This window comes from Lytechinus variegatus, chromosome 3 (genome assembly GCF_018143015.1).
Source record: "Lytechinus variegatus isolate NC3 chromosome 3, Lvar_3.0, whole genome shotgun sequence".
Taxonomy (NCBI): Eukaryota; Metazoa; Echinodermata; class Echinoidea; order Temnopleuroida; family Toxopneustidae; genus Lytechinus; species Lytechinus variegatus.
In genome coordinates this window covers 38,046,084-38,109,707 of record NC_054742.1, presented here as the reverse complement: position 1 = coordinate 38,109,707, position 63,624 = coordinate 38,046,084, and the positions used below count along the sequence as shown (strand labels likewise).

Sequence of the window (63,624 nt, the reverse complement as noted above, 5' to 3'; positions counted from 1 at the left end):
ATAATGATTCCGAAAGGAGGTGCAGCACCCCCCACCCACATGGGCGCAAATCCCAGGGGGACACTTCCCCCTAACCCAAAATAGTAGGGGCACATTATCAAATGTCCCCTACTATTTTTGTTCTTTTATATATGATGGAAAGAAATAGGCCTACATCATTTAAATCGAAGTAAAACATGTATTTTGGACGAGACGACCTTCTTTTGGGGGTGATAAACCTTCCTTTTTGTTTTTTTTTTGTTAGTTTGTTTTTGTTTTTTTTTGCCTGTTTTCCAGCCCCTGGTCCCCTACCTTAGATTTCCACCCTTGCCTCCCACTACTCTTGATATTGTTTGCGAATCTGTTTTGTAAATTAAAGGGGAATTTCACCCTGATAAAAAGATGATGAAAATATGAGAAAAATCATTTCAAAATATCGATGAAGGTGTTATTTGACAAAAAATGGAGTTGATAGAATTTAGAATGCTTGATTTATTGTGACGTCTATAACGAGCAGTTGCTCTATCCTAAATATAAAATGCCCAAATTTCCCATTTTTAATGGTCCGTAACGACCCACTTTTCTTTTTGATAACAAGTATGAATTGATATAGGCCTACTAAAATGTACCATAAAAATCATTATCATGTATTTCTTGACATTTCATTTACTTTTTTACCATAATAATAGCTGCTTGCAAAGGCCTACGCCGTCACAAAAAAACCCGGGGGGCCGGGGGGGGGGGGCACTTACATTGACGAGTGGATACCATGCGCGACCAAAAAAAAACGTAAAAAGGATGTCCTTTTCACGATAGGGCACGTTACCTACGTAACGTGATAAGGGTGTCAAAAACACAAAAATAACGAAAAAAGGGTATCTATTAATTCGCTAGGAAAACCGTCGTGTTTAGGGTCTAATTTGCGGGGATGATAAAACAAAATCAAAATGTTTTATAAAGGATGTCCTTTTTGCTCCAACACTTCGTGTTTAGAGTCCGATTTGCGCGAGGTGTAGAAGGTGGGGTCGTACTAAACCAAATAAGGTAAAGCCGACGACCGAAGGACCCGTAACAATAAAACATTCCTGTACTTGTTTAGGGGTTCATTTCAGGGAATATTTGCCAAGAGTATCGTTTTGTTTCCAATACTTGTTAAGGGTAGGGTTTCACACGCCAATACTTGTTAAGGGGTGCATTTTCAGAATATGGAAATTACGTGTTTAGGGTGCTTTTCGAGACCCCATGGTCGCGCATGGTATCCACTCGTGAATGGAAGTGGCCCCCCCCCCGGGCAAAAAAAAAAAATCTTACCTTTGAAAAAGATTGGTGGGGGATGGATTTTCCTCGAACGCATACCAATTTTTTTTCTGCTATTTTCATAATAAACTTTAAATGAATTCAACTTTGCACTACTTAATTTTTTCAAAGACAAAATAACAAAATTACATCTCGTCATCATCATCATCACCACTATCATTAGCATCACCATCATCATCACCACAACCGTCACCACAACCATCATCATCACCAAGATAATTTTCATCATCGTCATTGCCATCATCATCTTTTTTTTTCTTTATTTTTTCCCCATCCCTTCTTCTTTTTTTTCTTCCAATATTCCTCCTTTTTTTAGAGCGGCACACCGTCATGCTCCCTCACTGATTATCCGCCTCTATATGCTTGGTGTTGTATAAATTGGCGGATACCTGAATGAAATACTGAAGAGAAAATAAGGAAAGGGAAAAAGTAAGAAGAAAAAGAAGATGAGGAGAAGAAAAAAAGAAAGCCAAACAAATGAAACAAAACAATGTCAAAATTTCGTAATAAAGTCTTCTACATGTACGTCAGTTTAATAATGATGTTTTCATTGAAATGAGAACAAAAAAGAATTGAAACCATAGGCGGCGGAAGCGGGGACGTTCCCCCCTAAATTTGTTGTTGACCTTTTTTTTTTTTGCTTGTCAATTTATTTTCCTACGTCCCCCCTAAAATGTTTGGGTTGAGAGCCTTTTTTTTTGCTTGTCAAAATTTTTTAGGTTGTCCCCTCCTAAAATTTGGGGCTTCCGCCGCCAATGATTGAAACAGGACTACATTATAATATAGTGTAAAGAAATAGAGGGAAGCTCCGAGACAATAAAAAGGTTGAAAAAGAAAAAAATGTGAAAACACAAAGCTCTCACAACATGAGCATAATAACAAATAATAACAAATAAGCGAGGACAAGTAGCTGAGGGACCCCCCCCCCCCCCCCAACTCTCTCTCTCTAGTTATCTATCTATCTATCCGACTCGATTATATAAGAGAAGAATTTACTAATCAAAATATTATGAGCAAAAAGCACGAGCTGATATTTTTTATGAATATTCAAAACTGATAGAGAGACGCAATCGAATTATTCGATTGCGACAAAATTGATGATCTGAGAATTTATTGTTTTTAGGAATTCATTAAAAGCATAAAGTTGATCAGCATTAAAATATGGCAGGCGCAACGCATGAGCTAAAGCTTTATAGGCATACACCGATAAAAAATTTTAAGTATTTTTGGTAATCATGAAAAAAATTGATATTTCATGAAAGAAAGCTCAAATCCCGAGGAGGAATATTCTTATGAATTGACTTTAAAAAAAACTGTGGTAAGCCCCATTTAATATTTGATTATAAGTCGAATAAAACAGTAAAAGCTGACAAACGTTCGCGTGATATTTGGCAACCTCCCCCCCCCAAAAAAAATAAATAAATAAAAAATAAAAAAAAGTTTTTAACTATAATAATGATCGAAGGTAATTTTGTCTCGCGTAGAACTGGACAAATGAAAAAAAGATTGTCACTAAAAAAATGAAGGTAATTTTGACCCACGTAAAATTTGGCGAGCCCCCCCCCCAAAAAAAATGGAAAAAAGGTTTTAACAAGCAAAAAAAGGCTAAAAAGGAGAAAGAAGAGACAAGAATAATTATGAACGAAATATCCCCATTACAAATAATGCTGTGATCATCATAAGGGAGGGGTCGCATAACTAGTAAACAACGTATTTAATTCCAAAATATTTACTACAAATCTCAATAGGGGGATCGGGCAGAAATGCTCACCCCCACCCCCACCCCCCCCCCCCCCCCCCGATCCGCCACTGATTCCAATCAATAATGACATTTATCTGCAATACTGATACTTTGGAATCAAGATACTGAAGATTGATACGCTTTACATAAATTATGAACGTCTGACAAAAAGATAATCTACCGATCACCTGACCGATCAGCTGACCAGTTCGCGTATCACTTCGGAGTTGATCACTCGTCGCAGCTGTGTGGAACGCTCACCGAAAATCAACAAAAAGGGCCTGAAATGTAAGTTTAATGATAATATATTTTAATTTGAACTACTTAATTAATACTTTTAATGTCTCCCCAACAAATGAAAGTCATATCACGTAACTCCAATTTGTATTAAGGCGTACATTTACCAAAGTCTTGGGTTGGAAATCAGAACAGCATTGTCTAACCCATATTTTTGGGTAATGTCGCCTATGAGGTCCATACATGTTAATGTTTGGACCTCATTGGTACTAGGAGTGGCCATGACAGTTATGTAATATAAAATGTATGAATTTCAAATTTTATATGGTTACTGATGACTTAATTTTGTTTTCTTTTCATGATCGGGTATGAAATGATTTGTCTATTGATATACAAAAGTTACAGTGAAAACCATTTTCAATTTTCTGAGAAAATGACATTTCATTGATATTTTACCATTCGCTATGTAGAAATGCTGCTCGCATATGACGTCACAAATGACGTCACAAATCAAATAATTGAAATTCTAATAACTTTTTTATTATTTGATGAATTTTTCTCAAACCTTCGGCAATATTTTTTATTATTTTTTCTACTATTTTTACAATAAACTTTTTGTCAGGGTGAACTTCCCCTTTAATTTCTCCCAACACCTAATTTTACACAATGCATATCACTCATTCAATGAACAAGGTTATAATATAACCTTGTTCTCAGTTATATCTCCATGTGTGGCAAAATAAGGATGGCAATGTTTGGCTTATTTTCTCTTTTTCTTTGGGGCAAATGCTTGATTTTTTTACAATGACAGTTTCCATTACACCTATTATTCATACAACTTGACTCTTATTCAAATTTGATACTTTAAATTATTTTTTTCTTAATTAAAAATAGAGATCAAAAAATTAAAATTTTCTTGCCATATTACTTTCCACCAAAAGAGGGCATACAAAAAAATATGCCCAAAATTTAAGTTTTTGAGCACTCTGGTGAATACAAAAATTATTCCCAAGGTACTAATGAAAAATAAATTCCAACTGTATGAAAATTAGTAATTTTGGTCACAAAAGTGATATTTTAATGATTTTTTAAAGTGTGCTCTGTACAACATTGGCATACCATAGTCCTACCTGTAGATTCCCCACAGGCAGGGTGGTAGCAGTGAACAAGTGATGCATATTTGATACCATTCAAATGATCATTTAATTCTAAAATGAGACCATGCTTGATATGATCTAACCCAGGGAGCCCCGGGGGCCAATTGCATGAAAGGGTCTTTCCAAGGACCGTCTTTGATCTTTTGTGTCGCCCATCTTTTACGATACGCTATAAGCGGGGTGTTTCTGAAATTTGTGATAAAGAATAAGATTCATTAGCTTGCTTTTAAATAATGCTGTAACCGATTTTTATTCCAATTCCCGATCCGATCCGATTTTCCCCTTTTTGTACATTTTTCCAAACTCCGATTTTTGACCAGTGGGGAAAAAATCAGATCGGAAAAACCAAAACATAACAAGACAAAAAAAAAACATGTGGCGACATGTTTGCCGTCAAAATGCGATGGTGATTTGTTTTGATCTCAGACAAAAGCGGTGGAAGGAAAAGAAGATAAAGGGGAAGAAAATTATGATTTGTTTTTATCTCCGATATTAGCGGAAAGGTAGGTGGAGAAGAAGATTATGATTTGTTTTGATCTCCGACATAATCGGGGAAGAACAAAACGATGATGATGATAATTGGTGATAATTTTTTTTGATCTCCGACAAAAATGGAGGAAGAAAAACAACGAAAAGACGATATGTTTTTGATCTTAAGCGGAGGCAAATAAGATAGTTGAACATGCTGACATGCGCGGTAACATTTACGACTATCTGACTATACGTCCTCTAAGAGTTTACGATTACCTCCGCCATCACTACGATGTTGTAGAGAGGGTGAATATCATCTTTTACAACTTTGGATAATAGTGCGTCTTTTTCGGGAGGTCATGCGACCTGTAAGAGTTTACGATTACGTCAGCCATCACTACGATGTTGTAGAGAAGGTGAATATCATGGCAAACAACTCTTGATAATAATGCGTCTTTTTCGGGAGGTCATGCGACCTTTAGGAGTTTACGATTACCTCCGCCATCACTACGATGTTGTAGAGAAGGTGAATATCATGGTTAACAACTCTTGATAATAATGCGTCTTTTTCGGGAGGTCATGCGACCTTTTTTTTTTTTTTTTTTTTTTTTTATATGTTTTATTGGATCAACAAAATTACAAATTTACAAGTGATTGTTACAATGATTTAAAATAGATGTAAAACAATAGTTACAATATAACAAAACAAAAAAACAAACAAAAAAAGAAAAAGTTAGAAAAAAAACACATAATACAAAGCATGGTGTCTGCTTGGTAAAACTACTCGCTAAGCTTCACAATCATTAATCAGAATAAAGATCAGGATTGAATGGATGATGTCTGCCCTATTGGTGGACTTTAGGGGGTGGGAAGAAAACACATTAACAGGATGCGAATGACCTCTGCGAACCAATGACCTCTGCAAACCAAAACAAGCTGAAGCTCAGCATCATTATGTGAAAAAATAGCTTTCTACCCTATAAAATGGCAAAATGTAAACATTATAAAGAAACCAAAATATTACACCTTTTGTCAGATAGCATCCTTCTCAGTATTGATTATCCTGTACAACTTTCTTATGGGTGTTTCCGTCTAGTAGGGTAGGTCAGTTGAATATTGTTTTGGGTATAGGGGGAATACTGTACAGCCATTAAAATTTGTGGCACCTTATAAAAAATACAATAGAGGATTCAAAATATAAACCTCCATTTCTTGAAATGAAGAGGCAATTTGTTATTCTTTTTTGCAATAGCATATTCTAAATTTTTGTGAGTAACAATATATGTTCTGTAACCTTCAAATGATGGAATTTTCCCTTGAAATTTACATATATATATGTAATATTTAAGTAAAAGAAACAGAAATGTAACAAATTTGTCCTTCTCACAACCAAACATCTTCTCAAAGGTCGAGGGGTTCACCACTCTATTCATTTTCTTACTCATAACATGAATAATCTCGCTCCAAATGGGTTTAATTACAGGGCATTCCACAAACAAGTGAATATAGGTCTCTGGTGATGAGGAACAAAAAACACAATCTGGGGAATCTTTCCTTTTTATTTTATATAAAAAATTGTTCAGGGCTATAGCCCTATGAAACAGTTTGAAGTAAAATGAACGAATACGTGTAATATTTGTAGATTTCAAATTACTTAAATGAATTTTCTCCCAATCATTTATACCTGATTCACTGAAATTCCCCCAATATTCAAATTGTTTTTCGGGTAAACAAGTTTTCAACATGACACCATAAGCATATTTTGGGATTTTGTGACTTGCAAGAAGTTTTCTTTTAATTTCCTCAAATATTGTGTCAGGTGTGAACTCAGAGTAGGACAGCCAGTCTTCAGGAATATTCTTCATCAGGAAATTATATTTTCTCCTCTCATGAGGGGCTATATCATACTCTAGTATCAACTCTTCAAATAACATACTGCCAGGGAGAGGGGGGTTCAGTAAATCAGAAATAAATACAATTCCATTATTTAGCCAATTCTGATACAAGAAATACTGCTTTGACTTAGATCTGACATTTTTATTGTACCAAATACACTGGCATTTACCAATCAATGAAAATGGTGTATCCCATTCCAGTATAGTAAAATATTCCCTAAACAAGTACCATGTTTGAAGTGATTCAGCTAATTGCGAGGAAATTAATTTATCAAGAACACATGAGGGAGCATTAGCATACCATAATAAATTTTCTTTAGAACTAAATCTCTTTTGAACAGAAATTTCTATCTCTTTCCACAAACTTTGATACTTGTCATCCAATAATAATTTTACCCAAAACATTTTCTGCGCCAGAGAAAAGGTATAGGGGTCAATCATGCGTAAACCCCCCTGTGAAAAATCATTACACAAGAATTGCCTTAACAGTGAATTCAATTGTTTAAAAAATCTTTTAGGAATTTTAATACACAGCACAGAAAAGAAATAAAGCAGCTGTGGTAGCAATAGGGTCTTTATCACACAGATCTTCCCAACAAGGGACAAATTTCTGGCTCTCCAACAATTTAAGGTACTTTCAATAAATTTAAGTTTTAGTTTATGATTAAGATTATATAGCAGGGATTCGATTTTAAGGCGCGCGAGAGCGATCGCGCGCTACATGCGCGCCTTAATCCATTTTTGGTAGCGCGATTAATAGCGCGCCTCGCGATCGTTGACCTGCGCGGAAATGCCTAAAGTCGCCCTCGAAATCACCCAAAATCATGCTTATTGCCGAGTGAATAACAACTCAATATGCTCGAGCTCCGCTTACCAGACCAAAAACCAACACTCAAAGTCATGAATAATCCTTAAAAATAGCGCGAGTAGCGCAGTTTCAAATGCCGACGTTGCGTTATTTTTTCTGTACCACGTATTTCCATACACATGGTACCAACTACGGGAAAAAAAATCAATGCAACGGTCGGGAAACAGTTGCATGTATAGGGGTCCATTATGACTACCACCATGTGCAATTTCGAATGCACATGTTTCCCCTACAGATATCACGATTCTGTGATTAAATAATTCGAATTACACAGGAAATAAAGGGATAAGCCCGTCAGTCATAAGGACCATAAGTCATAATACTGACTGGTCATAAGGACCGCTAGTCATAACGTGTAAAATCCTATACCCAAAAGCTCGCTAGTCATAATAGGCAAAAGGGGTCGCTAGTCATAAGGTCATAAGGACCATGGGTCATAAGGTCCGATTTTCATAATGCAAGATAAGGGTCGCTATTCATAATGGACCATAAGGGTAATTGATCATAAGGATCGCTAGTCATAATCAACAACGAGGGTCGGTATTCATAATACTAGATAAGGGTCGCTAGTCATAAAAAGGAAGAGGCTACATTAATCATAAGGGTCGCCAGTCATAATAGGTGATGAGGGTCGCCAGTCATAATAGTAGAAGGGGTTCGTCAGTCATAATAATACATGAGGGTCGCCAGTCATAATAATAAAAGGGGTTCGCCAGTCATAATTGTAGAAGGGGTTCGCAAGTCATAATGGTAGATGAGGGTCGCTATTCATAATAGTAGAAAGGGTTCGCCAGTCATAATAATGGATGAGGGTCGCCAGTCATAATAATGGATGAGGGTCGCCAGTCATAATAATAAAAGGGGTTCGCCAATCATAAAAGTAGAAGGGGTTCGCCAGTCATAATGGTAGATGAGGGTCGCTATTCATAATAGTAGAAGGGGTTCGCCAGTCATAATGGTAGATGAGGGTCGCTATTCATAATAGTAGAAGGGGTTCGCCAGTCATAATGGTAGATGAGGGTCGCCAGTCATAATAGGAGAAAGGGTTCGTCAGTCATAATAATGGATGAGGGTCGCCAGTCATAATAACGGATGAGGGTCGCCAGTCATAATAGGAGAAAGGGTTCGCCAGTCATAATAATGGATGAGGGTCGCCAGTCATAATACTAAAAGGGGTTCGCCAATCATAAAAGTAGAAGGGGTTCGCCAGTCATAATGGTAGATGAGGGTCGCTATTCATAATAGTAGAAGGGGTTCGCCAGTCATAATGGTAGATGAGGGTCGCTATTCATAATAGTAGAAGGGGTTCGCCAGTCATAATGGTAGATGAGGGTCGCTATTCATAATAGTAGAAGGGGTTCGCCAGTCATAATGGTAGATGAGGGTCGCTATTCATAATAGTAGAAAGGGTTCGCCAGTCATAATAATAGATCAGGGTCGCCAGTCATAATAGTAAAAGGGGTTCGCCAGTCATAATGGTAGATGAGAGTCGCTATTCATAATAGTAGAAGGGGTTCGCCAGTCATAATGGTAGATGAGGGTCGCTATTCATAATAGTAGAAAGGGTTCGCCAGTCATAATAAGGAATGAGGGTCGCCAGTCATAATAGGAGAAAGGGTTCGCCAGTCATAATAATGGATGAGGGTCGCCAGTCATAATACTAAAAAGGGTTCGCCAGTCATAAAAGTAGAAGGGGTTCGCCAGTCATAATGGTAGAAGGGGTTCGCAAGTCATAATGGTAGATGAGGGTCGCTATTCATCATAGTAGAAAGGGTTCGCCAGTCATAATAATGGACGAGGGTCGCCAGTCATAATAGTAGAAGGGGTTCGCCAGTCATAATGGTAGATGAGGGTCGCTATTCATAATAGTAGAAGGGGTTCGCCAGTCATAATGGTAGATGAGGGTCGCTATTCATAATAGTAGAAGGGGTTCGCCAGTCATAATGGTAGATGAGGGTCGCCAGTCATAATAGGAGAAAGGGTTCGTCAGTCATAATAATGGATGAGGGTCGCCAGTCATAATAACGGATGAGGGTCGCCAGTCATAATAGGAGAAAGGGTTCGCCAGTCATAATAATGGATGAGGGTCGCCAGTCATAATACTAAAAGGGGTTCGCCAATCATAAAAGTAGAAGGGGTTCGCCAGTCATAATGGTAGATGAGGGTCGCTATTCATAATAGTAGAAGGGGTTCGCCAGTCATAATGGTAAATGAGGGTCGCTATTCATAATAGTAGAAGGGGTTCGCCAGTCATAATGGTAGATGAGGGTCGCTATTCATAATAGTAGAAGGGGTTCGCCAGTCATAATGGTAGATGAGGGTCGCTATTCATAATAGTAGAAAGGGTTCGCCAGTCATAATAATAGATCAGGGTCGCCAGTCATAATAGTAAAAGGGTTCGCCAGTCATAATGGTAGATGAGAGTCGCTATTCATAATAGTAGAAGGGGTTCGCCAGTCATAATGGTAGATGAGGGTCGCTATTCATAATAGTAGAAAGGGTTCGCCAGTCATAATAAGGAATGAGGGTCGCCAGTCATAATAGGAGAAAGGGTTCGCCAGTCATAATAATGGATGAGGGTCGCCAGTCATAATACTAAAAAGGGTTCGCCAGTCATAAAAGTAGAAGGGGTTCGACAGTCATAATGGTAGAAGGGGTTCGCAAGTCATAATGGTAGATGAGGGTCGCTATTCATCATAGTAGAAAGGGTTCGCCAGTCATAATAATGGACGAGGGTCGCCAGTCATAATAATGGATGAGGGTCGCCAGTCATAATAGGAGAAAGGGTTCGCCAGTCATAATAATGGATGAGGGTCGCCAGTCATAATACTAAAAGGGGTTCGCCAGTCATAATAGTAGAAGGGGTTCGCCAGTCATAATGGTAGATGAGGGTCGCTATTCATAATAGTAGAAGGGGTTCGCCAGTCATAATGGTAGATGAGGGTCGCTATTCATAATAGTAGAAAGGGTTCGCCAGTCATAATAAGGAATGAGGGTCGCCAGTCATAATAGGAGAAAGGGTTCGCCAGTCATAATAATGGATGAGGGTCGCCAGTCATAATACTAAAAAGGGTTCGCCAGTCATAAAAGTAGAAGGGGTTCGCCAGTCATAATGGTATAAGGGGTTCGCAAGTCATAATGGTAGATGGGGGTCGCTATTCATAATAGTAGAAAGGGTTCGCCAGTCATAATAATGGATGAGGGTCGCCAGTCATAATAATGGATGAGGGTCGCCAGTCATAATAGGAGAAAGGGTTCGCCAGTCATAATAATGGATGAGGGTCGCCAGTCATAATACTAAAAGGGGTTCGCTAGTCATAATAGTAGAAGGGGTTCGCAAGTCATAATGGTACATGAGGGTCGCTATTCATAATAGTAGAAAGGGTTCGCCAGTCATAATAATGGATGAGGGTCGCCAGTCATAATAGGAGAAAGGGTTCGCCAGTCATAATAATGGATGAGGGTCGCCAGTCATAATACTAAAGGGTTCGCCAGACATAAAAGTAGAAGGGGTTCGCCAGTCATAATGGTAGATGAGGGTCGCTATTCATAATAGTAGAAGGGGTTCGCCAGTCATAATGGTAGATGAGGGTCGCTATTCATAATAGTAGAAAGGGTTCGCCAGTCATAATGGTAGATGAGGGTCGCTATTCATAATAGTAGAAGGGGTTCGCCAGTCATAATGGTAGATGAGGGTCGCTATTCATAATAGTAGAAAGGGTTCGCCAGTCATAATAAGGAATGAGGGTCGCCAGTCATAATAGGAGAAAGGGTTCGCCAGTCATAATGATGGATGAGGGTCGCCAGTCATAATACTAAAAAGGGTTCGCCAGTCATAAAAGTAGAAGGGGTTCGCCAGTCATAATGGTAGATGAGGGTCGCTATTCATAAAAGTAGAAGGGGTTCGCCAGTCATAATGGTAGATGAGGGTCGCCAGTCATAATAGAAGAAAGGGTTCGCCACTCATAATAGTAGATGGGGGTCGATTTTCATAATAGTAGAAGGGGTTCGCCAGTCAAAATGGTAGCTGAGGTAGATGGTAGATTTTGCGTATTGATCTTCAACCCACTACATTTAGCAAATGAATCCAAAATATTTAGTACATTACAGAAACTGGCAGCTGCACCATTGAGAAATAAAACTGTGTCATCCGCATTTTAAAGAACTTTGTATTCTTTTAAGCCAACATAAATTCGTTTGGCAGAGTGTGAATTTCGAATTAACAACCCAAGACTTTTAGCGCTTAACAAAAACGAATCTTAATGTCATTTGCCCATTGACTATAACACTAGAAAATGCATTCTGATCAAGTATTTTTTATTCATGTCATGAAAGATTTGCCAAATTTAAAAATGGAAAGCGTTTTAAACAAAAAATCATGAAAAATCAGAAATCAGGAATAAGTTTCTTCTCCATATACACAATTAAATAATACAAAATTTTCCTATTTTCACCAATAAATCGTCCAGACAAGAATCCTGATTGATTAACATGAATAATTATATGGTAATACTTTTTAAAGTCTGTGAGCAATACAACTTTACAACAGTTTACAAACAACATTCAACAATGAAATTGATCTCCAATTTTTGATGAAATGTCTTACTTTGTCACCTTAAGGAATTAATGTTATCAAGCCATTATTGTTTGTGAGATGGATAATTTTCCAGAAATATAAGCAAAATTCATACTTCGTACCAAGAATATACCTAAGTCCTGAAAGAATGCTTTAAAAAAATCAGTTGTAAATCCATCTCGTCCAGGAGGCCTATTATTTTTCATATTTTTTTAATGCAAAATCAACTTCACTGTAAGATATTTCTCCTTCTAAAGAAGAATCGTCTTCCTCTGTAAGACTATGGAAACTCTCTTCTCTAATAAGATAAAAAAAAGGTTCTTCAGCATCACTATTTCCATGATATTTATATAACTGTTCATTATATGACCCAATTTCTCTTAAGATGTCTGTTTGTTCTTGCAATACTGTACCATTATCATGAATCAATTCAACAAATGTTGAATGGGGGGGGGGGCGGAATTTTTTTCAGACATATTTTCCCCGATCGGCCACTCGAAGATAATTTTTGGTTTCTTTGAAGGGGTAATCCTAATACTCACTTCTTAGCTTTATTCCTATGAATAAACATTTATAGACAATATCATCTTTATTTATATAATGTGAGCACGAAGCGCGAGCTAATTTTTTGGAAATCCTTTGTATTTTTTCTGAAAAAGATGTGCATGCAAATGAATAAATGAATGAAGCGTGAGCAGAAATGACTGAATGGCTGATTTTGTGGACAACTCTCCATTTGTTTTGTACACATATTTTCAGATTTTTCCCTTTATTTTACATATTTCACATTATCACCTCCTGACCTTGACATATATGGTGTGGATTATATTTTCCCATGACATATGTTGTGCTCAGAAGGAGGCAAAATGCAACTTGAAAGATAATGAGGAAAATCTGAAAATTTGTGTACAAAACAAATGGAGAGTTGTCCACAAAATCAGCCATATTGAAGCACGTTTGCCAATTTAAGGATGCCCTTAGAAAGTACAACAAGAGTTTTCAAACTCCCATAACTTGCTTATTTCATAACCGATTTTGATGAAACTTTTTTTAAATTGATCCTTTCATTTTACTCTTTCAAGTAAAATTGCTTTTCTTCTTGGGTTTTGGTTTCCTTTAATATAGCGAGCGCAAAGCGCGAGCAGAAATTGTTAATATAATATATTAAAAAGAAAACAAGGAAAAATATATTTTTTGAAATGGAAAAGGAAGGAAAGCGGGAAGAACGAAAGAAAAACATTTGAGAAAGAACAAATCATTCTGAAATAGACCTATATAGTGCAATAGCATGATGGGAAATAAATTAAAAGATGGCAAACAATAGCGGGAAATGAAGGTAGAATGGAATTAGTCAAAAGCTAAATTGGAAAACAAAGAAAAGGGACAAGAAATAAAAACTTAATAACACGACCGGGCTGACGAGGATAGAAAATAAAGAGCGAGAAGAAAGAGGAACTGCACAACATTGTGCTATTAGCTTGCTAAATTTTATGCAAAAAAAGCTACCGGGCTTTGACCCAGACCCCAAGCAGTAGGGGCTCTTCATCTATGACCTTCAAATGGCTCTATTACGCCCCCCCCCCCCCCCTTTAGGGACCCTTCCTACATTAAGCTTTACTTTCAATCACTGGCGTACAGGCGCAGGGGGGGGGGTCTTGGTTCAACACCCAAGAGGAAATTAAAGAATTTATGGGAGACAACGTATAATGAAATTAATGGAAACAATGAAATGTGTTATTTGCTCAATATAATGGAGAAATCTATCACATAATTAGAATTTAATTTCAATAGGCATTTTTTTTCCAGCTCGCTTGCTCGCTGGCGACTTCCCCCCACATTGCTATGTTTTGCCCCCTCAAAATATTTGGTTCAACTGGGTTGAATAAATTAGTTGTGTAAAAGCTATATTCTGTATATACCCGCAATTTGATTAAATAGCGGCAATCTGCGAGGTTTAAATGGCTTTGATATCAAGAAGTTCCGGGGGCTCCGCCCCAGACCCCAAACGCATAGCACTGCCGTATATGAGTATGGAAGGGTTGGGCCATGGTCCCCAAAAGTTTTACCATGTAAAAAAAGATATCTCAAATTTAGATTCTCATGAAAAGGTGATTTTTTTCTCGCTTCGCTCGCTCGGGACTTATATTAAGCAGCTTTTTTAGCACATGCGCCATACTGCGCCCCTTTTTTTGGTTTTGTTTACTCTGCACGCTACTGCCGCAAATAATCCTGTTAACAGTGGCGTACAGATCACAAAAAAGGGATGGAAAGAGAGAAGAGTGAAATATATTCTCTGGATATCATGTCAAAATCTATCACAAAATTGGATTTTTGTATTAAAAATGTCAAAATTTTTGCTCGCTCGCATCGCTCTCTCGCAACTTTTTTTTAAAGATAAATTCTGCCTGATACACAATGTCTTGCCCTTTCGAAATCGTCGCCTAATTACACCATTGCGCCTGTTTATTCCATGATATGACCGGGAATTTTTGTCTCTTCCCCCCCCCCCCCCCCCCTCCCCTTGGCCACCGACCCCTGTTACGCCGCTGTTTACACCTAAAAACGGGACACTCCATTCATGTTTTGTAAATCATGAAAAGGATGAGTAATTGGATATCTTTCTACATTGAGCGCAAAGCGCGAGCACAATTTTTTTTATATTGTGGAATAAAACTGGATAATGATTTATACAGAGAACAAGCTCCGTATCTGAATAAACGCGCGCGTGTTTCAGATTTAGACCTAGAATCTGAGTGGGCATTCTAAATACCTTTTGTCATCGTTAAAATCGATAAAGTGTGAGCGCGAAGCGCGAGCTTAAAACATTTGATATTCCGATCTGAAAAGGGTCAATTTAAGCTCTGTATTTCAAGCACTTTGTAGGAAAAATTGTGAGGTGGATATGGATGAGATTAAAAAAAAAGAGTTTCATTATTTTAATTTCATTCAAAAGTTTCATTATTATTACTTTGAGTTTTGACATAGGACCAGGACATTCCAAGAGCATTGTGTCATCATATGAAAATTATGACTATAAGAAAAAAAGGGACAATTTGATTCTTAAATTAATATCTTATTTATTAACCTAATAAGCCTAATGTGAGAGCGTGAAATCTATTAATATTATGACCAGAAAACTATACATTTAAAGCACTTTTGTATTTATGATTTATGAAGAAGATGCATGAGTTGATAGATTTTCAACAATCAATGCGAGCTATAATCGCGAGCCGAAATTTTTAAAAATTCAGACCATAAAACAAAAAGTTTTGCTGAGCACTTTTTAAAAATCACTTTGTAAATCAAACAAAATAATGAAAGTACGATTTCTGAGCTGAAATATGTTTTCTATGTTGACTTCAAATTTTAATATTTCAATCTCCATATTGATATGTAAATCACCTTACATGCAATGCAAGCGAGAAGCGCAAGCGATTTTTTTTATAGTGACATTAAGGATTTTAAAAATCATTTTCCTAGGCTTCCCCTCATCTTATTTTATTCACTCGTCTTCCTCTTCTTGTGTTTCCCCTTCTTTTTTCTCCTCTCTTTTCCCTTCTTTTTCTTTTTTTTTCTCTCTTTCTTTCTTTCTTTCTTTCTTCCCCCCTTTTATTTTTTTTGCTCCGCCAATGGGGGGGGGGGTGGGCCCCTCGGACCCCCTAGATCCGCCTATGAACAGTGTATAAAAAAACAACTGATAATCAATAATAAATCTGAGTTTCTCTTTTCTAACAGTTTCAAAAGCTTTACCATGAAGACAATATCAAGATACTGTAAAAACATTTAGCTAACACAATCTCTAAACTGATCATTGTGTGATCGGTACGATATCCTAAATCAATATTTAGGATATCGTGGAGGTGCCGTGGCCGAGTGGTCTAAGGCGCCTGGCTATACATGGAAAGTCCGGGGTTCGATCCCCGGCCGCAGCAGCTATGCCCGTGAGCAAGGCATTTAATCTACAATGCTCTTTTATCCTGCTTTCAAATAAATGGAAATGCTGTATGCATTATTGGTAACTAGGTGTGCACTTGTTTAAAAAAAAAAAAATAAAAAAAAATAAAAATATCACATTTTCTAACCAAAGAAATAATATCTGAAGATATCAAAAAATAATGTTTTCTACTTTGCTTCAATGGTGTGGGCTGTCTCCAAGTATAACATTTTGGATTTGGATTTAACTGACGCCATGGATCAACTAAATTAACTCACTGACTCAAAACTTTGGACCAGGTTCCAATCACCACATAGGATTTTATGAGGATCATCATAGTCCAATAAGATACTTTCAATACATCTAAAAAATTTAGGGTCATTTTGCCCATACAATGAAATCAATGAAATAAGGAACATACTTTCCATCAGTGTCGCATTTTACTCTCTTAATAACAAGTTGTATGTTTTTATCAAATAATATAGCATTGCATTAGATGATATATATGAGAAAAAACCTTCCTCCCACTCCTTTAAGATGCTTTCTTCCAAATCCTTTACAAAATGAGTGTCCTGTAAACAATGAATATTTGTTTTTTTTTCCTTTTCAAAAAATGAAATATATAATATGAAGGAATAATTTCATGCTCATATCATATTCAACATCAACTAAAAAAAAGTATAATATAGATAGAAAAGACATTTTTCTTTAAAAAAAACCTCTATTAAAAAAAAGGCTTTTAGAAAATACTGTGGTACAGGTTTAGGTCAAAATTATCTTAAATGCATATATTCAAAGAAGATTTCCTTGTTATTGGAATCATTCACAATCTACACCTTTTCGCCTAAAGATAATTTGATTTTTTTTTTAGGGGAGGGTGTCATTTCTAACAACTTCTGCTGGTTATGATGAAAAAAAAATCGCCGTAGGTAAAAAAAAATGCCCTTTTTCAAAAGGAAAAAGCCTTTTGGCAAAATGAAATGTGCTCTTTTTTCAAAACTAAATACTGTTCTTGAAGTCCAACAAAACATTTCAGGATGGTCACAAAAGTAATGTCAATAACATGAGATAATTTATCTTTCTAAAGGGTGTCATTTTTAATAGCTCCTGCTGGTTATGATTTAAAAAAATCCCATTTTTCAAAATAAAAATGTGCTCTTATTCGAAATTAAATACCCTTTTTGAACTACAATATAATACATATTAGGCTTGAAAATCACATTTTTTTTGTGTTCTCACGCTTTGCGCCCACCTCAGCTATTATGTAGCAAAGTTCCCTTCTACTGACAGGCGAACCCCTTCCACTATCATGGTTAGCGACCCTCTTCTAATAATAAGACTAGCGACCCTCATCTACTAGTATGACTAGCAAACCCCTACTACACTGTAAAAATTAATTGCTAATTCAGCACTTACAGTGCTTGTATAGTGACTGCACTACTAGTGCTGATTTTCTAGTTCAAATTTAAACTAGAAAACCAACACTCCAGTGCAATCACTATACAATCACTGTAAGCGCTAAATTAGCACCTAATTTTTTACAATGTACTATTATGACTGGCGACCCTCATCCATTATTATGACTGGCGAACCCCATCTACTATTATGACTAGCGACCCTCATCTACCATTATGACTGGCGAACCCTTTCTCCTATTATGACTGGCGACCATTATTATGACTGGCGAACCCTTTCTACTATTATGAATAGCGACCCTTATCTACCATTATGACTGGCGAACCCCATCTACTATTATGACTAGCGACCCTCATCTACCATTATGACTGGCGAACCCCTTCTAATATTATGACTGGCGACCCTCATCTATTATTATGACTGGCGAACCCCATCTACTATTATGACTAGCGACCCTCATCTGCCATTATGACTGGCGAACCCCTTCTAATATTATGACTGGCGACCCTCATCCATTATTATGACTGGCGAACCCTTTCTACTATTATGAATAGCGACCCTTATCCACTATTATGACTGGCGAACCCCATCTAATATTATGACTAGCGACCCTCATCTGCCATTATGACTGGCGAACCCCTTCTAATATTATGACTGGCGACCCTCATCTATTATTATGACTGGCGAACCCCATCTACTATTATGACTGGCGACCCTCATCCATTATTATGACTGGCGAACCCTTTCTACTATTATGAATAGCGACCCTTATCCACTATTATGACTGGCGAACCCCATCTACTATTATGACTAGCGACCCTCATCTGCCATTATGACTGGCGAACCCCTTCTAATATTATGACTGGCGACCCTCATCCACTATTATGAATGGCGACCCTTATGATCAACGAACCCTTTTCCTCCTTATGACTGGCGACCCTCTTCCTTTATTATGACTAGCGACCCTCTTGTTTGATTATGAATGGCGACCCTCATCCATTATTATGACTGGCGAACCCTTTCTTCTATTATGAATAGCGACCCTCATCTACCATTATGACTGGCGTACCCCTTCAACTATTATGACTGGCGACCCTCATCTATTATTATGACTAGCGAACCCTTTCTACTATTATGAATAGCGACCCTTATCTACCATTATGACTGGCGAACCCCATCTACTATTATGACTAGCGACCCTCTTCTACCATTATGACTGGCGAACCCCTTTTAATATTATGACTGGCGACCCTCATCCATTATTATGACTGGCGAACCCTTTCTACTATTATGAATAGCGACCCTCATCCACTATTATGACTGGCGAACCCCATCTACTATTATGACTAGCGACCCTCATCTGCCATTATGACTGGCGTACCCCTTCAACTATTATGACTGGCGACCCTCATCTATTATTATGACTAGCGAACCCTTTCTACTATTATGAATAGCGACCCTTATCTACCATTATGACTGGCGAACCCCATCTACTATTATGACTAGCGACCCTCTTCTACCATTATGACTGGCGAACCCCTTTTAATATTATGACTGGCGACCCTCATCCATTATTATGACTGGCGAACCCTTTCTACTATTATGAATAGCGACCCTCATCCACTATTATGACTGGCGAACCCCATCTACTATTATGACTAGCGACCCTCATCTGCCATTATGACTGGCGAATCCCTTCTAATATTATGACTGGCGACCCTCATCTATTATTATGACTGGCGAACCCCATCTACTATTATGACTAGCGACCCTCATCTGCCATTATGACTGGCGAACCCCTTCTAATATTATGACTGGCGACCCTCATCCATTATTATGACTGGCGAACCCCATCTACTATTATGACTAACGACCCTCATCTACCATTATGACTGGCGAACCCCTTCTACTATTATGACTGGCGACCCTCATCCATTATTATGACTGGCGAACCCTTTCTACTATTATGAATAGCGACCCTCATCTACCATTATGACTGGCAAACCCCATCTACTATTATGACTAGCGACCCTCATCTGCCATTATGACTGGCGAACCCCTTCTAATATTATGACTGGCGACCCTCATCTATTATTATGACTGGCGAACCCCATCTACTGTTATGACTAGCGACCCTCATCTGCCATTATGACTGGCGAACCCCTTCTAATATTATGACTGGCGACCCTCATCTATTATTATGACTGGCGAACCCCATCTACTATTATAACTAGCGACCCTCATCTGCCATTATGACTGGCGAACCCCTTCTAATATTATGACTGGCGACCCTCATCCATTATTGTGACTGGCGGACCCCATCTACTATTATGACTAACGACCCTCATCTACCATTATGACTGGCGAACCCCTTCTACTATTATGACTGGCGACCCTCATCCATTATTATGACTGGCGAACCCCATCTACTATTATGACTAACGACCCTCATCTACCATTATGACTGGCGAACCCCATCTACTATTATGACTAGCGACCCTCATTTGCCATTATGACTGGCGAACCCCTTCTAATATTATGACTGGCGACCCTCATCTATTATTATGACTGGCGAACCCCATCTACTGTTATGACTAGCGACCCTCATCTGCCATTATGACTGGCGAACCCCTTCTAATATTATGACTGGCGACCCTCATCTATTATTATGACTGGCGAACCCCATCTACTATTATAACTAGCGACCCTCATCTGCCATTATGACTGGCGAACCCCTTCTAATATTATGACTGGCGACCCTCATCCATTATTGTGACTGGCGGACCCCATCTACTATTATGACTAACGACCCTCATCTACCATTATGACTGGCGAACCCCTTCTACTATTATGACTGGCGACCCTCATCCATTATTATGACTGGCGAACCCTTTCTACTATTATGAATAGCGACCCTCATCTACCATTATGACTGGCGAACCCCATCTACTATTATGACTAGCGACCCTCATCTGCCATTATGACTGGCGAACCCCTTCTAATATTATGACTGGCGACCCTCATCCATTATTATGACTGGCGGACCCCATCTACTATTATGACTAACGACCCTCATCTACCATTATGACTGGCGAACCCCTTCTACTATTATGACTAACGACCCTCATCTACCATTATGACTGGCGAACCCCTTCTACTATTATGACTGGCGACCCTCATCTGCCATTATGACTGGCGAACCCCATCTACTATTATGACTAACGACCCTCATCTACCATTATGACTGGCGAACCCCTTCTACTATTATGACTGGCGACCCTCATCCATTATTATGACTGGCGAACCCTTTCTACTATTATGAATAGCGACCCTCATCTACCATTATGACTGGCGAACCCCATCTACTATTATGACTAGCGACCCTCATCTGCCATTATGACTGGCGAACCCCTTCTAATATTATGACTGGCGACCCTCATCTATTATTATGACTGGCGAACCCCATCTACTGTTATGACTAGCGACCCTCATCTGCCATTATGACTGGCGAACCCCTTCTAATATTATGACTGGCGACCCTCATCTATTATCATGACTGGCGAACCCCATCTACTATTATAACTAGCGACCCTCATCTGCCATTATGACTGGCGAACCCCTTCTAATATTATGACTGGCGACCCTCATCCATTATTATGACTGGCGGACCCCATCTACTATTATGACTAACGACCCTCATCTACCATTATGACTGGCGAACCCCTTCTACTATTATGACTGGCGACCCTCATCCATTATTATGATTGGCGAACCCTTTCTACTATTATGAATAGCGACCCTCATCTACCATTATGACTGGCGAACCCCTTCTACTATTATGACTGGCGACCCTCATCCACTATTATGAATGGCGACCCTTATGATCAACGAACCCTTTTCCTCCTTATGACTGGCGACCCTCTTCCTTTATTATGACTAGCGACCCTCTTGTTTGATTATGAATGGCGAACCCCATCGTTGATTATGACTTGCGACCTCTATGAACAAAGCCCCTTATGAATAGCGACCCTTATGACTATTATGACTAGCGGTCCTTATAACTAGCGGGTATTATGACCAGTGGTCCTTATGACTGGCGGGTGGACCCCGAAATAAATCCCTGAGACTTGTAACCTAGCATTGGTGAGTTGTCATTCGGCTTTGCTTTTCAAAACGGCTTAGGCCTATTAACTTCCAAAATAAGTTACCTTATTTATTAATTATGACTAAAAAAATCATTTCTTTTCTTTTCTAGGGGATGAGGTATTATATCAGACAATAAATCATCAAACAAAGCTCCATCTATTTTACAAGGCTGGCGGCAGGCTCACGCATTGGCGCTTTTACTAGCTAGCCAGTTAGAGCTCTGTCTCTGCCAGAGCTCTGGGGGACAATTCACTCAGTAAAGGCCTCAATGATGGTGATTTTCTGTTTCAGACAGAGTTTACATTTAATGAATATTGAAAACTGCCAATAAAGTTTGATGATTTCTTCATTGTCATGTATATTTAAGTTCTTGATGAATACATTCTCACCGAATTTAGACTCCCCAATAGAGAAATGAAATTTTCATGGAGATCTGCGTTTTCAAAGAACTTCAGGAAAAGTTAGGGGATGTGGGCCTTTATTACATGTACATGGCTGAGTACAAGGTATTGTACTGGAATAGATGGAGTAGAAATTAGATATTGAATTCATTTATATCCAAGTCCAACTCACATCCACACACACACGCAGTCTCACACACACGCGCTCACCCACACACACCCACATCCAAGATTCTAAGCATGAAAAATAACTTTAAAAATAATACAATATTGAACAAAAAGTAATAATTCATTAACAAGTGAACAGGTATATCCAAGTCACGCATCACCCACACACACCCACATCCAAGATTCTAAGCATGAAAAATAACTTTAAAAATCATACAATATTGAACAAAAAGTAATAATTCATTAATAAGTGAACAGGTATATCCAAGTCCAACTCACAGTCACACACACACACGCACTCACCCACACACACCCACATCCAAGATTCTAAGCATGAAAAATAACTTTAAAAATCATACAATATTGAACAAAAAGTAATAATTCATTAATAAGTGAACAGGTATATCCAAGTCCAACTCACAGTCACACACACACATGCACTCACCCACACACACCCACATCCAAGATTCTAAGCATGAAAAATAACTTTAAAAATCATACAATATTGAACAAAAAGTAATAATTCATTAATAAGTGAACAGGTATTCCTCAAAATACAAAAAAGTAGCATTTAAAAAGAGCCCCCGAAATGCAAAAGTAGCCCCCGAAATTTGCCAAAAAAATTTAAAATGGAGCCCCTGAAAAAAAAAATTGTTAGTTACTTAACTTTAAGCCAAAGTCAAACCTAACTCAAACAGGTTTTGATAACACACAATCTAATTACAAAACATTGTAAAACGATTACAAATACTTCCTTTGGTTGTTGATTGTAACTTTATAGTACATACATTTCCTCCATCTGTTTTGTTAATTGGACAAAAAGCTCCCCTTGTATGTTGAAGAAGAGCTTTTTGCAGTGCTCCTCTACCGCTCTCCTTAAACTATCTAGGAGAGCTATTTATTGCTCCCCTCATAATTATAAAACTGAGTCCCTGATATAGATCAGCTGTGTTTATTGAAAAATGGATGCCCAATGTTTTAAACGTACGTTGGTTCCATTTTAATTCCTTACTTGCAAAGGGGTAGGAGGTTAAGCCCTCTTTTGAGCCAATCCATATTGCCTCTGATTTATTGATATTTAATCTACATCCTGAACTCTCGGAAAAGAATTCAATGGTATCAAATAAAGATTGGAATGAGTTTTCTGAACCATCAATAAAGCAAGTGGAGTCATCTGCCAATAAGGAAATTTTTAGGTCTGTGTTTTCTACAGGTGTTCCTCTGATATTAGGGTTTTGTCTAATTGCAAGTGCCATACATTCTATTACTAACAAAAATAAATATGGGGAAATTGGGCACCCCTGGAAAATTCCTCTTTGCATATTTATTTGGTTTGTCAGATTTCCATAATTAATTAAATAACTTTTTCTTTCAGCATACAAAACCTTGATCCAACTGATAAAATTTTCACTAAAATTGAATTTAGATAAAACCTTGAAAAGGAATGAATGTGAGACACTATCAAAAGCTTTTTGGATATCAAGGAGGAGGATTGCACCAGGGATGTCTTTTGATTTGGTGTATTCAATTATGTCTATAATTAAGCGAACATTATTTCCAATACTTCTTCCTTTCAAAAACCCAGACTGATCAGAATGAATAAGTGAATCCAAACACCTTTTCAAACGATTTGCAATTGTTTTTGCTAAAATTTTATAATCAACTGTTAGAAGAGATATGGGTCTATAATTTTTTAAATATAAAATATCTTTATCTTTTTTAGGAATCAATGTGATTACTCCATTCCTTTGAGAAGAGGACATCGAACCATTTTGTAAGGAAAAATTAAATGAGTCAAGAAGCATATCTGATAAATCCTTCCAAAAAACAATATAAAATTCTACTGGTAAACCATCAAATCCAGGTGATTTATTCTGTTTCATAGAGCAAATAGTAGTATAAAGTTCCTGTTTTGAAAAGGGTTTTTCAAGAAAATGCCTGTCATCTTCATTTACAGATGGTGTTTCAATAGAGTTCAAAAAGTCCTCTATGGTTTTATTTTGGTCAGTACAATGATTCTCTGTGTACAAATTTTGGTAAAAAGAGTGAATTTCCTCAAGTATTTTCTTTTGACTGCCATATATATTTCCATCTCCATCTTTAAGTTTAAAAATAGTCTTTTTTTCACCCATTCGCTTTTCTAGATTGCAGAAATATTTTGAACTTCTTTCTCCTTCTTCAGCCCATTTGATTCTAGAACGAACAATGAGACCCCTTGTTTCCACTTCTAACATATCATCTAAAGCCTTGGTCAGAAATTCCTTTTCAACAAGCAAAGCTTCATTATCAGAATCAACCTTCAATTTTCCATCAATTTCTTCTATTTCCTTCAACAAATGATTTTTAGCAAAGTTTTTTTCCTTCTTTTTCCTCGCACAATACTCCAGACATGTTCCTGTCAAAGTACATTTTAAGGCATCCCATAATACGTTAGCATTACATTTTGAGTCTATATGAATCATCTTAAATTCTTCAATTTTGTGTTTTATGGTTTCAATAAAGTTTGAATCATTGTGCAGGTATTGGCAATTTAACTTCCAAAAAGATTTACCTCTAACTGGATGGATTCCTTTAAATTTTAGTATAACTGCAGAATGGTCAGATTGAATACCAGGAATAATTTTAGATTGCAAACAATTTGTAATAAAGTTATCTGAAACCAGAATAAAATCAAGACGAGATAAGACTTTGGGTTTTTTTTGATGCCTGGAATATTGTTTAACATTCTGGTGAAAATTCCGCCAGATGTCACATAAATTAAATTCCTCAATGAGCGCAAGTAACATATTACTTGCATTCACGTTTGAGTGTCTCTCTTTGGTTCCTTGATAATCCAAAGGCCCTAAAACAACATTAAAATCCCCTGCACAAATTATGGATGAATACTCAAAATTGTCCAATTTGCTAAACACTTCCAAAAAAAAGTCTGGGTCATCGTTATTGGGACCATATACGTTCATTAAAATCAATGGTACATCATTGATACTAGCAGATAACAATAAATATCTACCATTCGGGTCATTATACAGTGATTTAAAAGTAAAAGACACAGAATTACGAATTAAAATAGCGACTCCTCTACTATTAGAATTATGACTCGAAAACCAAATTCTTTCACCCCATTGCTGTTTCCAGGTAACTTCGTCTGATTTTGAAGAGTGAGTCTCTTGAAGAAAAATTATGTCTGACTCAAGTGATCTTAAATAATGAAATATTTTTCGTCTTTTCACAAAATCTTGTAAGCCCCTACAGTTAAAAGTAAGGAATTTCATGTCCATAATTCCAATTGAATAACCACCTTGATGCATACAGGCAGGCCTGCTGAATTCTTCAAACAGAAATAAGGTACTGCCAGCAAGCAAAGCATACAAAACTTACACAATATGAATGTTAGCTGCAGTTCATTGTAAAAATCATCATATAAAAAAATATTAACCATGCTTTGTAAAAAAGGATAATAATAATTGAAAAACACAAGCAACAAATTATGGTTGATCTTCATGACGTATGGGTATATTTTCTTCTCACAATTAATAAATATAAATAAAAAAGAAAAAAGATTGAAAACTATTATTAAAGACAAGAAAAAGGAAGGCGGGCACATGATAAAAGGACAGGACTTCAAATCAAAACACAGTCCTGATCATATGTGCACTGATGAAAAGATAGGCAAAAAAAAAACCACACACACATATGCACTAAAAACCGACTTCTGGCAAAAGAAAATAATTAATCTGTTTGGTCTACTTAAAGATAAAATATAACATGAAAATAAAAAGACCCAGCAAAAGGTCAACTGTAAATATCATGATCCAGCTAAACCAACTTGCTGTATACTGTGTAAACAGCTTTCCTATAAAATGAGGTTTCCTTGTACATAAGCTAATAAATATTTAACCAACAACATGAAGTTTCCCTGCAGCGTCTCTAAAAGCCAACCTTGCCGGGTACATAAAAAATGCTTTCTTGCCCTCTCTTTTCAAGTTCTTGAGTTGGTCTAGTTTTCCCCTTCTCAGCTCAGCCACGCGTTTTGAAAAATCTTCAGAAACATAGATTTTTTGCCCCTGGTAGGTGCTCTGCTTAAATTTAGCAATGCATGCTTTGCGCACAAATTCTTTCCCAGCGTATGTTGAGAAAGCAACATGGATGACCCTTGGGGATTTGGCTGCTTGTGAATCTGCTCGTACGACAGTGGGTGTGCGATGGCAACGCTCAATAGATATCTTGGGAACATCACTGGATGGCTGAACTCCGACAAAATCATGAATGAGATTCTCCACGAGCTTTTGGGTGTTTTCTCCACGGCTTTCTGGGACCCCATGGAATACCAGGTTATTTCTCCTGCTGCGATTCTCAAGGTCGTCTAGCTTTGATACCAAAACCTCGTTCTCAGCTTTCAATTTGTTCACTTCCCTGACAACTTCATCCAACTGGATAGTACAAGCTGATATTGTTTCCTCGTTGGCTTTTACTTTCTCATTGATTTTCTCAACTTTTTCCACCACAAGCATCTCCATATAATGTTCTAGATTAGTAAATCTTTGATCTAACATGCTGGTGAACTTACTGAACCATCGTGGAGGTGAATCGGTATCTCCTTCTTGTTCATCAAACGTAAGAGTGAGCCCTCGCCTGACGTTGGCTGTGCTGTTCTTGGCATCAGCTAAATCTTTATCGACTTTCTGCTTCATCGGAGATTCATCAGGTTTCTTTGCCGAAGATGCGGGGGAGTCCATCAGCTCGTCCCGTAGCACTTCAAACTTATTCGATTTCCCCATTTTCGTATTCGGATTCGGCTTTTCTGGAGTATTCAGCTGCCTCTTAAGACTCATCTCGTCCCTAAAAATTCATGAAACACTGCTCAAAAAGACCAATAACTTTTCTTGTCACCAATCGTGTGTCCTCCGCCGGTTTTTAGTGAAAATGTGGGATTAAATTCCACTCACAACTTTCATGACAGATGGTCAAGGGCGCCCTCCCAGGTCATGCGACCTTTATGAGATTACGATTACCTCCGCCATCACTACGATGTTGTAGAGAAGGTGAATATCATGGTTAACCACTCTGGATAATAATGCGTCTTTTTCAGTAAGTAATGCGACCTCTAAAAGTTCACGACGGACGCCGCCATCACCACGATGTTGTAGAGAAGAGGCCAATCGTTGATCGGCGGTAGTGTCGTGCACTGGAACGTCATCTTATTTTCCTTCCTCCGATTATGTTGGAGATCAAAACAACTCATCTTCTTCCTCCACTTTTGTCGGAGATCAAAACAAATTCTGCCATCAGTGTAGCATGCCGCATTTGTCCACGCGCCGGCCACATACAAATTTTAATGTATCTTTTTGTTTTTGAATATCTTCGAATCCTATATCCGAACCGATTCCGATTTTAGGAGCAAAACTTCCGAACCGAACTCCGATCCTGTAATTGCTCTAACTTACAACATTACTTTTAAATCAAGTTTTATACAATTTCATGATATATCACATCATTTTACAAACAAATAGGCCTATTTTGTTTATTTTAAAGGACGAATGAAACTGAAAGATGATTTATTTGAAATGCGTTTCACATGGCGCATCATAAAAGATGGGCGACACGAAAGACGGTCCTTGCAAAGACCCTTTTGTGCAATCGGCCCCAGGGGCTTACCGTTTATTTGCCATAGACCATGTAGACCCGGGACTAGGGTGATTTATGGTCAAAATATTTATAAAACTGAATTGTGAAAACAGAAATTATGCAATTACCACGATTATATGGATGAAGGTCTAACGAGTGGTAGCTCCTGACATCGAGGCACAGATTGGAACCTCAAAAAACCCGAAAAGTTCTCTCCTAGTACCTAGCCAGGCGGCTTCTAGTTCTAGAGAGTAAAAATCATTTACTGAAGTAAGGTTACTCTCAATGAAGCCAGGTATTCCTATCCATTCACGTGCGTGTAGGCCGCCAAAACCTGAAACTTTCGCCCCCAAGATTTCTACTTTCCTTCTAAGAGATCTAGCCCTAAATCATGTACATGGGATGCAACTTCATCGCCATCGATTTTATTTTTAAACAAGAATTCATAAAAAAATTAGAAAAATATCATGATAAGACGGAAGAGACTTGCCGATGTTTACACCACCATCTTGTTTCCTATTGTTCTTCGCCAACGTTACGCGACGCACGCCGTCTGTATGTCCCGATAACTGATAACATTTTGAAGAAAATTGAAGATGTAGATTTTGAGAATTTGGTGGAACGAGAAAAGGGTAGAAAAATGAAAATAAAGAAAAAAGAAAATTCGTATGAAATAAATAGTTCATCTGTCGATTGACAGATCACCAAATAAATCCAACCTAGCCAGGAGGCTTCTAACATGAGAGAATAAAAATCATTTACTAACGTATGCTTACTCTCTACACAGCCAGGGATTCCATTGCATTCATATCTACATGTACCAACAAAAAACCTTAAACTTTCACCCCCGAGATTTCTACTTTCCTTCTAAAATAAGATCTACCGGGTATAGATCAACCCTTAAAAATGGGATACTTTGCAACTTTATTTCCGACATTTCTACGCTATCGATTTCATTTTGGTCTTGCCTGCATAGCAGAGCGAGAGTATAAGCACCGCTTTTCCGATGCAGCGTCGTCACCATTGACATCTTAACCAAGGTTAAGTTTGTGAAATGTCATCATACATGAAACTTAGAAAGTATATGGACCTTGTTCATGAAACTTTGACATAAAGGGTCATTAAGTATTACTGAACATCCTGCCTGAGTTTCAGGTCAAATGTCATTTAGGGTCAATGAACTTAGACCATGCTGAGGGAATCAATATCAAGTTTTTTAAATGTTGTCATAACTTCGAAAGTATATAGACCTAGTTCATAAAACTTAGACATTAAGGTTATAGTGTATCACTGAAGATCCTGCCTGACTTTCAGGTCACATTAAGGTCAAAGGTCAGTTAGGGTCAACAAACATTGGCCATGGCCATGGATCTAATTTTCATCATAACTTAAAAAAGTTTATGGATCTAATTCATAAAACTTGGACATATAAGAGCAACCATGTATCCCTGCATATCATGTGCGAGTTTCAGGTCACATGACCGAGGTAAAAAGTCATTAAGGGTCAAGAAACTTTGGCCATGTTGGTTTTTTTTTGAGGAATTGTCATAACTTAAAAAGTTGATGGATCTAGTTCATGAAACGTGGACATAAGAGCAACCATATATCCCTGAATATCATGTGCGAGTTTCAGGTCAGATGACCAAGGTTAAAGGTCACTTAGGGTCAACAAACTTTAGCCATGTTGGGGGTATTTTAGGAATTGTCATCATAACTTTGAAATTTTATGGATCTAGTTCTAGAACTTTGACATAAGAGCAATCAAATATTCTTGAACATCCTGTGCAAGTTTCAGGTCACATGACCAAGGTCAAAGGTCATTTAGGGTCAACAAACTTTATTCATTCAAGTTAAAGTTGCACATATGTGCCAAAAAGAAATACAGAAGAAATGGTACATGTAACTCACTGTACTCTCATTACTGTATTCTGTATAGGCTAGTGGCCAGAAATTATAGGCTTTATATATAATGCCCTTGAACTGGGTTGAGCTTCCCAGAGGAGCTGTGGAAACATGTCACATTTATAGACCATCAAATCAGATCAGCTGCCAGAAAATGTGAAGATACTGCAGGGCGCTAAATGAAACTAATCGAACAACTAAAAATATGCAAGAACACTTGGGGTCAACATACGCATTGACTATTTGTACACATGCCCAACAGCACGATCTAGCGCCCTTGGGAGTAGCTACCCTTGTCATGTCTGCGGACATGCGTATCTGCACGATTATTTCTAGTAAAAGAAGAAGTTACGTGTAAGCAATGAACAAACTGTACACTTGTAATTCATAGACAGATATTCATTAAAAAATCTTACTCAGATTGGTAGAGAAATAATGAATTTGGGGCATTTCATGTGACGGCCTGAAAATGCAGCCTTTTTAAATTCGCGTCAAAATCCCCAAAATGAATGCAAAGTGAATGGGTGTGCAGACATGAAGCACCATTTTTTTTTGTTCAATTTAAAAATGACTGCCTGAGTTTATTTCTAAGAAAATCATATCATATCCATTTCTTTCAAAATTTTATGAGATATTTGGCACACTTCTCTAAGGAACATTACTGACAGATTTTGTGAAATAAAAAGAAATTCATGTTAAATTTTAACTCAAATCATTAGGTGCACAGGCTCGAGGACCACAATAATAATACTCTTTCACTTATTTTAATTTTAGCTTAGCTCCCTCTTTGAATCCCATAATCTAAAGTATGCAGGCCCCAAATCCAATTTATTTATTTTTTCTCTGCTGCAGCACATTAAATCACAGAAAAGTATGCTGCAAATTAGAGCAATGAATAGCAGAGGGAAAACAAACCAAAGTAATTTTCAAAATATAATACAAAAAGAAAACACAAGTGGAATGCCTCTGGCCGTCTCACCTGCATCACGCGGTTCAATATAGCAGCAGTGCTGACTTTGAATACTACTCTAACTCGCACAAGATGTTCAGTGATACATGGTTACTCTTATGTCCACTTTTTATGAACTAGACCAATAAACTTACAGAGATATGATGGTTATTCAACAAAAAACCCAACATGGCCAAAGTTCATTGACCTTACATGACCTTTGACCTTGATCATGTGACCTGAAGCTCGAACAGGATGTTCAGTGATACTTGATTACTCTTATGTACAAGTTTCATGAATCAGATCCATAAACTTTCAAAGTTATGATGGTAATTCAACAGATACACCCAATTCGGCCAAAGTTCATTGACCTTTGACCTTGGTCATGTGACCTGAAACGCGCACAGGATGTTCAGTGATACTTGATTACTCTAATGTCCAAGTTTAATGAACTAGACCAATAAACTTTCAAAGTTATGATGGTAATTCAACAGATATCCCCGATTCGGCCAAAGTTCATTGACCCTAAATGACCTTTGACCTTAATCATGAGACCTGAAACTTGCACAAAATTTTCAGTGATGCTTGATTACTATTATGTCCAAGTTTCATGAATCAGATCCATAAACTTTCAAAGTTATGATGGGAATTCAACAGATATCCCCAATTCGGCCAAAGTTCATTGACCCTAAATGACCTTTGACCTTGGTCATGTGACGTGAAACTCATGCAGGATGTTCAGTGATACTTGATTAACCTTATGTCCAAGTTTCATGAACTAGGTCCATATATTTTCTAAGTTATGATGACATTTCAAAAACTTAACCTCAGGTTAAGATTTCGATGCTGATTCCTCCAACATGGTCTAAGTTCATTGACCCTAAATGACCTTTGACCTTGGTCATGTGACATGAAACTCTAATAGGATGTTCAGTAATACTTGATTAACCTTATGGCCAAGTTTTATTAACTAGGTCCATATACTTTCTAAGTTATGACATCATTTCAAAAACTTAACCTCAGGTTAAGATTTGATGTTGACGCCGCCGCCGTCGGAAAAGCGGCGCCTATAGTCTCACTTTGCTTCGCAGGTGAGACAAAAAAAACTATAAAAAAAAAAGAGAATTAAAACAAAAGAAAAAATAAAGAAATGAAGAAAGAATGAACAAATAACTGGGGAAAAAAGAAAAGAAACAAAAGAATATAAAAGAAAAATTAAATCAAAATGATATGAAGAATGATGGAGGGGGTCTAAAGAAACCAATACAAATAATTTTAATAATTCTAGCCTTGCCTCTTGATTTTGCTGCCCAAGAAGGGGTCCTAGATCTATGCACTTGATTCTAAAATAAGTTCATATTATTAAAAGAAAATGAAATCAAAGTGAACATAACTCCAAAATTAACAGTTGATTTTTTCTGCATTTAGTGATTTATTGATAATGTTTCTTATATTCTTATGAGTGAGTGCGCCAAAAATCTCATTAAAAAAATTCCCTTGGTAAGGGTAGATCTTATTAAGTATCACTGAGCATCTTGCATGATTTCAGTTCATATTATCAAGGTCAAAAATCATTCAGGGTAAATGAACTTTGACCACGGTGTAGTATCGTTGAAATTTTAACCAAGATTATGATTTTGAATTTTCAACTTTTAAGATAATATTTAGAATGTGAGTCCCTATCGCAGTGCAGGGAATTTACTAATCATTATCAAGTATTGGCTGATTGATAAAAAGTGATATGTTACAAGTAGGTCACTATTCGAATGTCAGAGACTCAAAGGTCATTTGAGGAAATTGAGGTCAACAGACTTTGTATTTTATTATCAGATGAATGGTTTACTTTTTTTTGTGAAAAATTAATCACCTTAGTTGTTTTCAAAGTCAGGACTGCTGTCATATTGAATTGCGTAATGCAGGCAAGATTGCCAGAGGCATTCACGTTTTGCAATTCAGAATGCATGTTACATTTATTATGTGACAATAATGTGCTAAGTGTATATATTTTTCAGGAGGATCCCACCTTGGAAAGAAACTACAAGGGCCACAGAGATACCATAACAAGTGTGGATTTCAATCCAAACATGAAGCAGCTTGGTATGAATTTATTTTAGTGTCAATTTTAGAATCTCACATTGTTATGCACATCAGTCATGATCTTTGATGGATTTTCATGAAACCTTTTTCAATGATTTATTTTTTTTTTCTGGTACTTTTTACAAGAAAATTTTCTTCATGGTAAACTTTCCCTTTAAAACTTTTGTTAGCCTTGCTATGCTACTGGTATCTGCATCTGGTTTTAATGATAGCTCTCACACTGACGCCAACACAATCGAAGGCATGTATGTTATTCAACATTGGCGAGAAGTAGCCATGGTGAAAAGTTTTATTTATTTTGATGCATATTCATTGAAATAAAATGGTCAGTAAAGGGCTAGAAAATTGTGAAAGGCTTGTTTTTCTAGAAATCATTGACAAGCCAGTCATAGTTCCAGCCAACTGCATGTATGGAGTTTTATCCTAAATCTTACCAAACCTGTTTTTTCAGGAAGTGCTTCCTAGTAGAATATTAATTCTTGTGACAAATCTATAATAGCCTTCTATAAAGTCCAAAATTATCAAAGTCATGTATTATTTAACTGTTTAGTCAGGTTGTTATACTCAATAGAGGCCTTTGTAAAACAAACAAGACACTGATCATGCCATCTCAAATTTAGTCAAGGAATTAGATTTATGATGGAGTCAAAATAGGACCAGGCTAATACTATACTTTCTTTAATAATTATAGCCTCTGGTGGAATGGACTCCTGTCTTATGGTATGGAACTTCAAGGCACAGATGAGGGCTTTCAGGTTTGTTGGCCACAAGGATGCTGTCCTTTCGGTCAATTTCTCCCCATCTGGACATCTTGTAGCATCCTCATCAAGGGACAAAACAGTTAGACTTTGGATCCCTAGTGTGTAAGTTACACTGTTTCCTTTTCCTTAACTCACATAGATGCATCTTATTCTACAATCATATTAAAGCTTTACATTAACAAACCAAACTTTTTCAAGAGATGTGATTGATTCAAATCATCTTGACTTACTATGCAGTGGCAAACCCTTCCATTTTAGAAAAAAAGTATGAATATGCAGCCTACAGACTGAATGTTGCTTGTGTTCTAAAGGTCCCATCTTAATTATTGTCATCAAGTGAGAACTTGTGCTTGGCTTATACCTAGACCCATTCCTTTATTCATCCAGGGGCCTATTGCATAAAACTTTTTACCTGAGAAAACTCTGGGAAAAACTAAAAACTAAGGTTAGTCTGATTTCTGCCATTGACTTTAACACAGGGCAAAAACTCTGGTAAAAACAACCTGAATTTTCTCAGGTAAAAAGTTTTATGCAACGGGTCCCTGGTGTCAATTTTGAATCTAAGTCTGCAGACTGGTTGATTCACAAGTTCTGCATATATTCGGGATTTCAGGTGGTTAAACTTTAAAGGTCTGCTTTATCACACCTCTGCCTTCCATCATATTAAATTGATTATTTGTCCTTACCCAGTATTTGATAAATTTCTTCTTGTTAATTCAGGAAAGGAGAGTCTACTGTTTATAAAGCTCATACAGCGACAGTTCGTAGCGTCCAGTTCTCTAGTGATGGTCAGCATCTTCTTACTGCATCAGATGACAAGACAGTTAAGGTACAGTCTTACTTGACAGCAATTGCAAAGCAAATATTTAGGGTTGTAGCTAGGAGGATTGCTTCAAAGCCATCTAAAATGTAAATACACAAGTATTTGAAACCACTAATCTGAAGATCAAAAATGAAAAAATTACAGAATTGTGGAATTTACCATGTGGGAAAGTGATTTTTGAATGCAATGATTAATCTGTAAATTCACAATGTAAGTAAATGAGAAAAGACATAAATTCTTGATTTAAAAAAAAAAATTTGTATTCAAAGTCATTTTTTAAAATACAATTTATGCACGATTTGTGCATACTGTAGACAGAAGTTGTGTCAACAATGGGCCTACAGTCAGGGAGTTTCTAGTCAAAAGTATGCTGGGCGAAATTGTCACCTTTGTGGACTTTGTCCTCGTTATTCAGACCAAAGAAGGTGTTAGCAGCACTATCCCTACTTACAACTAACATTGTGTGCATTGCAGGTGTGGACAGTTCACAGGCAGAGGTTCCAGTTTTCCCTGACCCAGCACAGTAACTGGGTGAGATGTGCCAAGTGGTCACCCGATGGTCGGTTGATAGTATCCTGTAGTGATGATAAGACAGTCAAGGTCTGGGATAGGTCCAGCAAGGAATGCATACATTCTTTCTTTGAACATGGAGGGTCAGTTGATTTACTACTTTCATTCCATACGTTATTGCATTACATGTAGTAACTGACAAACTTGTAAACTGCAAAGTTCTTTCATCACCATAATTTTATTGAAATTTTATATATTTGCATTTAGTAAAGTATTTTGAAATTCCACACAGCTCTTTGTGTTCAAGTTAATGAAAGGGAGGTCTACCTTGATAACAAATTGGTTTTGATAAGAGCAGAAAATAACAGAGACAATGAGGTTGCAAAAAAATAACAATCCGATAATGAAGTTTCTAAGATAAAAACTTTGTGAAACCATGGAAGAGCAGCTGCTACTCTTCATAGTCTGAATCTTAAATTTTATGAATTACAAATGTCATGGTTCATGGATAGATGTTTTCATGTTTGTGTGACATGAAAAAAAATACATTTTTTAAGGAATACACTGGCAGAGTTCATTAAGAATTTCAGGGGGAAATGATAATGGATAAATAAAGTATATTCTTATGAAGCATCTAAAAAGCCGCATGGAATGACATCACAGATTTTTTTCTGGTTTTTTTTCGTTAAACTTTAAAATTCATATAAGCTAATTTATTTTTCTGGTCAAACATTTTCATTGAGTTGATTCATTTATTTTCATGCTTTATTTTTGCAAACCCAACTAAAGGAAATGGAACCCAAAATGTAATACCACATTTTCCTAGTTTGGAGTACCACCTCTTCAAAGTTGGGCTTCCTCAGGTTCAAAGTCTCTGGATGGTATTTGCCATAACTTTTTTTGGGGTTAGTTTTAAATTGTGACGTCAGCAACAAACTGCATCTGTAATACATTAACCCATTTTAGAATCTAATTTGCCAATAATAACTCAACTTGAAAATCGAAAATCCATATTTTTATAGTTCGAAACAGAAATCAGAACAGAAATCCTCAAAAAATTGTTTTGCCCAATTAACTATGGGCCTGGCAGCCACTGTGCAGTGCCAGATTGACGTAGCTCTAAAATTCATGAATGCAATATTCAAAATTTGTTTAATATATTATAGTTTTCTCTATCCCTTGAATTGTTGAATGTCAAACTGGGTAATAGCTCCCATCTTTTAATGTCTTTTGGTCTGACGCGACCAGGATTTGAACCCCTGACCTTCCGGTTGTGAGACAGACACTCTACCAACTGAGCCAACACACTGGTTATATACACAAAAAACTAATAACAATATTGTTCCAAATGTTTGATATTATATTATAGCTTAAGAACATGATTTGATGGATGATTAATTTTACTTCCTTATAGACATTTTCTAAATTTGCTAATGAGCTATGATTTGCCACATTGAAAATCGTAGGTATGAGTGTAAAAATTCATCTTTAAAACTTATCAAATTAGATTTCTAAGCTATAATATATTATTTTTGAAAATTTAAATAATGTGTTTATGAGTTTTATGTGCATATTTGATTTATTGATAAAATAGAATCTACTTAGAGATATAGTTTGTCGCTGACATCAAAATTTTGAAGTAACCCTGCAAAAATGGCTACCTCCATCCACAGACTTTGAATTTGAAGAATCCCAGCTTTGAAGAGGTGGCACTCCATACAGGGAAATCCGATCAGGGTATAATCAGATTTATTTGATTGCCCTGTATTTATTAATGATGTTATGTGGTATTAGATTTTGGGTTTAATTTTCCTTTTAAATGATTTAAACTCTCCTTTGGATGACTTCATAGATTTGTGGGAATTCAATACAATTAAATGCAATAACCAATCCAAACATTTTATTCAGATTTTTTATGCGTGTGTTTGGGTAAAGTAATTTGTATTTTCCTTTTCCCTTTATTGGAATAAATGAAAGCCTGTGTGCACTGCTTTGTAACTTCATCATCAAAACATTTTAATTCTGTGTTATAGCCATTTGGATGTTGTGTGTGTGTTTTGGGGTTTTATTTTTCTTCATAGTCCTTGTTGAACCAGTGTAAATAAGAGTAGAATGCCCTCTACAGTTGAGAAAAAAATCATCAAGCAACATTTTCTAACCATGTAAACTTGTATAATGAGTCAAAATTCTACACAATCCTGAATTTTGTTATGACATTGTTGGGTGTATTTAAGATTTTTTTTTATTTAATTGTCTGAAATTGGCTGTCATGAGAAGTTAGTGAGATTGGATGCCTGCTTTTAATTTGGGGTATTGAATGTTTCATACCAAACTGCCCCTGATGGTTTAAAGTAAGAAGTCATCACAAATGGACCCTACTTGTTTCAACTTTCAAACAATTTTTTGGACCCCACAATTATTTCACCTTGCTATTCATCCTTAGTTTCTTCAATTGAATCTTTGAAATTGTATGATAAAATCTATACAGTAGTTCAATCTTTTTTGTATCGATGAGACTAATGATTAGTAAACCTAAGAATATAGGATTTATAAATATGAGGCATCGTGTGGAATCGTCTGAGGTTGTAAACTTTGTTTCTTATTTGTTTTCTAGGTTTGCACATTCTGTAGCATTTCATCCGAGTGGGACATGTATTGCTGCAGCTGGTACAGACAATACAGTCAAGGTCTGGGACATCAGAATGAACAAATTATTACAGCATTACCAAGGTAAATGGAATTAGATTTAAGAAACATAGTGATTATATTTTCATGGATTTAAAAGAAACATATTTTCTAACAATGAGTGCTAGTATTACACACATGGGCAAATCTGCTTGGTTGAAATCTCTTTGGACCACATATATCTGTTTGATCTATGTTAAAATCTACTGATATGCAAATAAAACTTGCTTGGCATTATCTGGTCTGGCAAAATGGCTTTGATTATGGTGATTGTTCAACTTATTCAGAGTTGACTTATGCAGAATAAGATGCTCATTTTGTATTATTATCATCATACTCGACAAGAAGATTGTGAATTTGATTAATTGATCTTATAGGAATTGGTATGGTGTTGTATGGTATGGTTTGGTATATATTAAATCATGCATCCCAGTTATAAATAACAAATTGCACATGGATATATTTGAAAGTGTAGGGTTTAAATATTTGGTATTATTAACATGGTTAAGAATTTATATTCTGTGTAAAATTCCATTTTCACAGAGGTACTTTGATACACTCATGTTAGGCTTGTGTTAGCATGTACATGTACATGCTATTACGTTTTGCATGTAGTTGTGTTTTTTGTCTGGATACAAAAGGATGCTCAAGGAAAAATTTGAAATATGCCCACTGTGCATGGTTTATGTTTTTTTTTATTAGTACTATTATTGTATACATGGGACCAGTAATGGCAAATTATTGGAATATTCAGCAAAACTTTGACAAAATTACTGTTTTTATCCTTTCCATAATTTGAAAAGAATATATGCCCAAATTTATATCTCCATAATCTCCTTTTATTTTATATTTTTACATTGTATTCCCCCCCCCCAAGTTTTAAATATCAGAGTAAGAAAAAAATAAACTAATGTTGCATGAGGATGGATGATAGATTTTTTTTTTTTTTTTTTTTTTGATGGATTAAAAAAAATCTGAAAATAGGGTGGATTGAAATGGAAAATACTAAAGAAATCGTGGAAATACATGTGCTCTTTCAAGGATTGGCAGCCCTGCACAAGATCATTAATTTTACCAAGGATGATTTTGTGAGTGCTCAGAGATATATATTCATAACATCCTCCATGTTTCATTCCAAACCGTCCCTTATTCTTGTGATGGCTAAATCAAGATCTAAATATTATTGTTTTATAAGAGGACTACAGCGTACACATAAAAAAAATGTTGCCATTAAAAAATGAACTAAATTCATTTAGTTCCTTTATTGGCTACAAATATGATGCTTCCTTAAAGGTCAGTCAATATCATTATGACTTGTTCTAATATGATATCACAATAAGTGTCCATGGTATGATTTTATAACTTGTGTATATTTTGTTTCATACCTTGACTATTGCATGCCTTAGTTTTCTTATCCCATAGATTCTTTGATATGGTTACAATCCCTGAGTGAAAGGATTTCCTAGGGAGCATTTTATTTATCATCAACATTTGTTGTTCCACATGTTGTTCGGACTGACAACTTTCCTGGGTCATGATTGGCTGAGAGGCACTGTTACGATGGTAACACTAATAAAGCATCTGATAAGTCCTTTCATGAAAAGTTCCTCTTATCACTGTAACACTGATAATTTTTTTAATTGTCATGAATTTTCATGTAATGAGTTAGATAATAAACATCTCAGGAGATAAGAGCCTACTTTATTTCCAGTTGTATATTTTCTCTATCAGTTTAGGATAAATTTTCGATTCATAATTCTTCATCTTGATGTAAAATACTCCTCTTACTTTGTTCAGAATTCATGATGCCTTTCTACATATGTTTTTTTTTTCACTGTTGGTTTTGTTAGCCATTTCCTGAATTTCCATTCATGTTTGATAGTTCTTGTATCTTTTTATTATAGATTGATAGATCTGTACTTAATAGAGAGTGAAACTGCTCTGATACAAACAGAGCCATTAAAAAGCTCTTAATGAGTATCATATTAGATTGAATGGGTCTTCTATTCATTTCTTTCTTCCTGTCATAGATTGATGGGTTTTTTTTTCTCATTGTAGCATGTAGAGCATGGTTTATTCAAAGGAGCTGTGAAAATCACCAATATAGAACAGACTTAAAATAGAGTTGTCAGAATACCAAGAATGGAATCCTGATAATTAGGATGTACCAATTTACTTCCATTCTTGCTAATTTGCTGAATGTCATAACCAAAAATATAGTAAACTTGCATGCATGTAGAATACAAACAATCTGAAGATTATCCTACAGTTTACTTTAAGGCTCAATATAGAAATCCTTTCTCATGGAAGCTGACTGATTAGATCTTGGCGAGGAAATTGATGACCCTCACTGGCTTCTTTCCCATGAGAATGAGATGCTTGCATTGCGTGTTCTTGAGAAATTGATGCTTTCCAGGAGCCTCTTCCTCTTGGATTTTCCTGGCAATTTACACCCCTACCTTGGATATGACTGGAAATTAGGACCAAATTGAATGTGTCCTGTATAGAGCTATATATTTGATGGGCAGGAAGCCACTGGATATACGCCAAAATTGAGCCAATTTGGTGGATATTTTAAGTGGGTGTGGTGAAATGTACTTTACAAATTTTCAAAATGTAGTAGAACTGAAGGTTGATTCAATTTTCACTAATGTCTTCGTTGCTTTTCCCCTTTATTCTTTTTCCCTCTCAATTTGGTTACTATTTATGTATGCTGAGTAGTACCTACCTACCCTCATATTACCATGTACATGTACATTTCATATCAACCCTCCTGTTATGACTTTCTAGGCTTGTAAATCTATGCTATAGTCTCTGCCATTTTCTTGAGACTTTACTAGACTATGTCTTTGTGAATTGTGATCACATGTTAACCATTCCTTTCTTCTTTTCTTGGGAGTTTCTTTTTGGAAGACATTTTAAATGAATACCAGCTTGGTTTTAGTCATTCATTTGAGGAAATTGCAAGCTCAAGTTTATTTGGAAATCATTGAATTAGGTGTTAATACCCCAGGTGTGATGTGTGAAAGGTGCTAAAATGGATCATCTAATCAAGAGATTATTGAGATTAGATATCCAGGGTTGACAGACAAAAGGCCTGTACTAAAATATAGTGACTTTGGATTAAATAATTTCTTCTGCCATGTTAATCTTATAAGATTTGGTGAAATTTATTTTGCTTTGTGCATGTAGGTGATAAAAATTTCAATTTCAGTTTTTTTCAGAATCAAGTACATGTAGGTGTTACTGCTTATTTTGGTAGCAAACTCTTAAAATTTCCCAAAAGTCAGTTGTGTCCTTCTTCTGTTTGTCAAACATCAATATATTGGAAAGCTTAGTCATTTTGGGTGGGGATGATATTGCTTGTGTTCACAGCCTTGGGATTCCCCATATTCATTGTTTTAATCAAAGTTCCCAAACATTTCCTTCTTATCTGGGTCAGATTTTTAATTTACCATCTTAGATGTAAATCCAATTTTTATCTTGTCTGAATAAAATTTGGCAGAGACCTAATAATCACTTTCCTGTTGGGCCGAAATGTCCATTGGTCTGACTGTTAATCTGTTGGTCCGTTTAAAATGTTAAAGTTTTTGTTCAACTTGCTCTCATTCTTTCTTTGAATTATTTCTGCATCAATTGTGTTTACATTTGGTAAAAATGATTCTTGGATAATACCACATTTGTGTTCATGAGGGTGATGGAGTCAAATGTCATCTAGGGGTTAAAAGGTCAAATGATATGAGGTCATAATCATCCTTTTTTTTCAAGTTTTTGTTCAACTTTTCAAATTGTGTTCATACTCGGTACAAATGGTCTTTGGGTAATACCACACATGTGTTCTGGAGGATTATAAGGTCAAAGGTCATCTAGGGGTCAAATGATCATATTGCATCTTTTATTGATCATGAAATCAGGCAAGACTTGTGGTTCGTGAACCACCTTGCTCATATATATAATCACAAAATACAAACTTGGGAATTAAGTTAAGCAGAGAAAATAAGCTGGCATACTTTATTTATTTTAATATTATCACACCTTGCCCTGGGTCCCAGGGCAGGGCATTGAGCTTGGTGTCAAAAATGATTAATGCAGCATTTCTTTTACAAATTATCAGCTCATTAAATACCATCACTACAATATGCTTTGATATTTTTAAGACAATATAGTAGCATATTTTAGTTTAGCAAATTTGCAGAGCTGTAAAAACATACAAATACTTCACAATAAAGAGCAAGAATATATGCCAATGAAGTAGTGTTGCACATGTAGGCCTAGTCCTTTTGTTGAAAATATGTAAAAGAAATATTCTAATCAAATTTCAAATCTTTGCCCTTTTGATGTAAAATATTCTTTAAATGATTTTTAAAAATAAAAATGAGAGCTAGCTTTCAAACTATAGTTTATAAGATGAAAAGGAAAAAGGAAAAGTGACTTACCATTCATGTTTACATCTAGATATCATCCAATTTTATTTGAATCAATCTTCATTTCAAATGGATGTAGCCTTCAATTTGTATAACTTTCATCATTCTTTCTCTCTCTCTCACTCACTCTGTCCCTCTAATACTTAGTTAATGAATAACTTCCCAGGGAGAGTGAAGTTTCACAGCAGGTGTAAAAAAAAGTGGAAATCATTCATTTTCAAAGTCATCAACAAGTCAATCATGACCTGACAGTTGGTAGGTGGAAAATTATGTCCACAATCCACGCCAGTCTCATTCACTATTGCTAAGCCTAATGGAGAAAATGCAAAGTGAAGTATGATGGGATTGAAGTTGCTACTGGAAGTTTATGTGGCTAAATCTCCTTAGGCTTCTGCAACATCCCCAGTACTGTACAGTACCTAGTGCAAGACACTCTGTACTTGAAGCAAGGTGTATTTCTCTGTTTGTTTTGTTCTTTCAGTTCTTGGTTTTGTTGTGTGTTTGTTTATGGTTGGTTTGGTTGGTTGCCTTTTTTTTTGCTCATTCTACCAAAAACTCTTACAAATTCTTAGGTCCTGTAAAAATATTTTCTTGCAATATAGAGGAAGAAATATACTGTATAATCATTTTTTTCAAGAATGTTATTGAAAAGTAAAATCACGAAAAATCAATAGCGCCATCTTATGGGAGGAAAAAAGTATGACTTTATCATCGTGGATCGAGATCTGGTACAGTTACATAAACTGAACTTTGTGAAATCATAAAATCTAAGCTGAAATACGATCACACTGAAGATTGCCAACACAGATAGGCACACGTGGGACAGTGTAATATTATTGCTGGAAAAAAGACCCAACGGAAGTGACCGAATCCGCGCTTATTTTGCTTTTAATATTTCTCAGCAATTACACAATTTCTTCCAGAATCTTTTGGCACATATTTTTTATTCATACAAACAGACACTTGGGTGGTCATTTTATTAGATTCTGTAAAAAGTCATTTTGAGATTGTTACCAGAACTGGAATTTATCTTTAAAGCTTTGAGACTTGAGATATAATTATTCTACTATAGCTTAATCAATCCAGCATGAAAATATATGCTTTATTACTGATAAATAAAACACTCTCTTAAGGCCCTATCTCACCAACGGAGACGTCGCAGCGACAGTCTCTAACTTATCAGTCGCTGCAGTCGCGGAGACGTCTCAGAGACAAAAATGGCTTACGCTCTCACCAAGGAGACGTCTCCAGAGCAGGTGACAAGCACTAGCCCGACAGTCGCGGCGATGTTGCGGGAAAGTCTCCAAGTAGTCGCTGCGACGTCCTTGAGACATTTCTTAATTGCAAGCGAGTCTCCGAGACGTTTCAGGCAGTCTCGGCAACGTCTCCGAGATGCTTCCGGGCAGTCGCGGTGACTTGGCTGGTAGTTTGCCAGGGTCTCCGAAAGGTTGCTGAGACGTCGCTGAGACGTATCCGAGACTTCCTCCTGCATATATACACTTAGGTCTACAGCTATATATATCATTCGTATTTCTGACACCAGACAGTCAAGAACTCTCACCATGGACATCTGCAATGATGTTGATAAGCTGTTAGAACAGGATCCCTACCTGGATGATGAGAAGAAGAATTTTTCGTGGGATTTGTCATAGAATTCGGGATGATCCTCCCAAAAGTCGGCCATTATCTGCTGCTGTTCTTGTTTCCAGTCAAACTGTTTGGCCTCTTTGGACATGTTGGCATCGAAAGCTTCCTCGACAGCAACAGCTGCTTCAAAAACTTGTTCCTTTTTCCTGCGACTTCCACTTGCCTTGGGTGGCATGCTGGAAGGAGTGGTGGCAGCAACAATTTCAAAATAGGATCGATGGAACGTTTGAAAGATCATAAACCTGACTTGGAGCAGGAGGAGGGATATCAGCACGCGTTCAATCACGTGGTTTCTGAAGTGGGTCAAACAGTGTGAAGAAGTGTCGCGGAGACGTCTCCGCAATGTATTATATTTTTTTTTTGGTCTCCAGCAGGTCTTCGCGATGTCTCTGAGACGTCTCCGAGACATCACGGCGACGTCTCAGCAGTCGCAGATATCATTAATCCCCGAGACGTCGCAGCAACTGATGGAGACTTCTCGGAGACGTCGCGGAGACTAGAAACAGTCTCCAAAAATATTAAACATGTTTAATCTTCTTGCGACTCCTCGGAGACTCTGTAATTTTCATGAGACGTCTCAGAGATGTCGCGGAGACGTCTCTGCAACTAGCAAAATTTGTAGTCGCGAACTAGTTTCAAGCCCAGTGAGATACCCCCTTTACTCTACTTGGTTGTATGGGCCTACTGTTTTTGCATTCTTGTTTTGTTTTTGTCATTTCTATTCCATGTTGTGATTTTCTTTACTTATGATTGATTTTCTTAGCATTAATTCATCAAATACAGTGAACTGCTACTTCAGTTTACCATCTTTGAAAGTGCAGACAAGTCCACCCCAACAAAAACGTGATTTGAATAAAAAGAGAAAAATTCAACAAGCATAACACTCAAAATTTCATCAAAATCCATAGGAAATCTATTTCCATCTATTTCCTGTAAATTTCAATCAAAATTCATAGGAAATAGATGGAATATAAAGAATTCTTTATGTTCCAGATACATTTTGATGATTAGACAAATTATAGATTACAGTTAGCATGTGAAAATGAAAATGAGGGACTTATTAAAAAGCGAAGCTTGTAATTGTAAGTCCCTTAGAATAAATTTAAAGTAATCTTAATCGTATGTAATTTAAAAGTAAAGACAATCTAGACCTTATATGAAGAACGGCAGAATAGGTTTGAATAACAAGAAAGGAAAAAGGGGGGCAGTAACTACACAGGTTAGGGGGATAAGGGAATATTAAAAAACTGGGGGAAAAACAAAACAAAAAAAAGATTATGTGTCCAGCAGAAAAGGGAAAGGGGAGGGGAAAGAGAAATAGTGTCGAGAGGCAAGTGTGGAAAAGCTAAAGCAGTTCATGTGTGTCATACATTGTACTCATTAAGGAATGAGAGTTTTAGGTATTTTTTGAAGGTGTTTATATTTCTATTTTGTTTAAGGCTTTGGTGAATACCATTCCAGTATTTGGGACCTGTGTAAATGATGGTTTTTGCGCGAGTGTGGTTCTAGTCAGAGGGGGGTGATATTGATGTTGTATAGCTTGTCTTGTAGGGTATGTATGGATGTCAGTGTTTTTAGTAAAAAGTAAAGTAAATCATCAAATTCGTAAAAATTGAAATATTGTACAATTCAAACAATAAAAAACAAAAGAAATAGTGAGTGAGTGATATCATCGACTCTCCATTTGAATGTAACTGGCTCGTTCATATAACTATTTTGTTAAAAATAAGCAAAATTTTTAAAGGTCATAACTTTCTTATTTTCCATCTGATTTTGATGAAATTTTCAGCATTGTGCTTGTCTGATTTTTCTCTATTGATTCAAATCAACATTTTTCTGAAGTGGACTTGACCTTTAAGCTACAAAATGATGGCTTGGTATACATTAATCTATTAGACCCTGGTTGAATACTTTATTTAATGGATTAGTGTAGATTACTTGAATCCTACTTGTATTCAGGAAGAAAAAGTAAACGAACAAAATAAGAGAAAAATGTCTATTATAGAAATCTTGTAAGGTTTAATATCTAAAATGGTTTTAGAATTAGATGGAATTAGTCATTAATTTATCATATCTTGCAGATTGATTTTAAACAAAATGAAGAATAAGATGCATGTATAAAAGGCAGAATCCATAATGGTAATTATAAAATTTGAGCTGTCAAGATGCACTGAGGCCTGAATTTTTCTTTTCTGTAAAAATGTAGCACACAGTGGAGCAGTGAATAGCCTCTCTTTCCATCCAAGTGGGAACTATCTGATCACAGCTTCCAATGATTCAACCCTTAAAATTCTTGATCTCCTAGAAGGGCGTCTCTTTTACACCCTTCATGGCCACCAGGTGAGTTGAAAGAGGTATTTCAAGGCTGGCAAAACTATTCAGTTCTGTGTTAATCTCAGGTTGTCCACAACACAGGAAAAATTCTATGCTGCTCTCAAGATTCATCCTCCTGAAATTTGCTTTTAACAAGGAGTATAGTGTTCGAGGAGTAAATATCTTATTTAGCAGGACAGCCATTTTCATGTCATGATTAAAACTGTTGAACAGTAAAATGATCCATGGGCGCTGAGCCTGTCCCTGAACTGTCAATAATAACCCCAAATAAACTCTCATGGTAAGGAATCTGGAAAATTGCCACTGTACAGAAATGCTAATTGACAGATTTTGATATGCGAATGTTCAAATGTTGCTGGGAGGACTATGTGGGTTTTGTCAGGCTTTAGAAAGAGCCCACGAAACATGGGGGAGGGCTTCAGCCTCCCCCCCCCACACTTTTCGAAACCTTTTTGCAGCCCCTGTCAGAGACTAGTGTTTAACTGCAAAATTCATCCTTTTTTCAAAATTTACTTGTAAATGTAGATTTTTATTGATTGAATGATTTGTTGCATAATTGTTCTAAAATCTTATTATTCAAGGAATACAGTGTAAGACATTTATTAATCAAATTAGGTTGAATGTCTTTTCTATGTATTCATTATGCCACCGCCAACTATAGGTGGTTGTCGGATGCCTTATGTTTTCGGTTATCCATCTGTCCATTTGGTTCTCACAATAACTAAAGAAATGTTTTAGCATCAGCTTCAAGCAAAGTATACATATAGAAGTGAAAAGGATTAATTTTTTTTAGGTAATTACATGTCTGTCAAAGGTCACAGGTTACATACATTGATATATTTTGTTATTTTTTTTAGGGTACAACTTCAAACATGGTTCATGTATGCTTGCAAGTGGGTGATAATGATGTATATACATGTACATGAACATGGAGGTGAAGTAGTTCACCATTATGTTGCTCTGTTGTTAGAAATAGATTTTGTTAATAAATGTATGTTATTGTTTTGTTTCTTTAAAAAATAGGGACCAGTGACAGCTGTAGCCTTTTCCAGAAACGGAGAGCACTTTGCATCAGGAGGTGGAGACGAACAGGTAGGACTATAAAGTGTTGTTTGATGTAACCTAAAATATTGGTGTGAATCACATCTATAAGAATCTAAATTGAAAACAAATGAAAAATGGAAATTAAAAGAAGTAGAACCATAAAAAACAAATGTCTGATCAATATTTGGGAAAAGGGAGTAAAAATGTAATAAGTGTTCTTCATTTTTAGTGACTGATTGATTGTTTTGCTTATTCTTTACCTACAAAACGTAAAAAATTACCTTGTAAGTTGTTAACACTGGAGTTTTGTGAGGGGTTAGTGAGCATGTGAATCGTGTACAGAACGCTTGAAGTGTGCTCACTTGCTAGGGTGTGTTAATGAAGAAGTTGGATTCCCCATGCCATAAAATTAAACACAGCCTGCTCTTTTTTACTTGCATTCACTCCTTTTCAATTGGCTTTTGTGTGAGATTGTGAGAAATTCAATAATGGTTATCTCATACCCTTCTCCTTTCTTCCTTTCCATCCTCCTTTGTTGAAATATCTTTTCCTCTCTCTTTTCTTCTGTTTTAGATTTCTGTAGATGATTGTTTTTAGGGGGTAGGGTGGCAATATACATGTAACTTTATTTCTAAACATTGGTTGGTCAGGGTATTGTTAGTGAGAATTCCTAGGGTTAATTGTATAATTTGGGAAATGAAACTGCTATATGAGCCTGAAATCATTTGAAGGGAGATGTATATAGCCTTAGCATCATTTCTTTTAAGCCCCAAATCCCAAACCTCCTTCAAATCAAATCAGCTGAAATAACTTCACATTTTGTGAAGTTTCCATAAATACAGGGACCTGTCCGGGCCAGAAAAAAAAAATTCAGATTATCAGGGTCTGTTGTCCTTCGGTCTATTGTGGAAGTTGCTTTTCAGGGTTTGATAGCTGTCTACCTTGTTGAAAGTCCAATTCATAAATGTGCAACACTGTATACACGTATATGCTTTGCCTCTACCAAGTAGGGCATCATGCTACATCCGAAACACAATAGAAGCAGATGAGATATATATATCAGGTTCATTGTTCTATTTGACCTATTCTGTCTTGCCTGCAGTGTCCATCCCATGGACAAGTAGAGCAGATTAGTAATGTCTTTTGGCTATTGTTCTATGAGAAGGATTCATGGCCCCCAGGGAGTTCTGGCTCATTCATTGAATAGGTTTTTTTTTTTTTACTCTATGTCTCATCAGTGTTTCATTTCTTATGGACATTTTTCAAGGAACTAAAGAGATGATTGGATGTGTCTCTTGGCCTTTTGTTCTATGCTGATCCCCTCCCCCCTCAGGAATGTTGGCTGGCTCTGTCCATTGAGTTTGATCACCCATTCATGTTCCATTGAAAGTATTTGCCAAATAGGACATATTGGATTAAAAGTTTTTAAGAGAGATTATGGTCCTCCTACAAGGGCCCTTTCTCCTTTGATGCATGTGTAATCTTCATGCATCTCAGGAGTTTGAAGCTAATGTGTAACTTTGTGCAGGTATGGTGAAATGATGAAATATCAGATACCTGATCTTATAGGGGAATATTATATGATGTAAAATAAATTAAATCTTAATGTAGGCCTACATGTTTATTATAAAAGGTAGAAGTATGGAAGTTATTTGGAAAGTCAAAATATACTCTCATATTGTGTTATACTGAAGTATGCCACAATGTAGTATTTAAAAGAACAACACAATATTAACCTGAAGACAAAAATAATGAAGAGAACATAACAGTGGATAGGACATGTTTCAAGGTAATTGGGCCTCATCCTTAGCTTGAAAATAAACATCTATACATTAGTTATATCAGGTAAATATGAAGAATATAGTTACATGAGATTACACTGGTGTGTGAATATAGGATGAATTCCATTTAAAAGAAGCGGCTGCACAGGATCACTGTTAATAGTGAAGGTGTTGTTAGTGCTAACATGTCACTAACAAATCAGCCACGAACACCATGAGCAGAATGGACGCATAGAAAGCGCTGTTAGGCACAGGTGTTGTTAGTGGGTTTGAGTCTTATAGTTAGGCAAAATCTATGACATACTACAATAATCCATGTGTGGATTGATACAATGTACCAGGCCTTTATCCCATAGGCTCAATGTATTATTCCCATGAGACCGAGGCTCGGATTTGCAACATTGATTCTTACGTTTTGCTGACATTGTACCGTGGTGTTAATTAGTGAATTCTGATTATTTTAACCACAGTAGGTACATGTTTTAACATAATTCACAGACCTTAACATGGATGACAATGATCTATTAACGGCAAAAATAAAAAATTGTTTGATGGGGGGGGCCTATATAGGTTTGCACGTAGAGTGAAAGAAATAGAGACGTAGAAAGAAAGAGAAGGAAGAAAGAAAGAGAAACGTAGAGTGGAAGAAAGACTTCCATCTATGGAGGTGTATATAGGGAAGCAGGATGTGGAGTATAGTCATTCATGCAATTGAACATTAATTAATAAAAATAGAAATTATTTTTTAAAATGAATATAGTTTTGCATAACTTCCGTATAAACTATAAGTCAATGTCAGAAAGAGTGTACAGTAGGTGAGCTGATGATGTCACCCCACTTATTACTTTGAATGTATGAAATTATGTTCATTTAAACTGAATTTGTCCTTACAGTGGTAAGTAAATATGATCACTGCCTCAGTAATCATCACGACCATTGACAAGTTGTCATGTGGAAACATAAAATTACCAGTTGACTGTAAAATTAGGAAAAGGGGAATGATGTTCAGATCTTTTCTATTTAGGCGTTTATTGGTTTTGCAATCACAAACATAATCACGTCATTTACGTATCATAGGTATAATTAATGGGGAGAACAAGATAGCAGCAGTGTTAATAACAATCATGAAAAAAAAGGAAAATGGGACTAGGCTTTGTAATTCCATTCTAGGATATTGATGGTGACATGGATAGACATCAATGTTTTCCAAAATACTGTATAGTGTTCACTCCATTCAGTTCATTTCTTTATCTTTCTTCATTGTTTTCCATTGAAGAATTCTGTTATTGATTGAAATTACAGTCTTCTCATCTAATTTCATTCTGTTTTCTCTTATATGTATGGGGGCAGGAGCACTGGCGTATCTAAAGCAATAATCATAATTTTTAATGTAAACATGCTGGCCACTTTTACCCAAGTGTGCCCCCCCCCCCCCTTGAAAGCAATTAAGGACCATTTTGCTTGTCAATTTTGTTGGGACAATAATAACTTCAATGTTAGATGTAAACCTTTTTTTTTTTTTTGCTTGTTTAAATTTTTCTTGGGGAAAATGTGCCCCCACCCCCTTTTGGAAGAAACTGGATCCGCCCCTTTGGCTGGAGTATCCTTTTGATTAGATCTAGGTCTATTCTAAAGCACTTGATATTAAAAGGAGACAGGTTTTACGCAAGGCACGCAATAGATATTCACTAACATTAGTAAATGATTTAAACATAAATGTTGATGTTAGCTTCTATGAGACCTTGTAATGTTAGTCCAACAGCGTGATTGGGCTAACATAATGTTTCTGTGCGGGCAAAACCTCGCTGACAGTACTGTTAGTGCTCTGTAAGCGCTAACGTTTCTATGCGGCCGGTACAGATCAGTAAGGGAGGGGTGGATTAAATAGAGAGCATCATTTGGTAATTGTACACTGAGAGGCATTTCATAAAGCTGTTCATAAGTTATGAGTGACTTCTGGGTCCTGCAGCACAAAGTTTAGCGATTGATCATACACTTAATTTTCACAATTGATTGTACATTGTAGTCGTCATTGCAATCAATCGTAGAAAAATGTTCTACAATCATTGCTAAGCTTTATGTTACAGGCTCCTGCTGATTCATTCTTGTGGTAAATGATAATCATCATGAAATATTCATTGGTGATTATTTAACGTATATAAAGGCTTACCACCAATGCTGCTTACCACTCATTCTTATAGTCGCTCTTATAACTTGGGTACAGCTTCATGAAACTGCCTGACCCCCTGATAGTTGAGTTGGGACTTTCTCCATTTGATGAAACCCCTTTGATTTTTAATTGAAAATCAGTTTGGGCAGTATCAGGAATGTTAAACTATATAGGTGTCGCATTCTGATAAGCATTGGGGTGATGGGATGGGAGGTTTTATCCTTCCCCATGTGCTCATGTGCAGTTTCACATCTAGGTAGAGGTCATGCATGTAATATCTCTATGAAAATGGTATTAGTGACATATTTCAAATTCCTAGTTCCTTGCTGATTTGCTTATTGTTCGATCATTTTCAATATTAATTTCTCTTCTGTTTCTGACTTTCAATCTAAGAGGTAGTATGAAAATAAATTGAAGTACATGTTGTATCACTCTGGTCTTATCATGAAACATTTCCACTTGTAATGTATTTAGTTGGCTGTCACACATACTGCTATTGTACTAGTAAAAGCATTATCAGGATTTTGCACAGAATAAGTAGAACTCTTGAGAAAGTATATTTGCCTCTGAAAATATTGATATCTTAAAATAACAGTGTATATATTGTTTCTTTTCAGGTGTTAGTATGGAAGACCAACTTTGACAAGATTGACTACAATGAGGTCCTCCAGAGTCATAAAGCAAGGTCCCAGACCCAGCCACCCCCACATATACACGACATACACCCCAGGTCTCCGCAGCACCTGCATCAGGGTGGGACGACACGTCAGACCAGCACGGACATCAATGCACAATCTGAACTGAGAAACACAGTGACCGCCCCACCAGATGTCATGAACCTAGGCCCAGCTCTCTTTTCACAAAATGGGGTGAGTGTTACCAGAGAAGAGATAAACTGATTCTTCTTCATCCAGTAGAAAAAAATATGAAATAATTAGATAATAAAACTGGAAATAACCTGTCACTGTTGTGACGTTTCGCCGATTACCAGTTGACTTCAGATGAATGACGATCCTGATGAAGGGTAGGCCCTTATAATGTTTGAGATTGTGAAGATTATGTGCACACTGAACTATGTCCAGTACATGAAAGATGGCTTTCACACACTGGACACAGTTCAGCATGCAAAGAATCTGCATAATATGGACATATCGTGCAGACCTGATGCTCTACATGGATGTATCACTGCTCTCCTATCAGTTTGAGCATCATTTGCACAAGATCAAAAAGTCTTCTTTTTTTCTGGGTAAATTGTAGAGCAAATCTTTTAAGATGTGTCTTCTTATTTCTTCATATCTAGTTCCTGACATCCCTATAATGTGTTCAAAGTAACACCCTCTCCTAGTATATGTTCCTCATCATCAGACATGTCTCCTTTCATTCCCTTTGCTATTAGCAAAGAATTACCGCCCCTTTCACATCTAATTTTTTTTTTATATATATAATATTAAAGTTTGATGATGAATGGCCTTGTGTAGCATTTGAGCTGATTACTGCTAAATTTCCTGGCCTAAATTTTAGAATTCATCATCAACAAATGAGTCCCACTCCCTCTAGTTTTCTGTCACTAATTTCTGAAGTCAATGCCCTAAACAGGCAGCATGCAGCTTACAGTGATTCCCATAGTGATGAGATTATATCTTTACCTCTTTATTCTCCTGCCAAACTTGGATTATTGTATCCTGAAACGCTCTCATAATTCCCTTCCTGTTTATAATACATTGCTTCTGTACATGCTTAATTATTTTCTACCCTGTTTCTGTTTACATCTCCCCTGTCAAACTTGTGAGTCAGTGAAAGCTTTCTTAAAGTCATGGACTTGGTCATGTAGCTCAGAATTTAGTGATTGATGAAAACAATTGATGGGATATAGATTTTATAAAGTGGGTCCCAGAAAAAATAAAACTTGGGAATTATTGATCTTTAAATTATTCAAATCTCCTCTTTCATCTGGTATAACCTAGTTTATTCCTCATTCATGCATGAGCGAGTCAAATAAATACGAAAGAAACGATTCCCCAAAATCATTTGATGAACAGTATCTGAAGTTCGAAGATAACATCCTATGGCTTAAAAGTTCTGTATAGTATGCTCTTTATTGTGATTCCTCAATCATTAGAAATTATCGCGAATATTAAATTTCTTACTTAATATTCTTCTTTTTTTTAATGATCAGCCATGCAGAAAGTCTTCTGTTAACTATGCCATTGCTATGGTAGGCAATCCTTGAAAACTTTTTTTATGAAAGTAATGGAATGCAAGCATTATTTTAAAGAAACAGAATGACTTAGTAATTTTCTTTGATTAAGGTATCAAATTTGAAATCATTTTCGAAACCTTTTAGGCATGTGATTCTCTCTTTTAAATTAAGATACTATTTGCAAAGTGATTTTTTTTATCCTTCAAATTTATTTTCTTACTCATGCGTGAATGAGGATTCATCTAAGTTATACCAGATGAAAGAGGAGAATCTGAATTTCACAGTGATAGGTCATTTATGCCATTTGTAGTAGACTAGACATAATGATCAGTGCAATCAATTGTCTTTCATGGCCCATTTCATGAAACTTGTTAAAAATATTACAAATTTGCAATAACAGTTTGACACTGGGTCAAACTGTGGTTCAGTGGTTAGAGCATTGAACTTATAATCGCAAGGTTGTGAGTTCGAATCCCAACTCTGCCATTGTCTCCACTTTGATAAAGAGGCCCGAGAGTGATATCTGTCATCTATGATGTCAGCCAATATGACTGATTAACCTAGACGTAACATTTCCTAGGTAATTGGTTATATACCAGCTTAGCATCTACCAGCAAAATGCTGTCCTGCCGAGTTCCTACGGGAGTTACCATAAACAGAAACAGAAAAACACTACTGAAATCATTCAATTTGATTGGCTGATAGCAAACTTGTTATGTATTTGTCAATATGACAAGTTATCATAAAATGGAACCCAGCCCTGTAAATAGGCGCTCATATATTTGTCAAGGGGCTCGAAGCTACATGTATGTTATACAAAGCTTAGAAACTAATCTAATATATGTTGTAGCTCATTTGTGTGGTGGATAAGCACTGATGATCAAATGCAATCAACTGACTTATTTTTATTGCTTTATGAGTTTGTGTTACATTTACCTGATATGAAAGCAGGGCAATTTTTCCTAAAATTTTTCATTAATTGCAAATTCCAAGATATTGAAATTATGCTGTTTTATTGTATTATTGGCTAAGAGCAATTTTGTCTTCGAACTCTTGCATTTGACAGCAAGTCAAAACTCAGATGGTTGATTGCATAATTGAGATAAAAATTTGATTGATGGTAGAAATCATATAATCTACAAGATTGAAGGTTGTATCAGCTAATTTTGCTTAATCTATGTACTAGGCTAATTTATAGATATGAAATTAGATTTTACTGTTATCTAATCAAAATATAATTGAACTGCTATGTTTTGTTAACAGACTCTATGTAGGACTGATCAAATGCACATCAACAATACTCTCCATCAAAACTTGAATTTCATAAGCATTTCTTACTTTTGTTGCTGGTACTTTTCCTATCATAAACAACATGAATATTAATTTTTGATCCGTAGAATTAAAGATAATGAACAATGAATTTTGGCTGGAAACAGAATGAATATGAACTGGTACTTACACAATGTTGCCTAATTTCAGAACTGCATACTGGGGCATTGCAAAATTATCTGAACTGTTGCATGAGACTTGAGAAATAGAAGTCATGTAATGATATTAAAGGTGTGAACTGTGAACCTTTTGCTTTGTGTATTTATCACGAATACATGGTTAAACATGTGCATATACACCCTTATACACTGTACCTTGAGTAAATCAAGGTTTTGTTTATAAATCTGTTCATTAGCATTTGTAGGCATCGTTTACACTTATTTGAACATATGCCACACTGGATGATGTTCAATTGCTTTTTTTCCAGGAAGTTTATAATACAACTATTTAAAAATTATGAATTTTAGCTCCTGGATTACTAATTGGTAGTTACAAGGCTTCACACTAACTTTCTTTCTTGATGGCTCGATCGGTCCACCAAAATCATCAATTTCATATTTATGATGGCCCATATAGCAAATTTAGCAGCCCTAAAACAATAGAAAACAATTCATTTTAAAAAATTGGTAGCCCAACCGGGCCACCAAGTGTTGGCTTTTACAGAATTTGGTGGCCTGACTTTCATTTTTGGTTGCCCTGGGCTACCACTAATGTCGAGACCTTGGTACTTCTCATGGTTGATAAATGTAGCTCTGCATACGGAAGATGAGGCAAAAAAAATGTATTCTTGCTTTATGCTATATGGGAACAACTTAAAATAAATTTTGCTTCTTTAGTTCATTCTTTCTCATGCTCTTTCTAAATCTGATAAGATATGTTGGGCCTACTAAGTTCACATTAATTATTCATTGTTAGATATTTCTCAAAGAAGTTTATTTTTTGTGTTGATATTGTTTCATATAGGCCTAGGGGCTGGGACCTCCATATAAATGGCATGATTCATACAAATGTGTTAGAACTTTGTTTGTTTTGGTAGGCGTGATTGTATCAACTAATGTACTCTGAGTTTTTACCAAGTTTGCATTAATAAACAGATTTGGACTGAACATACCTATTTGGTTCCCAGAAGCAAAAACAAAGTTAACATTCTATCCCATGTCTCTAAGGCATAGTACATTTCAATGGTCAGATGACAACATCAGCTGTTCGGGATTGAGTGATCGATTTTAAGAATGCCAACATGAGGGGGTGTGTGGTGTCCATGTGGAAAATAGAAATTTAACCTTGACCCCATTTACGTAGACTGATGCAGATAGATTTTGGTGAATAGTTGGGTAGTAGTGGGTTGGAATTAATTCTTGGACTTGGTGATGGGACAACCTTGACTTTATGTGTATCAGATGCCACACATTTATGTGATACTTTATTTGTGTCATCGGGCATTTGTCTAGTGTTGAGTGCCACTCATATCTGTCACTTATAATTGCACAGTTGATGGTCCACAATTTTCAATATTCATCCTCTGGAAGATCATAAATATCTTGTTTGGCCATACTGATTTCAATATTATTTCACTTTCATATAGATCTTTATAAGATTAAGAACAATGTCTCTATACATGTTGCAGGTATATTATTTCCCTGGTTAACAGATTTTGGCTTGCCCACTTGCCATGTGATTTTCAAGAATACTTATGAATTTAACATTTAACTTGATGAAAATTACAGTATACTGCACAGTATAATTGAACGTTCATTTAGAAATTAAAGCCACAGCCATGAGAAAGTTTGCCTAAGTTTGAATACTACCTACCAATTTGAAGGTATTTTCTTTCAGGAATATTAAGAGCAATTTGTTTCACACTGGCAAAATACCTGTGATATAAAAAAAAATCATTGCGATATGAATTCCTAATCATAAAAATGTTTGTCATGAATGGCTAATTAAAAACTTCAAGAACATTGTATGTTGCCACTGTTTGAGAAAGCACTCCTGTGGAAAATCCCATTGCATATGAATCCCAGTGCGCATGAATCCTGGTGCGTGTGAATTCCGGTGTATATGAATCCTGGTGCACATAAATCCTGATGTACATGAATCCCGATGCACATGAATCCCGATGCACATGAATCCCGCTGCACATGAATCCCAGTGCACATGAATCTTGGTACACATGATTCCTTCTGCATGATGCACATGAATCCAAGGGCATACATGTATTAATCCCAGTGCATTTGAATCCTGCGGCATATATGCAGGAGCAGATCTAGAGTCGGACTCTAACAAGGTGCGAGTGTGCCTGAATAAAATGTGTCACAAATTTTTTTTTGGAAGCCAAATATTATGAGACCATTTTAAGAGGATGGTACACTGCAGGCTGGAGATATTTATATCTCAAAAATTAGAGTCAAATTCACAAAGCAAAATGTGGAAAATTTGATTGGATAACAAATAATGAGTTATTGAATTTTAAAGATTTGCATTATTCCAGCGAAACAGTTCTAGGCAATGCCTTTATGAATATTCATTAGGTGGGCTGATGATGTCTTATCTTTTGTATTTTAATATATGAAACAAGGTTTATTCAAAAAATTTCTACCAAGAACTAAAACAATTGGATTGACAACTGATGAAGTGCATTACTTATTTATTGCCACAACTTATTTCATCATAATGGAGACACTTCATTTACACATGTATGAAAAAATGAAACATTAATTATTTCATGTAATAACATTTAAGACAAAGGAAAGTGGGGATGTGACACCATCAGCCCTCCTAATGAATATTCATGATGATGTGCATATAATAGTTTTCACAAAATATTGATAAACTTTAAAAATCAATAACTTTGTTGTTTGTAATCAGAATTTGATGAAATTTTCAGTATTTTGCTCTGTGAATTTTACTCTCTCTCTTTCTCTATATATAATCACTTTTAGCCAGGACCATCCCTTTAAATAGTTTTACATAAGTAATCCTTGAACATGCAGTTATTAATCAAAAACTTTACATTCATTAAAATGAGAATCCAAACTAAGCTTAACCTGGCTAGTGTATAGAATTAAACAGCCCACCTCATTTCTTGAAATGACAGAGAACTTAATAGATATCATTGAATAACCTCTATACATTAATGTATAATAATAGTAAGAACAATGATGTTGAGATCTTATTCATATTTGTCATGTGTAGGCTTAACCCTCCACAGTACTCCACAAACTGACTTCATCTTAATCTACAAGAAGATGAATTGAATGTTATTTACTATTTCACTTCCTTAGAATGAAAAAGTTCCAATGTTTTTTCAATCCATATTTGAAGCAGAAAGTTCTCTCTAACCAGAAATTGGTTAATGACCACAAATTAGAGCATTCAAGAACTTTGGAACCTTCAAGAAGTTATGAAATCACTTGTGCTTCCCCTTTCCTCTCCTCACATTAGAAACACTTGCCTCCTCATGCCCATGAGATTGTGAGTTGTTGATGTTGTTGACAAGGATCTGAGTTGTTAAAAGTTTGTACGTCAGAAGGATGTATGACGCCATTCACCTTGACCCTCATCCTTTTTGCTTGAAATGATAGCTAACCAAATGAACCCCATTCACTCTAGGAGGTTTGGAAACTTAATTCAGTTAATTGCCATTCTCTCTCAAATAATAGTGATGTGAACAGGTATTCCCTGATTTGAAGAAGCATTGAGTATTTGTGTCAAAGTAGAATAATATCTGCAGTATGTTCGCAGGAATTTTCTCTTTCAGAAACACCTGATGTAATAAGTTCCGTACTCGTTTGGATGTCTTATGGACTATTAATTCATTATGGCTGATCTATTTAGAGACATTTTATTTCACCGTCCATTTTGTAATGGCTCTCCAACAAAGAAATATTACATTCTGAAGCACAAATGCATTTCATTCATATTAAAGTGGATGAGGTAGGTAGTGTTGGCATTTTTGGCTGAAAATCAAGCTTTAATTTTTTTTTGTTATGATGTGCAATCATGTACCTGGTTCTAATAGTTTTCCAGCTATAGAAGAAAAAAAATGAACATTTCATGTTTTAATGCTCTAGAGGTATTCAATTAAAATTTTGCTGGTCTAAATGAGTCTGAACGAGGGGAAAGGGGTATTATAGTTTACCCAAACTCTTGAGTACTTTTGACAAACTTTGATCTCTTCTCAGAGAATCCAATTATTATGAAAGTCTACTTCCTGATGGTCATTACCCCCAACTCTGTAAAAGGCTGCCATTCATTAAAAAACTTCCTCTCAAAACACCAAGCAAAGAAAATTTGAAGAACCAATGTCAAATTGCTATATAGTTTAATCATCTTGTCCTCATAATTTGAGATTGGTGCAATACTTGCTGTCAGTTGGAGCTACAAGTTTTAGAGCTCATTAGGGAATACAAACTGGTTTTCTATTCCAGGACAAACTCTTATGAGAAGCCAGTCTTTCTTGGCTGGTTTCCAAAATGCTTTCACTGTCATGTCATAAAGCCTTTATGGATCTGACTTTCATCTGGGCTAAATGGTCTAAAGTTGTAATAAATCATATTTTTAAGGCATCACATGGGTTTATTGTATTTTGTAGGAAAAGCACCCTTTCAGTGCAGGACATCACTAAACATTAGAAAGGAAAATCATTTTGTTTACTTGAAATTGCTCATAACAAAAGTATGTTGTACAGCAGGGTACTATAAATATTCATTTAAAAATGATTTTCCATGACATGTATTTCAATTGTGAGAGTAATCGACAATTTGGCATTACCTGCTTCAACAATCAGTGGTGCGCAAGTTTTATGGTCAGTATTGAAATTGTGTGGATAAAATAGGTACATACATATTACTAGTCAGCCTTCCATAGTGATTTTTCCCCAGACCAAGGGCCTGTAACACAAAGCTTTGCCATCATTGAACCTTTTTTATGATTCATTACATCAAGTATTATGTATAATTAATTGTGAAAACCAAGCACACAATGTGACAGGACCCAGATTATTCAGTCAAATTTCTCCTAAGACAACAAAAATCTGTGATCCCAGGAGATTTTTACCTGGGCAGGATTACTTATTTTTAATTTTTGTGTGTGTGTCGATCTCACAGGCAATGGGGCACACTGCTGCTGCTGGTGCTGCTACATCTGGACTCCATGATCTTGATATCACTTCAACAGACCAAGAAAGAAGGGGTATGGTGAATGGTATTGGGCCATCATCACACCCTCCTCCTCCTCCTTCCACTGTACCTCTAGAGGTAAAGGAGATCCCACCAGGCCTAGCACAAACTCTTGAGAACATGGTGGGTCAACTGGATGTTCTTACACAGGTAAGATACCCCTACACCCACATTCTTTCTATAACCGCTTGGGCCCCACAACACAGAGATTTGCGATTAATTGTTGATTTGAAAGACCGATTCTGAGTGGTTCCTTGTCGGTCTACAGAGCAAAATGCACATGCAACGATTATCTTGATGGGCCATTTCATTTAGCGATTAATCACTAAACTTTGTGTTACAGGGCTCAGGTCTCATCAATGGTTGTACTTCACATGATCTATATTCATTTTGTCTACACTCAACCAGATCATCTACTTAATGTTATGTGATGATAAGACATATCTCACATATTCAAAATTATATCTATACATAAATACTTCTACAGGAAGTATACCAGCTCCAACTTTCATAGTATTACTCATTCTTCTTCCAGCTAAACTTCTGACGCACACACATTTTATGGGTTTCTTATTCACTACATTTCATGTTCTCCATAAAAGGTCAACTCCCCCAATTCAGAGTAAAGTTATGACGTACAGATTGTTTTGGTCAAGCGTCCAAGGTTGACCAACACCTGTTTGATCGTAAAGAGTCTAGACCAGACCAATATAAAAGTGGTTCACTTCTGAACCAAAATCAGATTACTTCAGAGAATGCAGATTGTTAGAGATTATTACAGATTGCAGAATAGAGATTACTTTACAGATTGTTCCAGCATACAGATAGATTAGAGATTGGAGTTTAGAGAGTATAGTCACCATCAGACTTACTCATGTTCCTGTATTATTTGTCATCATCATCTTCGTCATCAAGTACCGGTATTCAATCAATGTATATAAGAACTGTACATTCTGCAGTGCTTGTCTCATTTAAGTCTGGTTGAAAGTTAAAGTGCAATCGATCCAACCCCAACACAACATTAACACACCATCTAGATTTATCTAGCCCTGAGAACCAGTTCATCTCATATCAAATTTGGCTAACCCCATTTAATGGAATGAATTTTGGCTAGTTTTTCACTTTTTATGAAGACAAAAATGGTGAATTCAACCAAATAGTCATTAGATGATGTGAAAATGGGCAAACGTTTACAATATAGCCTCTGGTAATTGGACTTAGTGCTATGTAAACAAGATTGGTCATGAAACAAGCCCATCTGAAAATTAAGTGGCTCTAGACCGAGCAACTATAATCTCCGCCCACAGGAATGGAGCAGTGTTGTGTATTTCAAGACATGTCATGTTTATCCTCTCATAATTTTACTACTGTCTGATGGAAGTCATATTATCCTACCTTGATTTCAAAAGCAACACCAAGATCCAGCTTACATAATGTTGATGATTAGTGGCGAAGACTTCATATCATCAAAATACTATTCTGTGTCATATGTCATATCCACAACCGCCTTTCTCCAAGGCTACACTCATGAAGGATGTCTCACTCTCATTCATGCCTTAGGATGAAACCTAAATTAATGTACAATACTAACTAAGTTCTTGATGCACTTGCTCAAAGTATCTACCCACTAACCTGACTCAGCAGCCTATCAAAATCTAGGTTTTCATTGTGATGACCTTAATGACAAAGTTCCCATACTCGTGTCTTGTGTTCAAGATTTTAAAAATGCAATAATCTTCTTGTCTTTCATATTCAGACTGTGAACATACTTGAGCAGAGGTTGACAATGACTGAGAACAAGTTACGTGAAGTCCTCGATAACCAACAGAAGATCACGCTGCAAGTCAGACCAACAGAATGAACTCTTCTCTCAAAAACAGTGATTGGCAAACTCTTCCATAAGATTTAAGAGAAGAGAACGTAACCTCAAAGCAAGCCTCTTTAGGCAGAATTTTTTTAGTTCTCATGTGCCCTAGAAAAATGAAGATCTACAAAATGAAATTATCTTGTTTTAGAGAAATTAGAGTTGAACAGAAGACAAGACTTTCTAGGTATGGAAAAGGTGACTGCATGTGATGTTGGTCATGTTATTACAAATGGAACTTGTGCACAAACAGCATATTCATTGTGATATGTGTTGAGATGGTGCTTGGGGGGATTCATGGTATGCTGGAATCTTGGACACTTTGACCTGTGATGGATTTACTAAGTACAGAATTTAAAACTCTTGACTATCTATTTTCAATGCTGCAAGAAAATGCATATCATTGTTGATGCCTTGTTTTTTTTAAATCACTACCATATGAATTATTAGGAGATTAATTGTTTTTACAGGAAGGCTGAAATGTTACTATGCATGAAATTGGGCAACACCTTGGTCATTCTGGTGGGGCAACCTTTTACAAGTGAGATCACAGAAACATTCAACAATGCTAAGTACCTAAGACAACATTCCCTTTTCTTATTAACTGTGCTCATTGCATTGGCTAACAGGCACAGTTTGTTGTATTGGTAGTATATTCAAATTCATTATTTAAAATGTGACCAGTCACATGACTGGCTTATTTCACATCCTCAAAGAGTCATCATTATTTGACAAACTAGATTCAAGATGAAAAATAGTGGTAAACTTGTTGAACTATCACAGAATAAAGTGATTGTCTGGAGATTGCTCATACTACATGATATCGGACCATAAAGATTGAATTGATTCTATTGTGTCATTCTTGCCCATCAAGTCCAAATTAAATTATTCAGAAATACATGCATGATCAATCACGATATGCACTTTCCAAGACCCAACCTCGACATTGTTGATGAATTATAATTCTAGCAATTTCATCAGAAATCTCCAAGTGCTGGATAGTAATTATATAATATTGATTTGCTTTGAAGGAACATCTAATATGTTGCCTGCAAATATCTACAATATAATCGTATTGTCCCAAGAGTCACAAGACGAGGGCAATCATTTCTGTTATTTGCAGCATTTCTTATTTTCCAAACAGCCAGAGTCTGTCAACATTATTAAATGTTTACCAATAGTTGTATAATATGTTTGATTTAAACAACTCACATTTTCCAACAGACAAGGGTGGAGAACACTCTTGTTTGCTCATATGTTCAAACAATACTTAATCTGCCCTATTTGTACCAGCATGTAAAATGAAGATTTATTGGGTAGAAAAGGAGTTTAAATTGTCCTTTTGTGATCATTTTTGTTTTATAACTGGAAGTACAAGTACAATATACCAATCAAAATGGATCCTGAATTGTCATGTATGTATTAAACTTCTAAACAGTTGCAACATTGAAGATTAAAACAAGTAGTAATGATTAAATAAGGAATTGATTTTCTTTGTTGAGCTATTTAGTGAGTTTGCATCTTTTTCAATTTTATTATGCCCCACATTTCAAAGTTATTATTGCAAGTTGGATTTAATTTACAGAGAACCCAACAATCCTACTTTCAAGGTAAGAGAGCAAGAAATAAAAATTTGTGCAGATTCCAGATGTTTCAAAAAGGTGGTAATGAATTGGTCCAATTTGATATTTTTCCCCCTTGAATAAATATATTTATATGTACATTAATTTTTTTTTCTACTTGTAGATTTATGTAAAATTGTAAATTTGTACACTTTGTATGTTTGTATGTAAACGTGTGTGTATATATCCATATATATATAGTGTACAGACAGATTTAATTTTCCGTATTCATTTGTAAATAAGAATGTAAAGCTTTGCCCTTTTTGAGTGATATTGATGATACATTTCAATAAATCAGTTTGTAATTATCAATATATATTGTTGAAATTATTTTTTTTAATCAATAATGAGGTAAACCAGAGATTGACAAA

General features: G+C 36.2%; 1 protein-coding gene across 1 annotated transcript; it reads left to right on the top strand.

Moving 5' to 3' along the window:
- Positions 1 to 32,769: 32,769 nt before the first annotated feature.
- On the top strand, positions 32,770 to 63,275 carry LOC121410949 (POC1 centriolar protein homolog A-like). Its single transcript, XM_041603358.1, has 10 exons — positions 32,770 to 32,879; positions 33,571 to 33,742; positions 34,361 to 34,469; positions 34,938 to 35,116; positions 37,588 to 37,703; positions 45,936 to 46,069; positions 47,087 to 47,155; positions 51,676 to 51,927; positions 59,696 to 59,917; positions 61,524 to 63,275. Exons 1-10 carry the CDS (start codon positions 32,867 to 32,869, stop codon positions 61,626 to 61,628), a joined length of 1,371 nt encoding a protein of 456 aa, XP_041459292.1. The 5' UTR covers positions 32,770 to 32,866; the 3' UTR covers positions 61,629 to 63,275.
- Positions 63,276 to 63,624: the final 349 nt, after the last annotated feature.

Coding starts and splice junctions, on each gene's coding strand:
- LOC121410949 (XM_041603358.1), top strand. Junction 35,117..37,587: donor TCTTTCTTTGAACATGGAGG/GTCAGTTGATTT, acceptor TTTGTTTTCTAG/GTTTGCACATTCTGTAGCAT. Junction 46,070..47,086: donor ACACCCTTCATGGCCACCAG/GTGAGTTGAAAG, acceptor TTTAAAAAATAG/GGACCAGTGACAGCTGTAGC.